Genomic DNA, 60948 nt, shown 5'->3' with positions numbered 1-60948 from the left:
CACTTCGCCCTCAAGGAAATCTGCCCCTTAGTCTCTTTCTTACCCTTGTTCATATGGCAGCTCTACCTCACTTATAGTTTGTATACCCTTCCCCCACAGTTAATACTGTATATAATAATTTGCCTTGCAAACCCTTTCTCCCCCATTTAATATTACTATACTCTCTTGCATTAGAGGGCTTGCTCATCTTTACATTAACTTTTAGTATGACGCAGAGAGATATATTGCAATTGTTTTTTATTTGTGGTTTTTGAGTTATTTCGCGTTTTATTCTGCATCTCTCCAGTTTGCAACTTCAGAAATCTGGTTTCTAGGGTCCAAATGAAGCCACACACGGCTCCATCTTTTTTGTATGAATACAAATTGATAATACACAAGAGCCATCAATGAACTTCTCTGACTTGTACTATCCTTATTAATATCCTTACAAGTGGTACAATTATATATCTGATCATTTATCCCATAAACATCAGCGGTTTTGTCCTATAACCCCATTGTTATTATTGCAGATTCCCTCCTCAGTTGTTCCTGTTTCAGTATGAATGCTATGGGGGTTACATTGGCTTCCAAGCTGGGGGGCTGCTGACACCCTTATAAGACTCACAGCAGTGTTTGACACAGGGGAAAGCCTTATGGTCAGTTCGGAAAAGGATTTACTCTATTACATACACGAATTCTGAGCCAATTTCCTGTCTCATAAGTTTCTGAACCAATTTCCTCTCCTAAATCAGCAGTGTTTTCCTATAGCAGTAACCAGTCTATACACCACGAGGTACTCCTACAAGCAGTCTTTATTACTAGTAAAACTGCGACAGTCCCTAGGTTGCTAAGATAAAACCCATAAGGGAGGTGTAAATAGAGCCTGGCTAAAAAAACAACTCATTGCATCCCTCCTATAATCGTCAGCACTCCAGCCCAACTTCCGGAAGTGACGTCTTCCTCTCTGCTACACGCTTCATGCCGCCCACTTTCTCTTTTTAACCAATCATCATTTTCATTGCTCCGCCCCCAGCCGTGCTTGGCCAGCTTGCGGTATCCCTGAGAAAAGCGAGTAGCTAACCAGACATCGACAATCGGTGCAGTACATGGTTACTCCAAGGATAGGTTACACGACAAGAGGTCAGGGCACGATCACGTGAGCATCCCTTAGGTATGCCTTGTTTTCTATTCTGATTTGAGTGTCCGAACTACGAAATGAGCTTACATTTAATAGAGCCATGTGTAATGTCTGTTCGGTGTATAATCGAGTAAAGTAGTAGCTGAGCTTCTCCACAGAAGAAAGGGCTTGTTCACCTTTGAGTTAACGTTTAGTATGATGCAGACACTGATATTCTGAGACAATTTGCAATTAGTTTCATTTTTTATTATTTAAGGTGTCTGAGTTAATTAGCTTTGTATTCAGCAGCGCTTCAATTTGCATTATAAACATCTGGTAGCTAGGATCGAATTTACCCTAGCAACCATGCATTGATTTGAATAAGAGACTGGAATAGGAGAGGACATTATTAGAAAGATGAGCAATAAAAAGTAGCAGTAATAAGAAGTATGAAGCCTTATAGAGCATTTGCTTTTTAGATGGGGTCAGCGACTCCCGTCTGAAAGCTGGAAAGAAGTTGCTTAGATTTGGCCATTCTATTACATACATAAAAGTTTATTTACAGGTGAACCAGCCCATTAATAATTAGTGGGATGCCCAATGAGAGTCTGTGGTGGAAATAACAAGGAGATTCCTTTATCTGGCATTAAGTTGTGGGGGTGGGTGTATATATTTTATTAGTATGTAGTGGCTGAGGGAAGGTAGGTGTCTCCATTGCCTCAGAGCAACATGTCATTTTTTTAAGAGACTGAATATCTGTAAATCATAAGCGTAAATAAGTATATCTTTATGCCTCCAGAACTCATTAGGAATCGATACTCAAATGAAAAGAACAGAAATGGAAAGAGACAGAGAAAGACAGCACTGGGACTGGGATTGCCCTCAGACTCGGCTACAGCTAGAAGAATTGTTTTTTAGTGAACAAGGCTACATCAAGACTAATTTTGAAGACCGCAAGGAGTTTTGGGTGTTTTTTGACCGCTTTCAAAGATTCCAGAAGATGCAGAAGAGAGATGGGAGAAGCAAAGAGAGGATAGATAAGGAAAAATGTAGCCAGAATTTAAAGGACCTGCCTAAAGAGTATGACCCAAGATATCGTATTAACCTTTCTATCATCCAGAGCAAGGATGTAGAGAAGTCTAGACGCAACCGGGAATATAGATCGAGAGATTGTAGAGCCATACCAAGGGAGAGGTTAGAGGAATTCAAGATGGCTGTTCTGCACTATTTTGATTTTACCCAGAAACAAAGCTTTGCAAAGCTTGTCAAGCTTCGCAAGGAGAGATCGAGCTTGCCCATCTTTCAGTACATGGATAAGATAATCAGTATGGTGCGTGAACATCAGGTGGTAGTGGTGGCTGGGGATACTGGATGTGGAAAGTCTACTCAAGTACCACAGTACCTTTTGGCAGCTGGTTTTGGACATATTGCTTGCACTCAGCCACGCCGTATTGCCTGTATTTCATTAGCCAAGCGAGTTGGATTTGAGAGCCTTAATCAGTATGGTTCAAAGGTAAGAGAGGAATAAGACTTTGTAAGGAAAGCTATCAATCTACAGGAACTAATAAGTGTGATTTAAATTATGTGTAAGCTAAATATTTAAAATGGTTAAACGATCTTTGCATTCAGTGACTAAAGTTGTCTAATTTCAGTCAAATGGTTAGGATCAAGACACATTTTGAAGCAAATTGACTTTGTTAGTGACATACTGAATGATTGGTCTTGTCAAAGTTACCTACATTGTATGTAAGTTCTGCATATGTATGAGCAAAGTGACACAATGAGATATCTTTGTGTTGGGTGGTTTTTAACTTCATGTTAACGTTTAGGTTGGGTACCAAATCCGATTTGAGAGCAGCCGATCACCTGCTACAAAAATTGTGTTCCTAACTGAGGGCCTCTTGCTACGTCATATCCAAAGGGACTCCACGCTTCCTCAATATCAGGTCATTATTGTGGATGAAGTTCACGAGAGGCACCTTCATAGCGACTTTCTGCTCGGTGTCCTACGTCAGCTACTTGTTCTGCGTTCAGACCTCAAGGTCATACTTATGTCTGCCACCATCAACATCAAACTTTTCTCTGGATACTTTGACCAGGCACCGGTACTGCAGGTTCCTGGCAGACTCTTTCCAATCCAGGTAACGGTTTAATGTAATTGTATTTAAATGCACTGTCCTACTGACTGGGCAGACTAATTATATGGTTCTTTTCGACTCAGGTAATATACAAACCAATCCCCCAGGAGGAGGCAATGTCTAAATCAGAGAAGCTGGATCCTCGGCCATACCTCCAAGTGCTGCAGGCCATTGACCACAAATACCCACTAGATGAGCGTGGTGATCTGTTAATATTCTTAAGTGGAGTGACTGAAATCAGCAGTGTTCTAGAAGCAGTGCAGGTGTATGCCACTCACACTCAGCGCTGGATTGTGCTCCCATTACACAGCACACTAGCAATTGCAGATCAGGACAAGGTAGGCAGTCTTCCACTTTGTTTCAACTTCAATCTGTATATATTTAAATTTCTTGATTATATATCCAAATATTGTTGTTTTATTTCTGACGATTTTGTCGAGAATGATAGGGCCGCCTGAAAGATGCTTTAAATAATACACCCAGTAGCAGGGACAACGAATAGTTCAGCAGAAACCTACCATAAAACAGAGAGAGCAAGATGCAGTGGAATTTATAATTATTAATGTTTGAATGGGAGGAAAATACTTGAGTTTTTGCACTCCCAAAATGCGTTTGTTTATTACCTAAGCAGAGCAAAATAAAGATACATGATTTTAATACAGATGATGCTGCTGACTGTCATGTTTTTGATCAGTATTTATAATGAAGCTTTTAGTAAAAATAATGCATGGACAATACAATTCTGTGTTAAAATACTAGTTTTCCAGTAAATCGAGAGCATAGTGGCAAACTGTGTTTCTTTTTTTCCCCAATGCCCAGGTCTTTGACTTGGCTCCTCCAGGTGTCAGAAAATGTATTATCTCCACTAACATTGCTGAGACATCGGTCACAATTGATGGAGTAAGATTTGTTCTTGATTCCGGTGAGCATTTTAGTTTTTTTCCCATAACCCCACTGTGAATTGTAATATTTCAAATTTTGTAATATAGAGATTCAGTTTCTGCAGAACAGCAACTCCTACTTCAATTCTAAAAGAAATGTGCCAAATATATAGTCTTACGATTATTTAAAATCTTCAGTGGTGTTGGGGGATTACATAATGTTGAGTAAATAGAATGAGCTCCACTATCAAGTGCATGCTACATTTATTTTCATTTGTAAGTGGATTGAACCCAATGTTTGATCTTACTGTGGCTTTTTAACTGATTATAACAAACAGGCAACCATTGTAAGGATATTTGGATATATTAAATTCTCTTTGCACCAAAGGTATAAGTTAAAGGGATACTGTCATGGGAAAAAAATTTTTTTTCAAAACACATCAGTTAATAGTGCTGCTCCAGCAGAAGTCTGCACTGAAATCCATTTCTCAAAAGAGCAAACAGATTTTTTTATATTCAATTTTGAAATCTGACATGGGGCTAGACATTTTGTCAATTTCCCAGCTGCCCCTGGTCATGTGACTTGTGCCTGCACTTCAGGAGAGAAATGCTTTCTGGCAGGCTGCTGTTTTTCCTTCTCAATGTAACTGAATGTGTCTCAGTGGGACATGGGTTTTTACTATTGAGTACTGTTCTCAGATCTACCAGGCAGCTGTTATCTTGTGTTAGGGAGCTGTTATCTGGTTACCTTCCCATTGTTCTTTTGTTTGGCTGCTGGGGGGGAAAAGGGAGGGGTGATATCACTCCAACTTGCAGTACAGCAATAAAGAGTGATTGAACTTTATCAGAGCACAAGTCACATGACTTGGGGCAGCTGGAAAATTGACAATATGTCTAGCCCCATGTCAGATTTCAAAATAGAATATAAAAAAATCTGTTTGCTCTTTTGAGAAATGGATTTCAGTGCAGAATTCTGCTGGAGCAGCACTATTAACTGATTCATTTTGAAAAAAATGTTTTTTCCCATGACAGTATCCCTTTAAGTTAACCCAGTTTGTTTTAAAGGAAAACTAAAGCTTAACTTAAGAAGAAGGGCAGAAATGTTGCATATTTTGTTCCGGGCTTCTGTACCAACTTGAGCAACAACAGCCATTTAGCAGTAAAGATCTGTGCCTACAAAGATGCCTCAGTAGTTCTCCATCTTTTTTTCTGCTGATTCACTGCACGTCTGTATTGCTGTCACTTTCTGAGCTTAGGGAAAGACACACAAGATACTGAATATATATGATATAAATTTTGCAATATAAGGCTGAAACGGATTAGTAAATAATTATTGGCATGTGGCAGCTTAGAGACCATCACAATTTGCACCAGAATGTAATAATCTGCCCTGTAGCATCAGTTTATATACTGGCAGACCTTTCCTGCTTGATAATGTTTGACAACCCCTAAGCTTAGCTTCTCAACTTCTTCTCAGCTACACGGACCATGTGTGTGTTGACTAATAGAATCCTAGATGGGGAAACTGCTATGAGGCTTGGATCATTACTACTTTAGCAATGCTGAACCTCTAGGCTGTTCAATAAAGTCAGTATATAAAATATGGCATTTCTAGCCATATTAATTTTTATGGTTTAGTTCTCTGTGAAAAGCACAAATACACACAATATTGCTTCCAAAGGTCTAGCATTGTATTTATACTTTCAAATGAAATACATTTGTTAAAGGTGATACTGGACACAAAGTAAGTCATCAACTCGGATGATTAGACAGCAATGAATTTGGAAGATGTAATTTTAGTGTAACAGATTTTTATATGTTGGGGTAAGCTGCTTTTTATTTTAGGTAAGGTGAAGGAGATGAGTTTTGACCCCAAAGCAAAGATGCAGCGTCTGCAGGAGTTCTGGATCAGCCGTGCAAGTGCAGAGCAAAGGAAAGGCAGAGCGGGAAGGACAGGGCCAGGGGTGTGTTATCGACTCTATGCAGAGTCAGATTATGATGCTTTTTCTCCATACCCTGTCCCAGAAATCCAGCGAGTGGCACTGGATTCCTTGGTTCTTCAGGTATGATGATATCATGATATGACATATACTTTAAATAAAACCGTTTTAACTTTTTTTACTTTTTTATTTGAAATGTTGAGTACATATTTCATCTGTGTACAACATTGTGTTTATATCTAATGCCTTATTTCAGTGTATGGGGGATTAGTGCATAATTACCTGTTCCTATGTGTTGATAATTGCCATAAAATATTACTTTACTTGCTACTGTAAGGGGAGACTACTATGGGGGGTTATTTATTAAAGGTCGAGTTGTGTTTTCTTGAAAAATTTGAATTTTTCGCTGGAAAAAAACCCTCAAATTTATGATGCCCCGAAGCTGCTAAAAGCCAGAATCCAAAAATACTCCAGCTAAAACCTGTTAATGTCATATAGAAAGTCAATGGCAGAGGTCCCTTAACCATTTCAAGATGTTTTTGAGTTTTTTATGCTGGTTTGTGCTCAAAAAATCGATAAATTCAAGGTATTCGAAGATTTTAAACCTGATAAATTCAAGGATTTTTAGCCTATAAACTTGATAAATGTGAGGTATTAGAGTTTTTTGCCCCAATTGCATTCAATCAGTTTTTTACTTTCAGGTTTTTTCATAAATAAACAAACATCCAAGCTGTGAGTTTATTCAAGGTAGAAAAAAAACTCTCAAACCTCATATCTTGATATATAACCCCATAGGTGTGTGATTTTGCCACATTAGACAACCATTACTTCTTATATAAGGTAGCAGTTATATTAGAATAGCTAAAAATAGTGAAACATTTCTATCTTTCCTGTAAATTAATTAGCAGAAACTGAATTACTATTAATTTTGGGTCTTTGCGACAACTAAGTATGCTAATACAAGAGGAGAGATGCGGATAAATTATATTACCACTGATGCATTTGGATGAAGTAATTGGGATAAGACCAGCATTTGTGGTTTGTCAGTAAAAAAAAACTTTCAATATCTCTAATACTAACAGATGAAGAGCATGGGCCTAGGTAATCCTCGACAATTCCCCTTTATTGAGCAGCCCCCAATGTCCAGCACTGAGACAGCTATTTTCTACTTGCGAGACCAAGGGGCACTAGACATAAACGAGGAACTAACGCCTATTGGGACACTGCTTGCCAAACTGCCTGTTGATGTTGTCATAGGTAAGCAGAATTTGATGTTTTTTTTAATTGTGGTTTAAGATCCATTAATATTTGTTAACATGTATGTTCACACGTCTTCTGCAGGAAAAATGCTGATCTTAGGCTCACTTTTCAGTCTAGTGGAACCAGTTCTGACCATTGCTTCTGCCTTAAGTGTGCAGTCTCCCATTCTGCGAAACTCAACAAGCAACCCAGAGTGGGGCACTGCCAGAAAGCCCCTGGAGAGTGAGCATGGGGACCCCTTTACACTGCTTAATATTTTCAACGAGTGGGTCCAGGTACAAAAGATTCATTAAGTGTTTTATGCTGTTCATGAATCACTATGTGTGGATTAAATGTAACAAAATCTTGATTTGCTTCTTCTGTTGTACATACCTAGCTGTGTACCCCAGTATGTTTAGGTTTAGTAAATGCTGTATTAAAATATCCAGAAAACTCTGGCCGTCTGCCATAGAGTCCATTTTAAGTAAAAAAGTGATTTAATGTTTCTATGTAGTAATAAAACACTACCTTATACTTGATGGTAACCAAGCTACAAGAATCCATTTGGTGACAAAACAGTGATACTGTCAATATTTAATGTTTAAATGTTTTCTCCAAGGCTTTAGCTATGGTGACCCAAATTATGGAAACATACCTTAGCCAGAAAACATCAGACCCCAAACATTCCAGATAACAGATCCTGTGCCTGTACTGTTTTAACTTATATTTAATTAGAAATGTGGGTGCTCAGGGCAGCAAGTAAGGTCTCCCCAATATGGAAAACAATTTAAATAAAGAATATTCTAATCATTTGAAATCCTTGACAAATTTGAAAACTACCATCTATCTGTTACTAAGAAATATAATAATTTGTCATTTGAAATTACCGCGTGTGCTTCACTGTTGGTGGCAGTCAAAGAATCTTCCCTGCCTTAACGTAGAAGTAGCTAAAGAGCAGGTACCTTTACTCTCTTTGCTGTAAAGCCAAATTTGGGTAATATTTTAGTATATTTCAGTATATTAGACAGGAAATTTAGAGCAGTGAAACTGGCAGTTAGAAATGTCATTGTAAATGTGACCTGTTCCTGTGTTGTATTTTAATTTAGGTTAAGGCAAGTCGGAGCAGTAATTCTAGGAAGTGGTGTCGACGCCGGGGACTAGAAGAACAAAGGTTATATGAAATGGCAAACCTCCGTCGCCAGTTCAAGGTTGGTATCATGAAGTGTAGAAAAATGTGATGAAACTGTTGGAAGAAACACTAGGTTAATGACACCATTATTTGTAATGTTTCTGACCTCTGCTTTGTTTCAGTGCTATATTCCCACTAATATTCTTACTGTTATAAATAGTATTTTCTGAGAAACTCAACATTTTCCTCTGCCACTGATCCTTTCTCAGGAACTTTTGAAGGACCACGGGCTGGTGGAAGAGAATGAAGGTCACAGAGGAGATCGGAACAGTCGCCAGCGACAGCATAGAGAACGCAAGGAGCTACACCAACTCAAAAGACAGCATGAACGGGTGGATAAAAGAAAACGTAAAATGTTAAAGCTACCGGATGAGTGTGCTGGGTCCTCTAGTGATGGAGAAGAACAGGCTCACACTGATAGAAAAGACAGCATAGATATTCAGGTAATAATCACATTGTCATAGAACTATTTTGCAATAGAAAGGGTTGTTGTAGATTTTGATACTGTTGGGTCATCCAAATTGTAAATGAAGCATGAGAGACTATCCCATAGAATATATTAAGCACACTGCTTTGATATTTGTACTATATTTATTAATAGGAGGAGTATTTTAGGTGCTTATTGCTAAGCAAGAAGCAGAAAGCCTACCATCTGGCATAAAAAAACCTCTTAAGTTTCTCTATATTTATTATTGATGTGAATGGTTTAAATACAATTAAAGGGGTTGTTTACCTTTAAATTAACTTATAGTATGATGTAGCAAGTCATATTCTGAGACAATTTGCAGTTGGTTTTAACTTTTTATCATTTACGTTTTTTTGAGTTATTCAGCTTTTATTCAGCAGCTCTCCAAATTAGCCTAGAAACCACACATTGATTTGAAAAATAGACAGCAATATGAATAGGAGAGGGTCTGAATAGAAAGATGAATAATGAAAAGTACCAATAACAATACATTTGTAGCCTTACAGAGCATTTATTTTATACATGAGGTCAGTGAACCCCCTTTTTGAAAGCTGGAAAGAGTCAGAAGAAGAAGGCAAATAATAAAGAAAACTATAAGAAAGAAATAATAAAGACCAATTGAAAAGTTGCTTAAAATTGGTTATTCTATAACATATGAAAAGTTAACGTAAAGTTGAACCACCCCTTGATTCAAGCCTAGTGGTAAGCAGAGCAGTAGCAATTTAGTTCCATGTGATGGCAGCAGTGTGCCAGGCTTAGCAATGATCTCAGCCGTGTTGTAAATGTGAAAAGTGTAAATGAGTGCTCTGCATATATATACTGTATATTGTTTATAAATGTACTTGGCTTCACTTTTGCCAATTGTACAATGTAAAATTTCATACAAAATTATATTGTCTTACTTGCATTATTGCAATAAATGAATATTGCCCCAGTTATAGTATTTATAGTAATTTTTCATAATCTAAGTATGGAGGAACCATGACCTTATGCTGTTGGATATGTTGATAACATGCTCATTGGGGGGGGGGGTAACTAGCCGTTTTCTTGTCATTGTGTACTGACTGCCATGGCATCTGCCTGTCAGTCCACACTGATGTCAGAGCAGTAGAGAGAAGATCAACGGTTTCTTCTCTGGTGTAAATGTGTCATTATTAGGCAAGTTAGGCAACCCTAATTGATTATAATCACTAACCTCTGATCCTAGGCCAATGCTCCTCTGAAAAACCGAAAAACACACAAATAAAGTTGCCTCTGCTACCATAGTGCCCCACATACTAAACACTTTTACGATGCTTTGAATAAAATTTAAAGGATTTGTACTAGGGATGCACCAAATCCACTATTTGGGATTCGGCTGAATCCTTCTGCAATTTCTGTGCATCCCTAATTTGTACTAGTGTATTTGGATTCATTACACATTTATATGTTAAAGGAGAATTCAACCCATAACATAAAAAAATCCCCTACCCTGCGTAGACCCCCCTCCCTAGCCCAGATGCAGATTCTGTCCAGCAGAGTTCGCGGCAGCCATCTTTTTTTCTCCGATAAACTTCTGAAGCAGACTGGCATTTTCAGCGCATTCGCCCTTGGAGTAATATTCCGGTCCCAAACAACTGCGCATGTGTCGAAAGTCACGAAAATGTCCAAAAGACTTTTAGCGCATGCGCAGTTATTCGGGACTGGAACATTACTTTAACTGCACATGCGCCGAAACGCCACGCTGCTTCCGAAGTTTAACGAAGAAAGGAAGATGGTTGTCGTGAACTCCGAGGACAGAATCTGCACCGAGGGGTAAGTAAAAACTTACGGGCATTTGCCCTGGGGGGCAGCTAGACTACGGGGTTGGAGGGAGGGGGGTCTACGTAGTGTGGGGAGGTAGGGGTTTTTTATGTTACGGTTGAATTCTCCTTTAAATGTGATACATGTGATACTTAAGGTGGCCATACAGGGGCAGATTAAAGCTGCTGATATCGGTCCTTTAGACCCATTTGTCAGTTTATCTGCCCATGTGTGGGGGCTCCCAACGGGTTCTCCCGATCGATATCAGGCCAAAAATCGGCCAGATATCGACCAGTCAAGTTTGATTTTTTTTTTTGTGCGATCCAGGACCTCATTGGCTAGTTGATGCGGTCCTGTGACCCGTCGGAGCCCATTCGTAGTATTGTATTCTGATCATTCGACCCCAGGGCCGAACTTTCGGATTAATCCGATATTGCCCAGCCGTTAGTGGGCATATCGGGTTAAGATCCGCTCGGTTGACGGCCTTGCCAAATGAGCGAATCTTATAGTGTTTGGCTCACTGGTAATTGGACAGTCCATTTCCATTTATGTTATGTGTTTAATATAATTTAATTTGCATTTAATCTAATTTGTTAAAACACTCTTATTTAATAGGCACTTCTCACTTGGCTAATAGCACCTACTGGGATTAGTATGCAATGCAGAAATATTGGGATGTATGCTGACAAAATCACATGATGGGAGGTTTTGGTGTCCAATGGGATTATACCTTAGTAGCCAATTTTGTTATACATAAGTGCATATGCTGAAAGGGGTTATTATTTGACATAGAGTACCTGCCGTCTGGGCCTATCACAGGCTAACTCAAAACTTCATCATCATTTACAGGTATGGGACCTGTTATCCAGCACGTTTGGGACCTGAGGTTTTCTGGATAAGGGGTTTTCCCATAATTTGGATCTCCATACTTAAAGTCTGCTAAAAATCATTTAAACATTAAATAATTCCAATGGTATTGCCTTGCCTCCAAAAAAGGATAATTTATGTCTTTGTTAGACTCAAGTACAAGGTACTGTTTTATCATTACAGAGAACAAAATTTTTTTTTTTAAAAAAATGTTAATTATTTGCCTAAAATGGAGTCTATGGTAGATGGCCTTTCCATAATTCGGAGCTTTCAGGATAATGGATCCTATATCTGTATTTTTATAGTGGCAGCAAGTTACACAGTGCTTTACATGTACAATTTACAACCTTTAGTAAAGTCTGAAATGTATGTAGGCAGTTACTGCATCTAGATTATGTAGATAGAAAAAGTTCAGAAAAATTAGTCCTTATTTTTAAACTAAGAGTGACTAAGAGAGCCATTCGCATATTATTCCTTAGGGGCACTTAATCATAGGCAATTCCTGTGATTAAGTGCTTGAGAAATGCGTAAGGCTTTCTTAGTGAGATTAAATTACTTCATGTAATGACTATTTCATCTGCACTTTTTGTATCTGTGTAATCCAGATTCAGTGCCTGCACACGTCAATTTCTACTACCTGTGCTGTAAGGTTTGAGGCAAGAGAGTTTGGGCCCACATGTGACATTTGATGAGCTATCTACATTTAAATTACTAGTATCCCATAGTAACACATGGAAAGTCTGAAATCATCAATGAGCTATAGGAGTTGGTAGTTTCCAGTTATAATACAGGTATAGGACCTGTTATAAACAATGCCCAAGACTTGTGGCTTTCTGTAAATTGGATAGTCTACTAAAAAATAATTTAAACATTAGGGGGCACATTTACTAAAGGTCAAAGTGAATTTTCGAATTAAAAAACTTCAAATTTCTAAGTATTTTTTGGGTACTTCGACCATCAAATAGGCCAAATTCGACTTTGATTCGAATTGAAAATACTTCTAATATTCGACCGTCTCTTTAAAAAACGTCAACTTCGCCACTTTAAACCTGCTGAATTGCTATTTAAGCCTATGGGGACCTCCTGGAACCTATAGCCAAAATTTGGCTAAGTTTTAAAAAGTTGAAGTACCGTTTATACTCGAGTATAAGCCGACCCGAATATAAGCAGAGGTACCTAATTTTACCTACGAAAACTGGGAAAACTTATTGACTCGAGTATAAGCCTAGACACAACTACAGCCCTGTCTCCCAGCAGCGCACTTTCCGCCAAAGCGACCCCCCAGCGATCAACCGGATTGTCCCACTGTCCCACTACCATGTGCAGAGGGTGCTGTGTGATATTGCCATCACTGTTAATCTTTTGTATAACCAACAGAGGGCGCTGTGTGATATTGCCATCACTGTTAATCTTTCGTATAACCAACAGAGGGCGCTGTGTGATATTGCCATCACTGTTAATCCTTCATATAACCAACAGAGGGCGCTGTGTGATATTGCAGTCACTGTTATTCTTTCATATAACCAACAGAGGGCGCACTGTTATTCTTTCATATAACCAACAGATATCGCTGTGTGATATGGCAGTCACTGTTATTCTTTAGTATAACCAACAGAGGGCGCTGTGTGATATTGCCATCACTGTTAATCCTTCATATAACCAACAGAGGGCGCTGTGTGATATTGCAGTCACTGTTATTCTTTCATATAACCAACAGATGGCGCTGTGTGATATGGCAGTCACTGTTATTCTTTCATATAACCAACAGATGGCGCACTGTTATTCTTTCATATAACCAACAGAGGGCGCTGAGTGATATTGCAGTCTCTCCCCAAGAGATATAGGAATGATTAAAAGTGACTGCAATCTCAGCTACTGCCCGCTGACTTGAGTATAAGCCGAGGTAGACTTTTTCAGCACATTTTGGATGCTGAAAAACTCGGCTTATACTCGAGTATATACGGTATATATTTTTTTTAAATCGATTGATTAAATCGTTCGTTTCGAACAATTTCAACAAACGGTCGAAACGATTTTACTTCGACCGAAAACGGCCAAAAAAATTCAAAAAGAAAAGTTCGACTTTAGCATTTGGCTAATTTGATGGTTGAATTTCAAAGTTTTTTAACTTCGAAATTTGACCCTTGATAAATCTGCCCCTAAATATTTCCACTGGAATTGTGTTGCCTCCAATAAGGATTCATTATATCTTAGTTTTGATCAAGTACAAGTTGCTGTTTAATTATTACAGAGAAAAAGTAAATAATTTTTAAAAATGTAACGTAATTCATAACTTTCTGTATAATGGGTCCTTTACCTATATATCAACATTTGTTACGTGAATGGAGGAATATAGTAAAACTAAGAACAGTTCATCTGTGTGTCTCTTTTTGATGTAAAAAATGCTTTTTGTTCAGGATGTAAAATTCAAGTTAAGGCACAATGTGGATGAATTGCGTGCCTCTTCTAGTACGGGTCAAGACCTCTCCAGCCAGGAGTTATCATTATTGAAGCTGATTGTGTGCCATGGTTTGTACCCACAACTAGGGGTGCCTGATAGCTTCAACAGTTGTCGCAAGGACTCTGACCAGGTAAGTATCATTACAGTATCATTACTTCTGTACCAGCCCAAAGCAACCACAGCCCTTTAGCAGAGAAGATCTGTGTCTCTGAAGATGCCCCAGTAGCTCCCCATCTTCTTTTCTGCTGATTCATTGCACATGCTCTGTGGTGCTGTCACTTACTGAGCCTAGGGACCAACTCAAGATATACAGTACACATATAATATTGATTTCACAATATAAGGCTAATTAATACAGATCATTACTACATGTCAACACAGAAACCAGTGCAACTAGCATGAGAATTTAATAATCAGCCCTGTAGCATCAGATTATATTACAGGCCAACCTCATTTTCTGCTTGATAATTTGAGACAACCCCTAAGCTTAGCTTCTCACCAGCTGCTCAGAGCCCATTGAGCATGTGAGTGTTGCAGACACTTTCCAAGATGGTGACCCCCTGTGACAAGTTTGAAATCCTTGATCATTGATGCTATTGAGAAGCTTAAACTTTAGGCTGGTACAATAAGTTCATTATATGAAATATGGAGTTTTTAGACCTTTTCATTTTTAGGTTTTAGTTCTCCTTTAAGTACTATAATCTTAAAAATAAAATGTTTGCCACAGTTTTATGTATAATTTATCCCTTTGTGGTTTTTTTCTACAATATAAAATGTACAGCTCTGTGTATCCTTGTTCAAATATACGCCTAAGTTGACCATGGATGCCCTGACATTTGAAGATGACTTTGTTCTCGGAAAAAATCCACATTCATTAGGCTGCTATGTTCATGCCTGCAAATTAACCTGCTGAAATCTATTAAACACTCATCATCCTGTCTCTGCTTAGGTTTTCCATACAAAGAATAAACAGGGAGTCGTTCTGCACCCAACTTGTATCTTCTCCAGCACTCCTGAGCTACTGCAGGTGAACAGCGTAGAGGAATCTGCTGGGAACGGTAATAGCATCATGTGTAATTAACACAAATATATGGCCGATACTGCTGAGCACATATATTTATTTATTGTACATATTTGTGGTAAATACAGCTAACCTTTTGTACTATGATTTGTTACAGAAAGTACTAGGTAATAAATAACTGTGTAATGACTGACAGGACTGCAGAATGCATGAAAGAGCAGCTTTTGGGTTATGCTACAGGTGCAACTATTCTGAGTGGCTTAATAGTGTTGAGAGTATGGCACCAATAGCTAAATGGCTTTATTTACATTTGATACTCCCCAACTGTTTAAATGTGAGACGTGAATGTATGATCAGAGGAACAGCAACTATGTATGAATTTGTTATATCCTGCACTGTACTGAAAATAAGCAAACATTTTGTGCAAAGTCTTTTGATTTGGTTGGGATTTTTGGATTTATATTTTGCCCTCAAATGGCATCCAGGGAAAAGATCATTTTAAATCAATGGATCAACGAACAAAAATATAGTACTACCAAAAACTGAGAACATTGGTACATCACATAAATATAGTGGCACTAACTACTTTACTTACATACTTAAATGCACCACTATAGAATTTGTAGCTAGGCTGCAAATGTCCCAAGGTGACAACTTTAGATATCTCTGGTTTACCGCATTATATATGTATTCCATGCATAATTTTATATAATCATAAAGCAATATGACTCAACAAACATTTGCGGTGGCCCAAGTGCTGCTTGAGAAGATTCAAAAGAGTCTGCTTTCCATGTAACCACTGCACAAATAAAATATTCTGCATAAAATATTCAGTTTGATTTAAACATGCTTGAAAACATTTGTTTTGAATTGACCGTGGAGGCCTGCTTATCAACAGTCCCATTTTAGTGGTTTTAGGGGTTTTAGAATCCATGAATAAACTCACTTTCTCTAAATCACGAATGCCAATGGAATTTATTAAAATATACAAATATAAAAAGTAGAAAAGAAAACAAAAACCGCTGAACAATACACTAAGAAATACAAATACCTACAAAACCTCTAAAAATGGTCCAACAAGATCAGCACAGCTCCCATTGACTTCTATAGGACATTGTATACTTTTACTTGGTGACATTTTGTATTACAGTTTTTACACTAAATCCATCTTGAATTTTTAGAGTTTTAAATAAATATAGAAAAACCACAAATTTTTAGAGATTGGTAAAAAAAAATAGAAATTTGATTGTTCATAAATAGACCCCAACATTACTAAATTTATTTGGGTTGAAAAAAAGGTAGTCCAAGTCCACGCTCAACCCCTCCATACAGCCCCCAATACATATATACAGATAATTATACATATATCAATACACTCACTCAAACAGTGCACTGTTTGATTCCTGATGAAGGTCCCTGTGGGGGACCGAAACGTTGAGCAAAAAAAACCTTTTGAAGATTGATTCAGCAAGTTGCTTGCTTTGACATTGCTTATATATATATCTGGTAACATTGCTTATATATATATATATATCTGGTAACAAAGCAGCCGCACTCTAATCCGGATTTGAAGTATAAGCATGGGTGCAGGCCCAAAATATATTAATACTTAATCAATAGGATAGAGCCGCACTCCAAAAGGTTTTGTGAATCAAATTGTATTTATTAGCATCGATGTCCAACGTTTCCGCCCCTCTTGGATCCTTGAAAAAGGCCCCAAGAGGGGCCGAAACGTTGGACACCGATGCTAATAGATACAATTTGATTCACAAAACCTTTTGGAGTGCGGCTCTATCCTATATATATATATATATATATATATATATATATATATATATATATATATATATATATATATATATATATATATATATATATATATATATATATATATATATATATATATATATATATATAAGCTGGCCAACTACGTCAAAGTCATCCCATATCTGGCCAGTCCTATGCTCAATTTTCATCTGATTCATTAAGAATTCTATTACTTCATTATGCATTTTACAGAGGGACTAAGTTTTACCTGCAACTTACTAGCTGCTTTCAAAGTAAAACTCCCCGGACTGACCAGATATCGGATGACTTTGACGTAGTTGGCCAGCTTAAATATATTGCAATATATGGACAAACAATCCCTGTTTTGTTTAAAGGGTAAGGCATTTTTCAGTAGTAGTATGCGCAAAATGTCTCTGTCTTAAATATAATGATAATGGGTTGAATGCAGAGGATCCCTTGTAGTTGACTATATGTATTTTGTGGTCACAGCCTCATTGCACCCCCGCCTAATGGTTTTAAAAAATAGTGGTGAGCACAACTTTCCCTTGTTTGTTATAGTTATACAGGAGCAGTGACCAGCTCCATGTTGTAACTCCCACCCTTCCCAGCTATAGTCAGGTGATCCCACTGGTGTCTAATAAAAGGGCAGCTGAGTTTTACTTTGAAAGCAGCTAGTAAGTTGCAGGTAAAACTTAGTCCCTTTGTAAAATGCATAATGTAATATAATTCTTAATGAATAAGATGAAAATTGAGTGTAGGACTGGCCAGATATGGGATGACTTTGACGTAGTTGGCCAGCTTAAATATATTGCAATATATGGACAAACAATCCCTGTTTTGTTTAAAGGGTAAGGCATTTTTTAGTAGCAGTATGCACAAAATGCCTCTGTCTTAAATATATTGATAATGGGTTGAGTGCAGAGGTGTGTGTGTGTGTGTGTGTGTGTGTGTGTGTGTGTGCGTGCGTGCGTGCGTGCGTGCGTGCGCGCGCACGGGATGTTTGTGCATCAAAATTAAGGTGTATTCAGATTTGCATGAATAGCCATATATATTGCTATTCATGCAAATATGAATACACCTTAATTTTGGTGCACAAACATTCCAGTGTTGCTGGTCTTTTTTTGATATATAACCAATACGGAATTATTGATTCCAGGACGAGCACTCCCTTGCATTTTTATTATACACACATTTTAAATAAGTAAAAAATGTGTGTAATAAAAACACTATCACAAAGGGAGTGCTGGTCCTGGAATCAAAAATTCCATAATTGTTATATGCAAGATTTGGCTGTGCATGAAATGCCGTTTTCAATTATAGAAGTGCCACCTCTTTTATTATGTTTGTTATTTTTAGATGATTCTGCTTAGACCAATCCGTAAAAAGGCTGCCAATAGCTTTAAAATAGTTACTAAACTAAAAAGATTATCAATATATGTTTTGCTGAGCATACTGAGAAAATGAAGTGAATGTGAACCAGATATAAAAACAAGGCATGTTTGCACCTGCACTTAAAGGGCTATAGTTCACTTTATAAGATATTCACTGTGAATTATTTTCACCCATTAGATTCTGAAAACAAAGGTCAGAGCAGCAGACACCAGATTGTGGCATTTGTCTCTCTGCTGGAGACAAACAAACCTTACTTGGTAAATTGTGTGAGATTGTTAGCTCTCCAGGTAAGTGACCTGGGTTTAAGGTTTATTTCATATTTTAAGAACAAAGCTAATGCAAAATGCCTGATGCCTATGTCTTTAAGGGGACTTTTGGGAATGCCACCCACAGCTGCTCCTGCTTGTTGTGCAAAAGAGTTTTATCAGAGCAGGATAGAAATAGAAAGTGATAACCTTGTAGGTATAAATGCAATTGTACAGCCTGACACTGCTCGCCTGATAAGTGATGTTCATTATTATTTTAATGCTGGAAATTAATAATGATTGAGCACAAAGGTGCATGGAGGAGTGAGACAGTCCTCAGTCTTCATTGCTTGTACTTCAGTGCTTTATTGCATTAGATTATTCTGATGTAAAGGCAACAATCTCATTAAATTTTCTCCTACCTGATGTTAATTATCCATTGTGTGGAACTCATCACACCCATGACAAGGTTGGGATCATCTGAATCACGTTTTAGATCAGGCATGGGGGTTTTAGCTTAACAATACATGTAGAGCTTTAAAATCTGCTTTGGTTCATCTGCTCTTAAGCCAGAATTGATTTTTTTTATAGAAGAGCCTTAGCAAATATCTGATATTGCCTGAATATTCCATTAATATCCATGGGCTTTGAGTCTTATTGAACATCTCAGATTCGCCTGATCTGGGGATTTTAGTTACCAGGGATACAAACTCCTTTTGTTGTAAACATAAGTGTGTCCAGTTGTTCAGATGGAATCCATTCTGATTATAAAATGCATCATAATTGAGATAATCTAGCTCTGCATATTTATCGGCTACAGGTGGGATTTTTTTTACTTCTCTTTTATAATGTAATAATATAATGTAAGCTGTACTGTTGAAACTTTGTTTTCCCCTCTGCTTTTCAATTTGATGACAGACAGTGTTGGACCCTGGAATGTTTTAGAAACAGCTGTACAATAAAGGTATAGGATCTGTTATACAGAAACCAAATATACGGAGAGCTCAGGAATAAAGGAAGACCATCTCCTATAGATTCCATTTGAAGCAAAAAATTATCATTTTTAAACATAATTTCCCTTTTATCTGTATTAATAAAACAGTACCCTTTACTTCGTCTTTTCTAAGCTGCATGAATCTATATTGGTGGCAAAACAAACCCTTTTGGGTTTATTTGATATTTAAATGATTTTTAGTGACCTTAAAGGTATGGTGACCAAAATAGCAGAAAACCCCAGGTCTCAAGCACTCTGGATTAGTCCTAAATATACCATATATCTGCCACCAAACTGGATGTGAGGGAGAACTGCCTCTACCTTGTTACATTAAAGCTGACTTTTACTGTACAATCAGCCATGGTGCCACATTTATTTTTTCTAGTTCCAGTAAAGGGTCATATCTCTCTCCTCATAGCCAAATAACTGCACAGTTATAAAGTCTGTAGTTACAAGGTCTTTTTTATCAAAAGTAAACTGGATTTTCAAACCTATGTATATTCTGACTGATATTTAGGAACACATTCCGATAACACTGAAATCCGTGTGGCATTTGTGATGTTGTTGTTACAAACTTTTATCATGCCTTATGATGATAGTCTGTTGTGGTCTGCATAGATCCAGCAGGAAGTCAGCAGTGAAGAGTAAATAGTACAGCCTGATTTTATGTTTTCCTTTATTTTACACAGTTTTTCTCCTTGCTTGTCTGCTTGGGGGACACAGGAACAATGGGTATAGCTAACACCACTAGGAGGCAGGACACAACAAAAAAGAACAAACTAATCCCTCCTCCTCCTGCTATACCCCAGCTCCCAGGTGGAGCCAGACCAGTTTTAGTTGTGTCCAAAGGAGGTTAGGAGATAGTCTCATAGCAGGAGTTTTATTTTACCGGCACCTCCTTGCATCCGGTTTTCGCCTCAGCATGGGTGGCTAGAGCTATGCAGTCCTGGTCGGATGCTCTATGCCAAGCCTTTTCCTCTGGGGTTCCTCGCGAGGAACTCTCCGAACTTGCTACTCAGATCAAGGAGGCTAGCAACTATCTCTGCGAAGCATCCCTTGATGCAGCTCAGGTGATATGCTGATCAACTGCTCTTGCGGTGGCTGCCCGACGCTCTCTTTGGATGAAGATTTGGTCTGCAGACTTTTCATCCAAGAAGTCCCTGACCTCCATTCCATTCAAGGGCAAGCTCCTTTTCGGTCCTGATCTGGACAAGATCAGCCAGGCTACGGGAGTCAAAAGTACTCTTTTGCCCCAGCCTAAAGCCCACCCTTCCTTTCGCAAGGGAAAGATTTTTCGTGGCCCCCAGAGCAAGACCTCCAGGTCTTCCCCCCCCCAGACATTCTTCCAACAGCAGAGGACGTTTTGGAAATAAGGCCAGATCGTCATGACAGTTTTGTAAACCCTCTTCTAAGCCAGCCAACAAGACATCTTCTGCTTATTGACCGTAGGGGGAAGACTGCAGCATTTTCGCATGGACCACCCTGACTCCGGACTCCTGGGTACACGAGGTGAATTCTCTCCCCCCCCCCGCCTCACCGCTTCTTCATGTCCAGGCTTCCCCAAGATCCGCCCAAAGCTCAAGCACTCATGGAAACCATTGACAACCTCCTACGGTTGGACGTCATTGTGCTGGTTCCACCAGGAGAGAAATTCAAGGAACCTTTTTGTAGTTCCCAAAAAGGACGGTTCTGCCCGCCCAATCCTTGAGCTCAATGTATTCATCCGGCCGAGGAAGTTAAAGATGGAGTCTCTCCATTCCGTTACTGCGGCGATGTCCCCAGGCCAATTTCTCGATTCAAAACCAGCACTTCCAATTCACATTCCTTCCATTTGGACCTACCTCGGCCCCTCAAGTTTTCACCAAGATCATGTCAGTTGCCACGGCACTGATCCGGACTTCGGGTGTGTCCATTACTCCTTACTTCGACGATCTCCTCATCAAGGCTCCGACCTTCCTGGCAGCCCAACAGGCACTCCATCTGACCATGGACAGGTTGCAGGAGCTGTGCTGGTACATCAACCGCGACAAGTCTTCCCTGACACCATCAATTGATGGTATACTTGGGGATGCTCTTCGATACAAAGACACAGACAGTGTCTCTCCCTCAAGACAAGGTTCTTCATCTACGTTCCTTAGTGCTGTTGCTTCTCTCGAAACCGAAACACATGGCCAAATTCTGCATGAAGGTCCTGGGCGTCATGGTGTCGACCATAGAAGCAGTCCCCTTCGTGCAATTCCATCTCCGGGAACTTCAATGGAACATTCTCTCAGCTTGGAAGCGCAGATCCCTTCTTCAGGAGATTCGCCTATCGCACAGGACCAAAGCGTCCCTTCACTGGTAGACTCTTTTCAGTCACTTGACCAAGGACAGACCACTCAGGGACCTTCGGTGGCGACTCCTCACCACAGATGCCAGCTTGGGGACTGGGGAGCAGTCCTGGAGGGACACTAAGCACAGGGTCTCTGGTACCCAGTGGAGCAACGTCTCCACATAAATCTTCTGGAGATTCGGGCCATTAGTTTAGCATTTGTCCCACTGGCAGCCTCAACTAGCGGGTCAGGCGATAAGAATCCAGTCTGACAACGCCACATCAGTAGCATATGTGAATCATCAAGGCGGCACAAGAAGCAGAAGCGCGCTAAACGAGATCGGACTCATCTTTCGCTGGGCGGAGACTCACCAGGCACATCTATCCGCGATTTACATCCCAGGACTTCTCAATTGGGAGGCGGACTTTCTAAGCAGACAGTCCCTAGACCCAGGCGAGTGGTCTCTAAAGGACGACAATTTTCTACAACTCACCCAGAGATGGGGAACTCCAGAAGTCGACCTCATGGCATCCCGCCACAACCGCAAGGTGCCTCTTTTCTTCGCGCGGATCCTCTGGCACTAGCAGCGGGCGCCCTAAGGGCTCCCTGGGACTTTCAACTCGCCTACGCCTTTCCCCCTCTGCCTCTTCTTCCCAGAACGATGAAGAAGTTGCAGAGGGAGCACACTACTCTCATCCTCATCGCTCCCAACTGGCTTTGGCGCTCCTGGTTCTCGGACCTAGTAAACCAATCCGTAGACGAGCCATGGCCCCTTCCGGTCATCCCAGATCTTCTTTATCAGGGACCAATTCTACATCCATGCCCAGCCAACCTCCGATTGACGGCGTGGCTATTGAGACTGCGATCCTGCAGAAAAAGGAGTTTTCGGACGATGTGATCCTCACCATGAGAGCGGCTCGTAAGCCTGTCTCTGCCAAGACCTACCACCGGTTCTGGTCTACCTACCACCAGTGGTGCCTGGTTCACGGAGCGGATCTCCTTCGCTTCTCCATCGCCGACATCAAGGTCTTCCTGCAGGAGGGGCTTTTCATGGGGCTCTCCTTGGGTTCACTAAGAGTAGCCTTGCTGCAAGGAGTGGCCCATGTTAGGCCCACCGTTCCGTCCTGGGACCTTTCTCTGGTGCTCCGATCCCTTCAACGGCCCCCGTTCGAGCCCCTGTCCTCCATTTCTCTCATGGCTCACATGGAAGACTGTTTTCCTCATGGCCATCGCATCGACTCGAAGGGTATCGGAGATGTCTGCCCTTTCCTGCAGATCTCCTTTCCTCATTTTATACCAGGACAGGATGGTTCTCCGCACCATTCCTTCCTTTCTTCCTAAGGTGGTTTCATCCTTCCACCTCAACCAAGAGATCATCATTCCCACCTTTTGTCCTTCTCCTTCCAATCCTAAGGAAGTGGCCCTCCATTCGCTAGATCCGGTTCGGGCCCTCAAATACTACCTTCATCGAGTCAAACTCCTTGTTTCTCATTCCCTCTGGGCCACGCCAAGGTCTTCCTGCCACCAAGGTGACCATATCCCGTTGGATTAAGCAGGCTATCCAAAGGGCCTACACAGCTCAGGGATTAAGCCCCCCAGCTAGACTCAGGGCTCATTCCACAAGAGGAATGAGTACGTCCTGGGCTTTCCGGAACCAGGCCTCAGCTGAACAGTTGTGCAAGGCTGCCACATGGACTTCCATCCACTTCCAAATTCTACCACTTTGATACCTTTGCGGCCACAGGGGGCTGTCATCTTGTAACTTTGTTAAACATCTTTGCCTGACCCTGACCCTGCACATGCTCAGTGTGGTCTGGGCTGCTTAGGGATTGGCATAAACAAAGCTGCTTGAGTTCTGCATGGCTAGGAAGTAAGGTGGGGGCTCCCCCTGCTGTTCATAAATATTATTGTTTCCCTGCTCAGCAGTTAGGGACCATCTGACAATTCCTATCCACAGCAGTAAATGAAGGGAGAATTTCAACGCATTCAGTCAGGTTTCTTATAAAAACGGTACATATTTTTTAATTAAAGTATATTGGAGATAGGTTTCTTTTTCATTAAAGAAAGTAAAAATGGGATTTTATTTTTTTGCCTTTCCTTGTCCTTTAATATACATATTGAATATTATACAACAATAAATGTAATGAAGAATGTGCTGCGCAGTGTTTTACTAACCTGATAGTGATCCCCCATAGCTAATGGTGGCCATATATGTTACAATTACCATCTTTCCCACGACCATTGGTTGTGGGAAAGATTGTTCCTATTCTCTAGTAACGCTAGAGTTGAATTGCCAGATATGCAGGTAGAAACAAAATAATTCTCTCTCTATCTGATGATTCAGTGTTTACATTTTCCAATGTTGGGCGCCTTCAAATGCGCCAGATAAAAAATTGCCATCCTGTCCATTCAGTGAGACAACCAATATCCAAGGCTTTTGCTGATATCTTTCGCCTTGTCTCATACCATATACAAAAAATGTTTTTTTTTATCACCACGGTGTAATTGATGAGTGTAGGGGAACGTCTTACTGAGAAACAGCAGAATAATATTTTTATTGTCTCCAATAGGGCTTTCTACTCTTGGCCCGATCCATTGACACCAGTGCAGACTGTTGCCGTCTTGTGTGTGATAACTGGATGGAGATGAACGTGGACAATCCTGAAAGTGCTTTGTGTCTGATCACAGAAGCAGTTCAGTTGAGGGTGGCCTTAGAGAAACTCCTCAAATCTAGGCTGGAAAAGCCTTCTAGAAGAAAGGACTGCGCAGAAGACGATTCTAGGACAGCAAGGCGAGAGGCAGAGCGATTAGGCAGACGCTTGGTGGATTACGTGAGGCCAGAGGTACAACCTCTCATTCATGCAATTCCTCTAGTGCTATTAACTGCAGTTTGTACTGCTTTGCATTTATGTTGAAATGGAAGAATACCTAAATATAACCCATTCAATTTATGTTTCACATGGAAGTGCTCAAAGCTGATTCAATCACCCTAGCATTTAAATGCCAACTTAAGTTGTATATCAGCAGAACAAAAATGTTAAATCAAAAGTAATTAAAAGTCAACACTTGCAGTTATCCTTCTTCCCTCAATTATTCCTGCAATAATCAGGTGATGAGAGCATGTTCGGAAGATGCATAGATGTCTGTGTGTATGTCTGGTATTTCCCCTCCTCCATTTTGTTTATTTTTTTTGTTACCCTCAGAGTGTTAAATGGGGCAGATAATACTGTGAAACACTCTTGTATACAAGGTGTGATCTACAAGTTGGATATTATCATTTTTTTCCATGACTTTTTCTATATAGATATTAGCTCTTTTAACTCTCTTGTTTTCAGGTGATTTACAGTATGCGGAGGTTAGCTGCCCTAGAGGCTCAGAACCTGTATGTGGGACCTCAAGCTCTCGGTTCTGAATCAAGTCTTCCTGGGGTGTTCAGTGGCGTGGACATGAAACCAGATCTTGTAAAAGGAGGATACAGTGTGACGAGTTTCCTTACATATAACTGCCTTGCGGTATGTTGTAGAAGAAAGGTTTTCTTGTATAGACTAAAGCAGGCCAACTACCTTCGCTTACTTGCTCTCACATGTACTTGCTTACTTGCCTCTGATGCTCAGACAAACTCTGACTCTCTATCATTGATTCCTGTTACTAAGCCAGTAAAGGGGAAAATACGGTACAAGGCTAATGTGAGACCACAAAGAAATGGCATCCATTTCTGGAAATCATAAAATTCTACTCTATATAAGAAGTGTTTCAAATGGGGCGTTAGTCACTATGATAAGTACAGCAAACAAAGTCAAAGCCATATTGTGATTGTTGTGGTTGTGACTACTTATTGCAAGGCATATATCCCAGAAGAAGCAGGCTTTTTTGACATTTCTTACACACACACACATGGCCACACACACTTTTTCTCCACTGAAATTATTAGCACATAATGGGGGAGATTTACTAAAGGGCAAAGTGTCCGTCTCTAGCAAAAATTCGGCAGAAATCTCATCAGCAGGGACATTGCCAATTTACTAACAGGTTTAGACGACAATTCATTAGAGAAAGAGACCGTCGCTAGCTCAGTTTCACACCCTACCGACATTTTCAATCAGTCGAACAATCATTACTCCGCAAATTCACTAAACTACGTATTTTACAGAACGTTACCTCTTTCACAAGAGTTTCCTTCGCCACCTTAGACCAGCGAATTGATAAGGTGAAGCGTCATCATATCTTGTATGCTGAAAAGTTGTAACAAACACTGGCGTCTTTTCATTTTTTAAAGTGGGATTGCCTTCAAATGCCACATTTGTTTTAGGGTGGGCTCATGTCTAGGGCATTAGAGGATCTTGTTTGTATTTATTTTGCTTCCTTGGACATGTGTAATAATAAGTGGCCACTTCAAGCATTTTAACCAACATCTCTAATAAAGACATATATACAACCTATATGTACCCGCCCTATTTATATTGACCTAAGCATAAGAGTATTAACGAATTTTCACTAGGCAGAATTGAACGCTAGCAAAAGATCGCTAATAAATGGTCACGCTGATGAAGTGACGCTAGTGAAACTTTGCCAGCATTCGGCTGCTGAGACGCAACTTCGCATTTTAGTGAATTAGTGTAGTGGTAACATGTATGACTGGCGAAGTGGCGGGAAGTGTGGCGGGCGTTTGCCCCAATGTGTGTGGTAGATGTTTGGTACAACCACTCCACCAGTATCTCCTATGTTCTCTTATATTTGCTATTTTTGCATAACAAAGACAGTATGTTTCTTGCAGAGCGAGACTGATTTCTACAGTGATTGTCTGCGTTCCTTCTGGACCTGCCCACGTTGTGGTCTTTATATGCCTTTTACTCCAATAGAAAGAATGAGCCATCAGAACAGCTGCATGGCAGAGGAGACATCAGAAGGTATGATTGGCCATGGAAGATTGCCTTTTTCTCCGAATACAGGAAATGCATAATGATAAAAGAGCAGTAACAGTCAAAATTAAATTGCTCCTATATTAAAAACATTTTACTTTTGTGGAAATGGAGGTCATGTAGTAAAATGTGTAAAGTCTGCTCCAGATATAACACATTCATAGCAACCAAAATACTTGCTTTCAAACAGTAGGTTACTACATTCACCTTAACCTTAACTCCCACAGGTATTGTGAAAGGGGGAGGCATACTTTGCATAAATCACAGCATCTGTTTTTAGCTTAGTGCTGTGTCCTCTGTAATAGACTTATCACTATGACTCCCACCACTCAACAAGCTTTATAACATTTATTTTCCCCAACAGGGCCTGGGGAACAGGACAACAAGACAACTTCAGTGACCTCTTTGCACAGAAACTATCATTGCGACATATGCCAGAAAGACTTGATGTTGACGCCAACCGAGATCCTCAAACACAAAAGACAGCATCTTAATAGTTCATGAAATGCAAATGCATTCATAGGCCTGTTGTGTATTTGTTAATATTTGCTCTGTTAATGACATATTAAAATTCTTACTTTTTAGTGTATATATATGTTGATCTCTAGTAGATGGGGTGGTTCACCTTTATGTTAACTTTTAGTATGTTAAAGAATGTCTCATTCTAAGCAACTTTTCAGTTGGTCCTTGTTATTTATTTTTTTTATAGTTTTTGAATTACTTGCTATGTTCTTCTAACTCAACTCTTTCTAGTTTTCAAATGGGGGGAGGGGGGTCACTTATAATCCAGTGTTCTGTATTTCCAGCCTGAGTAGAAGGATGCTTGGGGGTGTGGGTCTTACAATATTCACATCTGATGCTCTAAATGCACATCCTTGTGAAGCTCAGACTAGATGTGCTCTGCAGTATATATAAGGATCAGGCCCTGGTGAACTGAATGTGTTTGGTATATAAACAATATAACTGCATACAGTTAAAGGGATTTAGCATTAGTAGATACACACAGTAAAAACTGTGATTTGTTTTGCAATAGGAAATTTGTAAGATGTTAAGAACCTCATCTGGGCCCTACAAATACAGTACTCCTAGAAAAGACATTTTAACTAGTGTAGTATTAGTAGGACATAGTATAACATAAAATCCAGCAGCACTCTGATAAATGATTCAAATATTTATTCGTGCCACTAGCCAAGCGACGTTTCGGGCTATTCCAGACCTTTATCAAGGCTTGATAAAGGGCTGGAATGGCCTGAAGCGTCGCTTGGCTAGTGGCACGAATACATATTTGAATCACTTATCGGAGTGCTGCTGGATTTTATGTTATACTGTGGGAAATTTCCTTTGCAGAGAGGAACACAGCCATGCACCCGACGCTTCAACAGGCGCTTTAGTGTGAGTGTGGCACCATTATTGACTTTATTAGTAGGAATCCTGTAACCCTTTTAACAGCTTCTGCATCACTGTGTAGGAGTAGGAGCCAGGATCCCTGTGCTCACACAATGCCGTATGTATAACTTAAAATACCAATGGATCAGGCAATAAAAAAAATAAATCTTATTTGCAAATGCTTTATGTCTGAGGGTATGGCGCATTGGCAGAAGAAAAAGTGAAGAGGAGACACATCTCCACTTTCCTTCCTGCTCTTTCAGTTCCAAATGAATAGTAGAATTGAAAGCAGCCAAACAATGTATGGCTTCCATTTAGCCCATGGGGCTATACCATACAAAGGCAAGATCGTATCTGTTTCTTTTGTTCTCCCAAATTATTTTACCACTCTCTTTAACATGCTGAAACCCATCATATTTAAAGGGGAAGTTTCATGAAAAAAAATGTAATACAAGATTTATCTGATCTAAATGAAATCAAATATTTTGTTACTCTTCAATAACCCCCTCTCAGCAATCTGTCTTTACATACAGCTTTGTGTTGCAACTGGATATTAGGAAAGGCATTTACCTGTAGGCAAAGGGAGCACACGCTAATGATGTCATTGTTCATCAAAAAAAAAAAAATCTAGAGAAACAGATTGTTGAGTGGAGAAAAGTAACTTGATCATTTCAGAACAAGTACATAATGTTTAATTGATTATGTTTAGAGCGTTTCATTTTTCAGTGAGATGAAGCTCACATATATAGCAGCGCATTGGTGGTTCATCTAATAGCCCCAAAATACAAGAGTAGTTGAATATACATGAACCATTGGCAGTCAAACTGTCATATAATTTGATGCTTGAGTTGACAGCTTTCACTTTATTGAATTTAAAGTATACAAGAGAAATATGATAGGATCATTGATATGTTGTTCCCTTTATGATTCACTGTGTAAAATTGAAGGTATTGAATATCATGGCTGCTGTACTCCCTCCCTTTTTCTATGAATGTTTTTATGTTATTCTCCCCACAGACATTTTTATTATTGTATTAAGGTTGAGAGTGAGGCATGCCGGATTATAGACATTGTTCTCCTATTATCACTATGTGGTTGTTGCAAGATTGCTGTGCTGTCACTTTGCATTGCTTGTTATTGGTAGCCCTGACCAGACAAGGCCTTATGTTTGCACCCACAATGGGTTGAACATAGGCATGGTTTGGCCTTTCTCCTGGACTCCATTTACTTGCACTGCATTCACAAAGTGCTCATTATTTGTGCTCATAAACACAACACCAACCTGCAAGGCTCTGTAGCACAGGGTTCCGTTGCAGTCAAAATGATGCTTTTGGTGCCATGATCCAACAGAAGCACAACCAACATTAGGAGCAAAGTGCAAGAGCTGTACCGTTGCAATCACAATATGTACTGAGCACCTGCAAGAGCTATCCATGCTGATGGGTGCATTGTATATGAGTTTATTGAGACACAGAATTCACTGTATTTGCTGTACTAAGTACAGAAAGAAATGAAACATGATTTTGTGTCGATGGAATATGTCTATTACTTTGTTCTTCTGTGTTCCTTGAGAGTGTTTGCATCAGATATATTACAATGCTAAAATACAAGTTCTATTTTCTTGTATTATATTGTACTTGCTGTATTTATCAATGTAACATGCATTGCAGAATACAACAATACATAATATATATATCCCTCAAACGCCTTTTATTTTCACATATGGCCAGTTTCCAATCTTCAACCTTCTCTCCACTGATATAATTTGTTCCTTCAAAATGTTAGTTTGTGTCTGTAAAGCTTATTGACACTGTTTTCTGTGAATTTCAAACCTGAGTCTACACAGGTGCTTATTCATTTTTATCTCCCACGCGCCTACAGTTATCGTGTTAGATAACCTCCCATACCCTTCCCATGATCAATACTGCAGTACTGGTTAGCCTTCAGATATATTTAAAAGGGAGCTGTGCCACACAGAAAGCTCATGAGAACACACCTCTCAATCTTCGCTACCATGAGACTTCTTTCTCTCCTCGTGCTGCCTTTCCTTTTCGGAGGCCTTGTGGCGGAATGCCCAGGTTCTGCATCGCTCCTGAATGAAAATGGAGAGAAACTGTGTGCCCGAATGTATGAACACAGCAGTGCTTATTTTGACCAGTCCTGCGGAGGAGCATACTTGGATGCCAAGAATGGAGATGACTTCCCCTACATGCCCTCTGGTTGGAAGAACAAGATTTCTTCACTGGTCGTTTCCAGCCGTTGCACCCTGAAAGTGTGGAGCAAAGAAGGCAAACTCGGCAACAATCGTTCATTTTCAGCTGGTGTAGTCTACCAAATGAAAGACTATAAAAATGGACTTTTCGGCAACTGGAATGACTCTGTCCAAGCATACTTCTGCACCTGCACATAAAAAGACCTTTGTTCTTTGCTTCAACAAACCATTAAATGTGCATTTCTCTCTTCAAAGTGGTGTGCTTTGTTAACAGTTAAAACATCTCTTTTATTCTTACAAATGCAGAATAAGAAAATATAAAGGGTACCTTTAGAAGTATACTAGTATATCTCACTCATGTTCCATTTAAATAAATATAATTTTTATTTTATTTTAAATGAAATGTGGCTATTCCCTAAGGAGTAGAGTTCCTGTCAATCTTCTTGAGCTAAATTGTTCAAATGGTATAGATACTATATGGTTAAGGTAGCTATGTGATTACACTGGCAACATGTTTCAACATGTTCCAGTAAACGTAGGCACCAGTGAACTGCTGTGTGGTTGTCTCCATTACTACATAAACCCCAAAGTGGACTTAACTGTGATGTCATGATTATGGGTGAGCCCTTTCTAGATCTAAAATGTTCTAATTGCATTGCAGTATTTCTGGTTATTGCATTTAAAACTTTTGAGTCTGGTCTTCCTAGCGCAAAATATATTCTTGGCCACAGCATCTTTGTGGGGGTATATTTTTATACTAGATGACCTAAAATACAACAGGCTTAACTATAGTTAATGCCTAGGCCACTATAGGGTGTTCCTTCTTCCTGTCCTTATAAACTATGTACTGTACATTCAAACAAAAAATTGTGGAGACTATAAGTAGGGAAGCCCTGGGCAATAAGTAGCATCTGCAACTGTCGGCGCTCTAACTTTTCAGACCATATTACTAATAATTTTGTTATTGCTGTAGTACAAAGCATCCATTTCATCAAATGATCCACACAACCCAACTAAAGAGTATGGGTGAAGACTCAATGAAGCACATGCTTTGCCTGATGGTGACTTGCCAGGGTAAAAATGTAAGTGCAGTAATAGTGATAACTGGCACTGAGACTGAAATCTAATGTGAATGTAGAACTAGGTTGAGGAGCTGTGTGAAGTGGGATGCTTTCCATCATGTACAGTCATGCCAATGTCAAAACATACTGAAAGTCTGATCCCACATGGTGCAGGTAGGAATGCATCCAGTAGCACACTCAGAAGTCAAATTCAACTTCAATGGAAATTAGTGAATGGGATTTCTACTTAGATGCATCAATATGGATTTTCCCACCTGTGACAAGTAACAATTTTTCCATTCTTATTCCTTATTGAGATTTAAAGGAAATCTAAAGATCAACAAATAATTATTATGTTGCATCATACCATTTGGGCCTCTGTTCTAGCCCAAGGCAACCACAGCCATTTACTGGTGAAGATCTGTGCCTCCAAAGTTGTCCCATTAGCTCCCCATCTTCTTTTCTGCTGATTCATTGCACATGCTCCAGGTTGGTCTTTGTTACCCAAACTCACAGTATATGGTATAAATACAGTATCAAATTCTAGATACAGCTTAGTACTGAATTCAATTCAGTTACAACTTTAGAAAATGTTTTACAAATTATTTTATATGGTGTTATAGAAACCAATGCAATCTACAGAAAAGATCAGCCCTGTAGCTTCAGCTTTTATTATATATATAAACTCATTTTATGCTCATGTTTTGATCATTTTTGAAGACCCCCTAAGTTAAAAAGTCTAAGCAGCAGCTCAGAGGACAATGGACCTATTGCTGAGTTGTTGACTTGCAAAAATGGCCTACCAAAATCATAATGGTGATTTGAGGTGGATACCTTTGAAGGCATGGACCATTACTATTATAGAGCTGCTGAACCTCTGGGCTGGCACAGTAAGCTCAGTATATAAAATACATAATTTCTAGCCATAGGCTTTACTTTTTTAAATCCAGAGGACCTTATTGTGCCTCTTTTGGTACCTGAACTGCATTGGGTACACTTTATTAAAGGAATCTATACAAATGTTCATTTGAATAATGTAGGCATGATATCAAATGAAGAAGGCGGTATACAGAGACACATAGGGAATAAAGATTATTATTAGACTTTGAGTAGATATCAGGAATTCCAGTGATAATTGTAGGAAGAAAGACCACCTCTGTATCATATAGAAAAGTACAATTACCCTGCAAATCCCACACATCTTGGGGGCAGTGAACCCTCCCGTGTGAGTGCTACTAACAGGCTACGCTTTGAGAACATCTCTCCATGACTAAAGAATGAGATAATATTTCCTTTAATCTATTTCGGCTCAAGCCATGAAATTCTTTACAACAAGAACTGTTCTATAACCAGAAGAGGTTCGCCGTGGCTTAATTAGGATTTTTTTAAACAGTCCTTTTAAATGAAAACATACATGCAAGGTCAGCACAAATATCAGAAGGGATGGTTTATCACAAAGACAAGGACAGCCCCAGAGATTGAAAGAAGAAAAGGATTCACACAAATAATAGGAAAGTGGCCTTTCCGCAAAGGGCAATATGGGTATTGAATTCACTGCTGGCACAATATACAAGGCTGGCTTGGATTTTAGCAGATAAGGCTGTTCTGTATTCACTACAAAGATTTTGATCAACAGAAGTGGCCTTCTTTCCTACTATAAAAACAAACCTGGAAGTGTGCAACTGGGTTCCATCCTGCCTATATGCCCCAAATGATTTCCCCTAAGCTTTTTCCCCACCAGGCAGAATATGCTGGTACATGGAACCCTGAGCCTCATTTGGTTCTCTGTTAAGCAGAAAAAAACAAACTGCGGAGTAAGACTGCAAACCAATGATTGTTGTCATTTGTTGGGTGATTTAATATAAAACTTGAGCTATTAATATACATATTCTAGGCAGGGTCTAGGCACTATGTTTCAGTGACTGTAGGGAAGCTTATAGGGAGCAGTCCCCTATGTTTTGTTGTCTCTTACCTTCCTTGGATCAGAGAAGTCCAGCCTATAATGGGATATCCTGATATTCAGCTTATCTAGAGCCATCTAATTGGCCCCGATATTGCTAGTTAGGATTTAAGAGAACTATGGCTAACTTTGTATGTTTTAATAAGATTCTCTGAAGTCAGTCTAGTAAGTGTATGCTTTAATCTGAATCGTGATTCACGTTTTAGGCTCTCATACTCCAAGACGCTTGAAAGAGGATGTTGCTTAAAAAATATTCTTTATTCGATCCATTAAAAACACAGCCTAGGCGTTGTTTTTAATGGATCAAATAATGAATATTTTTTTTTAGCAACATCCTGTTTCAAGCATTCAAATAAAGATTATTTTTTAATAACGGAGTGTGAGAGCCTAAAATGTGAATTCCCTGACATTGTTTTTAATTCAAATAAAGATTTTTTTTTAATAATGTGAGAGCCTAAAATGTGAATCCTCAGACTGGTGGTACCCTCACACTAAGGGGCACATTTACTTAGCTCGAGTGAAGGAATAGAATGAAAAATACTTCGGATTTCAAAGTGTTTTTTTGGCTACTTCAACCGTCGACTATGACTTTGAATCGAACGATTCGAACTAGAAATCATTCGACTATTCGACCATTCGATAGTCGAAGTACTGTCTCTTTAAAAAAAACTTCGACTACCTACTTCGCCACCTAAAACCTACCAAGCACCAATGTTAGCCTATTGGGACCTTCCCCATAGGCTTTCCTAGCAATTTCTGATCGAAGGAATTTCGTTCGATGGATGGATTAAAATCCGTCAAATTGTTCGTTTCGAAGGATTTAATCGTTTGATCGAACGATTTTTCCTTCAATCGTTCGATCGAAGGAAATACGCTAAATCCTTTGACTTCGACATTCCAAGTCGAAGGATTTTACTTCAACGGTTGAATATCGAGGGTTAATTAACCCTGGATATTCGACCCATAGTAAATGTGCCCCTAAGGGTTTGGGACTTACACACCTGGATCAGTGACCTCAAACAGAGAACATCCTTCCTATATACATACAAGTGGCTAAATGATATCAGATTAATGGGGAATTAAGTACTTGCTTATTTTGTGCTGGTGAATTTGAGATTTATCATTTTACAATCTGAGCCAGAACATGTTCTTTCTTGAACTCTTAATCTGAATGGTGACATATGTATTTTCTTATTATTCCAATCTGGGAGAGTAGTTTTATACTGCATTCAACTGCAAAGGAGTACAAGTCATCAAATCAGCATTCCATGAAACACGACTCAATAAGATATTTCCCCAGACACGGGCAGATGTAAGGCATCCACCTAAGGTATTGACTTTGTTCAATGAAGTAGGTGTGGAGGTTAGTTATTATCTAAGCTAAATACACATGGGTGAGTCAGTCCTGCAATCAGGTAAGTACACTGATATTATGCACCAAGATACATCTACAGATTAAGGTAACAGTACTGACAAATTTCCTTTCCTAGAACTTTCTTTGCAGTGTGTATTTTACAGATCTAAATCAGAAATGTAGTAAATAATGCTTTTACTTTAGTCTTTCCTTTAATTCATCTCATAATTGCAAATCCTCTGACAGTTCACACATCATCTAAGGAACAGGAAGGGTCACAGTTATCTGAACCTTCGTGCCTGGAAAATATCTTAATTTGCAGCAGACTGCACGCTTCACCATAGTAACAGGAACATGGAACATTTTATTTTGATGCTAGACAATACGAACCAGAATGTGTGTGTGAACCAGATTGCACTCATTTCAGTGTCCTTGTGTTCGGAACAGTTTCAATGGATTTTAGAGTTACTGAGGTGAATTTATATGTATAACATACACAGTTTAACACTTCTCTCGGGATTTAACTCACAACTTGGGTCCAATTCCTTTTAAAAAGCTGAGAGAACAGGCCCAGAGTTACACCAAGCCAGAGTTTACTAACAAATCAGCCTCTGAGACTCTACTCCACCCTGTTGTGTACATTTCTGAATGGGAATGTAAACCCTTAAAACAAATAATATAATTGTTCAGAGTGCTTTTCTGATCCCTCTTCATAATCGAGTGATTCGTTTTTTTGCCACATGTGGTAAAGTGATGCCTGAGGCAAGTATGCAGGTACTAGCAGTGTAATGCAGTTAGACGTTAGACTAGCAACGGTCTCAACCACACAAATAAACACATACATATACGGCATATAGAATTTACCAACCCAAAATGAAAACATCTAAAAGTAACATTGCTTGTATGAAATATATTTCCATTACACCCATGAAAGAAAAGTAAAAAAATTCAAGCAAGAATTTATAGTTTCCAATACAACCTGTCTAGGGGAGATCCAGGGGACATGCACCTCCCACCCATTCCGTGTGTATGGGGTTCAAAAAGTTGGGGCTTGAACCAGCATTTTGTATCTTGTCCTACTATTGGTTTATGATCTGGAATATGTGTTTTTAGCCCCCGCCCCAGTAGAGCTTCATGCAAAGGACAATGCCACTGGGGTGGCAATTTGTTAGGGACTCCTCAGAAAATACAGTTGCTTACTTTTAACCCCAAAAATACACCGGCCTGGGGTTCTTTCCTCCCACCATTTCAGGAACATATCTTTGCCAGCCTACATGATTATTTTCCATTCATTTTCATTTTGCTATGCTAACAAATATCTGTTGTACACAGACTTTATTGGCAGTGACTGAGATATATAGGACATCTGCTCTTCTCAAAGCTGCTCTGTCATGCAACTAGGAGGTTATCTATTGTGTGAGGGATCCCAGAATGCCATTTCCTTCATTCCTCTTTTTAATGGCATCGCAAATAATACCAGCAGGACAAATTGTGAGCTGTCACACCGTTTCTGTATGTCCCTCTTCCCTTCCATGCTTTGACAAAAGATTGAAAGCACCACAAGCATCTGTCTGTGAGACAGGTGAAGAGAATGAAGTGCTGTCGGTTTAATACCTTCACAGATGGATGACTGCGGGTTTTAACCCCAAATCCCATTAAATCTGATTATAAGTAGGTGCTGCTGTCATCAAGTCATTTTGCTTCTACTTTGGATTGTCCTTTTCACCTGTTAGACACATCATAGTTTTATTGGCGCTTTCATGGTGGGACTTCCACAGTAACAACTGCTCCTATACGAGACACATAATTCTTGACTATACCACCTAACTGCACAGTATACTTTAAAGAGAGAGCCTAGTGAAAAAAAGTTATACTGAAATCTATGTCATTACCCATTAGGCATATTTAATAATGTACCCTCTCTAAATTGGAATCCAGAGATGTATAGTCTAATTGCATAAAGGGAGTGGAGATGTAAAATGACCTGTGAATGTCAGTGGGTCTCACTCTCTTATTCACTGTTAATTTCCCAGGTAAAAGTTAGAGTACGGATTGTACCATTAGTCTGCAAGAGACGCATCCAGTGATGTGACCTTCAACTTACTGTGTGAATTTTAAGAGCAAACCATTTATTTAACTTGTCATCCTGAATGGTTTTTGTCTATGCAGCTTGCTATTCATCTTCTTACTCATTGTCTGGGCCATGACACGTTGAATATGGAGATTCGCAGTAGAAACTGTTGTAGCGCAAGATTATGATATGGTTCTTACCTTCTTTCCACCCTCCTGTGTTTTAAGGTCACTCCATAATTAGCTCAGAAATGTATGTGGATTGGGTAGGGAAAGAGAGTTACAGAGGTTTAAGAAGGCCGCTAATAAAAACCATCAACATATTATGGAGATAGAGGTATAAGATTAATTAGCAAATATTAACCACCATGCCATGTATGATATAATGACAGGCTGTTAGGGGTTAGTAATCAGTAAAATTGTTACATAGTATTAATTCCTTTATTTGAGATCGAGTAGAACAATTTAGTTAGGAGAATTAGCACTTTAATGTGAATTAGAGACAATTGCAGTGATCATAGAAACCCTGGAGCTACTGGCACCTTCAGTTGCAGAAACAAAATAATAGTGCAAGGAGCACCTTTTGACACCTTTAATGAATGGGATTTTTTCATGTAACCACTATGGGACTGCAACTGCATGTGTGATTGTGAATGACCCCTGGGGCAGATTTATCAAAATGTGAGATTAGAACTCACTTCAGAAAAACTCACCCACTTTCTATTCATTCCTATGGGATTTTTAATGTGTATTTAGTTCTAGACCAATGGCACTTGTACTACTTGCTTCTCATTGTGCATGCATGAGTTAAATATTGGGCTACTTGCCCCATATATAACTCACTCATGCACACTGGGAAGCTGCACTAGATACAGGCAATTTGTCGCAACCATCAGCTGACTTTTCTCAGTGTCATAGGGTTACATCATGTCTGCTAACTGCCATACTGTATGACAGTGCTGTCCAACTTCTATGGTACAGAGGGTCGGAATTTTTCTAATCTACATGGTGGAGGGCCAATAATGGATGACGGTGTTAGCCACTCCCCGTTTTTAGACCACACCCACTCTAAACCACACCCATGTTACCGCAAGACCATGTCCACATTAATAGCACACCAAAAACCAGATTGTTGGTGCTCACTGCAGGGATCAGGGCTGGAACTAGGGGTAGGCAGAGTAGGCGGCTGTCTAGGGTGCCATCATTGAGGGGTGCACTTTTAATGGGGATTTTTTTTTCTTTTTTTTCAAGCGTTTATTTAATAATTTGTTTTAGTAATCATGGTCACTCATTCGGGTGGAATCCCCCTCCTCCGCCTTCTCCCTCTTGCCAGCAAGTAATAGCTCATTCTGTGCGGTGCAGCAGTGCAGCGTGACTATACACGTCAATGATGTCACTGATGCGGTTGGGTGGCAGAGAGCTGGGGGGCTGCTTGGTGTGGCTCTCGCTGCTCTCAGCCTTGCACAGTTGCACTGAACTGCAGACATTCTTTCTATTACTGGGAAAGTGTGAAGCTTCCTGCTGGCACAGCCAGATACAGATTTGGGCCGGGGGCCATATGTTTGCTGTTGCTGCTGGGCTGGGCGCTGGCACAGGTACATAATGCAATATGATGTGATCAGATTTATTTTTGGCTGCTGTTTGGGGCCAATATGATGGCTCCTGGAGGGCTGTATGATGGATGGCTGCTGAGCTTGCTGGTACATGTATGGGGGGCAGTATAATGGATGGCTACTGGTACAGGTATGGGGGGCAGGGCCGGAACTAGGGGTAGGCAGAGTAGGCACGTGCCTAGGGCGCAAAGCTGGTGGGGGCGCCAGACATGTACCTTCTCTGTCACCTACCCCATCTTCTGGTCCCGTCTCTCCCCGACTGGCGCTGATATTCTCTCAGTAATTGCGCACATGTAGACTCACGCATGCGCGCTCGAGCGCTGTTTCACGCATGCGCACCTAAGCGTAGTTTCGCGCATGCACACTCCAGCACGCACTCAGCCAGTGCCGTGGCCGGCCAGGTTGCCTAGGGCACCTGGCCGGGTTGGCCCGGCTCTGATGGGGGGTGTATTATGGATGGCTGCTGAGCTTGCTGGTACAGGTACAGGGGGCAGTAATATAAATGAAAAAGTGTTGTACATTTTCTTGCTTTCTTTATTTAAAAACCATCATGGTAAGGAGGGAAATGGTAATGCAGGACAGGGGGTGCTGATTGAAGCTCTTGCCCAGGGTACTTTGGTATAAAGTGTGAACAGGTGAACAATGTGGGCAGTTTCAGTCTGGGCAGGCATGTTTCAGGGGCTGCTGCCGCCTGAGGCAGCAGCCCCAATGCCGCCCCTCTCCTGCTCCACTCTTCTAACTTCCAGCGTCGGAGCGGGTGTAATAGGGGTCGCATCGCTAGTGCAGCGAGCGCTATTGCACTCGCTGCACTAGAAGAGCCGAATTTCCGTTTTAAAAAACTTTGTCTCTTAAAGTTGCCAGAGGCGTCTTTTTGCCGCCCTTGGTAACTGGCCGCTCCGTGCCGCCTGAGGCAAAATTCTCACCTTGCCTCAGGCCGGAGCGGCCCTGAGTCTGGGTCTCAGGTGTGAACAGTACAGGCTTTAGGATATAAACAATAGAGGTGTCACAAGTGTGAACAATGCAGGGGGGATTATATGTGTGAATAATACAGGGGATTACAGTGTGAATCTGAAATTTAAACAATGCAGGGGCCAGTTAATCTCTGTAATGATACCTTTTAAACCTTACAAATGGTAAGCAGACACAGCAGGCAGACTTTGATGTGGAGGGCCACATAGGGGGGGGGGGTCGCGGGCCGCCAGTTGGACAGCCCTGCTGTATGATATTACTGACTTATTCCAGCCATGCACAAATGAACATAGTTATAGACGTGACTAGGGTTTTCAGAGGATAACAAAACATACACAGTAAGTGATAACTGTTCTTTTCTTTTATTCTTCATTTTGTGAATTATAATTATAATTCTGCTAGAGACAAATGGTTTGATGTAAATAAAATACACAACACACCATGGAACATTGCAGGAAAGGAGATATGTAAATATCAGCATATTTAATTTGGGATTTTAGCAGCGAGGCCAAAGCTCCCAACATTTTTCTTCTTCTTTCTAATGGTCTTTCAGCACAATTAGTGAATAATTGTTCAGCAGTTTAATGAGTTGCAGGGATACAAATGGCTCTGCAGAATTACTTTAAACTGTGTTGAGAATAGCAGAAATAAGGTAAAGGAAGAGTACTGTGCTATTTAGGTGCTGTTTTATAGTTTTATTTTAGTAACAATACATGTTTTAGAACACACTTCCTATAGAGAATTTTTCTTTGCTCTGAACATACTCCATATCTCACACACAAGGATATCCCCACCACATGTCCCATCTTTCTTTCCTTTCTTTTCTCCCTCCTTTGAAAGAAGTAATTTTGCTTTTTAACCTTGGATAAGAATTAGGTGTCCTAAGGGCACCTAGGGCAGGGAGGGAAAAAGACAATTTTCTCACTTACTTGTTTCGTGAAGAAAAGGCAGATGTTTTTAAGGATTTAGATTTAGATTCAATTTGGCAATGCACAAGAATTTGGACTAATCCGAATCCTGGTGAAAAAGGCCGAATCCTGTCCGAATGGCAACCGAATCCTGGATGCGTTGGATCCCTAACTTTTGCGGATGGTGTTGTGTTCAGCCTTTCAATGTTAAGGCCCTGGCAACCCAATTTATTGTCTTTAAACTTTGGGTTGGCATGGTCTGCTACAGAGAGGTAAGTTGCCTGGTTGTACCTGGGCAGCTTCAGCTAGGGGTCTGGTGTTTCCCCTGTCTCTACCTGAATTTAGGGTATGATACCAGTCCTGTGTTATGGTTACTTGCAGACACAGTCCAAAATAGTAGATGCGGACTCAACCGGAGAGACAGTGATCCACGTGGGAACCAATGCGTTTAAAACTTTCAAAGGCTTTATTAAATATAGCATTAAAATCACAGGAATAGCGGGCAGGGGAATGTGCGCTCGACACGTTTTGTGACCCTTGTGCCACTTCATCTCCGGTTTAGTCCACATCTACTATTTTGGACTGTTTGTTTGCCACAGCCAGAGCGGTTTTCTCTGACATACCGGTCAGCGGATTTCCCCTGTGTGGACTCACGCTACCTCACCACAACGGTTCCTTTTTCTACTATTACTTGCAGACACACACTGTAATACATTGGATCTCTCAATTGCTCTGCATTGTGTTATAGCAGCTAATGCAGAGTTTTGCAATAATCTCTGGGAACTGGTATATGGGATGAATACCTGAGTAGTCTCAGCTGAATGTAATCATGTGATCAGCTCCACTCTACCTGAGTTTTCCAGAGAATAGCTCCAGTCCTTTGTTATGGCTGCTTGCTGCTACACTGGGTAATGCACTGAATCCTTTCACTTGCTATGGAAAGTATTTATAGTAGTTAGTGGAGTATTATATAGTAACCTCAGAGCATTTTCTTATATGGGTCATGCCTGAGAAGCTCAGGGGATATAATCATGTATACATCGTTAAATATGAATATACATTCTACCTAGAATGGTGCCAGTACTGGGTTATGGCTATTGCAACCACATTGTATTTGCTGTATTAGGAGTTGATCATGTGTCTGGTTAGTAGCACTCTGGCTGAATATGTTTAGTATGCAGCATAGAGCCTGTTGAATTAACCCTTTAAATGCCACAGTTTTTATAAATGACACATAACGTAGACTCTACGTTTTGCCGCATTAAAGGGTTATGGAACAGAGGAGCGGCTTTTGAAGCCGCATGCTCTGTCCTTCTCATTCTCCAGCCCCTAGCCAACAAGCATTGGCGGGAACGAGTGGCCCCTGAGGCAGCCGCAGGCATGTGCAATATACGTGCTCTGCTGCTGCCCGCACTTCCTGGTCCTCAGATCCACCCCTTCTTACCGGATCAGAAGAAGAAGATGGTGCCATGATGACTGCAGCTCTCCTGGATGATTTGGACCCTGCTACACCCAGGTTAGTGCCCATCCACACACACTTATTTTAGCAATACACACTTCCATTCACACTTACACACACATACAATTTTGGGGGATCAGGGGGGTCACACACAATCACAGCACTCACATGCTTGCACATGCACACAACACACACTCTGCCAATTGTACAAATACACACTTATACTATGTTGTGTCTTTTTTTTTCATCGCATCGTCTGTTTTCTTGCCTGAAAAAACAGTTTTATTGCCATTACGAATAGCGTATTCACTAATTGCACTGTGCAATACCTTTTGTATTTTATTTAGGTGATTTTACTGCAATTTCGGTGATTTTGGTGCATTTTTAGCCATTTTATTGCATGTTTAGCCATTGTATTACATTTTCAGCTTTGTGAAGGTGTTGTTTGCTTATTTCTGTCCTTAAAACCTATTTGACCATGCTAAAATATTCAAACTTTGATTCTGACTGCTGATTACACTAGGCTTTGGTTTTGTTGGATTTTAGTAATTTTATACCATTTCGCTCTGTTCTTCATTTTGCCCATGGAAATTGTGTCTGCTATATATCCATTTGGGGTCTCTGTGTGTGAAATAGTTTGGTAAATCTACGCATATTGGGCATCAACCTGTTTAGTACACCCCTGGTGTTCATATTTAGGATGACTTTTGCTGGTACGTTACAAAATGTGGGGTATATAAAGGGGTAAAATGCAAGCTTTGTGGCTATTTTCAGAAATGTAAAAAAAAGCATTATGTTTAGCATAGCTTTGCAGTTTGGTAGTTTGCAGTATAAAGATGTAATTACCTGCTTTTGATTCATCAGAATGTGTACTTTTGGAAACTATATGGATTTCTAGGGTCTCCATACTGTTAGGGGGTCTTGTGGTGCATAATACATATACCGGGTGCTTGTATTGTAGCAGTCAGAGTGCCATGCCTATATTCATTTGTATTATTTTCATTTGGGGGTCTCTGTATGCCACCTAGTTTAGTAAATCTGTTCACCATATGTTCATATTTAGGATGCCTTTTGCTGGTACGTTACAAAATATATGGTTTTCTAGGGTATCCATACTGTTAGGGGGTCTCATCGGGTGCTTATGGATTTCATCGGGGTGCTGTTTGGATTTGGCGGTCTCTATATGCCACATAGTTTTGTAAAGCTATGTATATTGGGTATCAAACTGTTTAGTAGACCCCCTGCATTCATATTTAGGATGCTTTATGATGGTAATGATAATTTAAGCTTTGAGGCAATTTTCAGGTATTTCACTAAAACTGCCATTTTTGGGAAAGCCTTCCGACTCAGTAGTTTGGAGCAGAAAGGCATGGGTACCCATTTTTGATTTGGTAGAATGTGTACTTTCCAAAAACATATGGTTTTGGGGGATAAACGTATATTTCTGTGTTTTCAAAAAATGCAGTCAATTAGTTGATTTTTCATTAGCTGAAGTTACCCACAGGGAGCCTCTAATTGCAAGATACTTTGGTAAACCAATGTACAATGGGCACCAAAATGTTCAGAGGAACCCTGACAATCATATTTAGGGTGCTTTTTCTAGGTATGTAATGATACATGGGCGATATGATGCTGGAAATTTGAAGCTTTGAGACAATTTTTAGGTATTTCACCAAAACCGACAACTTTGGGTAGGGCTTGTGAGCAGAAAGGCATCGGTGCCCATTTTAGATTCAGTAGAATGTGTACTTTCCAAAAATATATGGTTTTGGAGGGGTAAACCTATTTTTCAGTGTTTTTACCCCACAAAAAATGCAGAGTGCTTTTTCTTGGTACTTAATACATTGTGGGATATGCGGAGCAGCAAAATAAAACCTTTGAAATGATTTTTCTGAATCTTGATAATTTTTTTATAAAAAACACTACGTTCAGACAAGCTTTGATGTTTGGTAGTTAGGAGTAGAGAGACATAGTTACCCATTTTGGAATCCACAGAATGTGTACTTTTCAAAAATATATGGTTTTCTGGGGTAAACCTACTGTTTCAGGATTTTTTTGGCCTTGGAATCTAAAGTATGCCATTTTCTGCCTTTTGTGCTGTCAATTTGACAATATTCTGCAGGGAGTTTTTGCTGTACAGATGTCCTAAATCTCCCTAAAACTATACATATCTGGTATTGGCAAGTTCAAGAGACACAGGGCTTTCCAAAACAGTTGGATTTTCATGCGTAAAATGAAATATGTTTCTGGTTTAATCTCATATATTGTGCAAAATAGTAATTTTTAATTTTTTTTTTTTGGTATTTTGCACTATAAATCTTTTTGCAGAGGTGGAAATACATGAAAACTCAGGCAGATTTAGAAAGCCAAGTTTCTCTAAAAAAAAAAAAAAAAACAATGTATAGTTTTCCTAGGTAAACTATAGGTTTCCCCTCACAAAATTTCTCTAAAGTGAGAGAGTTCAAAAATGTCTGGCATTTCGCATAACCAAAATGTTCAATTCTGCTTGCACTTAAAGGGTTACATTTCCAGGCAAACTGTTATAGGTTATTCAGAGTCCTGCATTTGTATTACTTAAAAGGTGTGTAATATACTCAACTTGCAGTATGCTGTTTTTGGTATTGTTTTGCTACCAGCAAATGCAATTATTTCTATGGGAAGGCTGGTTTCATGATTAGTAATCATCTGCCAGTCTGAATGTGTTATTACCCTATATTTATCATGTAGGCTTTGTGTATGGTAATGTCATTTATAAATGTTTCTGCACAATATTCTTTAGTAGATTTGATGGTTTCATTATGTTGTGCAGTAATTTTTGGAACCCTGTATTATGCATGCTCAAACTGCACATATCAGGTACCTGAATATTATATATTAGTTTCTTCAGCTGTACTGGGTAATGTGCATGTTAGTAAACTGCAGCCCAGACAGAGTGCTTGCTGGTATCTTCAGCAATTCTAAATCCATGCTATTTAGTGATGGGCGAATTCAGGGCGTTTTGCTTCGCCAAAAAATTTGCGAATTTCTCGCAAAACAGTGTAAAATTTGCGAATTTCTCGTGAAACAGCGGAAAATTTGCGAAACAGTGCCGGCGTCTCGTTTTTGACTCCGGCGTCCATTTTTGATGCTGGCGTCCGTTTTTTGGATGCCGGCGAAAATGCGCCGGCGTCCAAAAGAAAATCTGACACCGCCGTCCATTTTTTTTTGATGCCGGCGAATTTTCGCCGTGGTTTTGCAAATTTATTTGACGGCGGTGAACCGCGGGAATTTGCCGCAAATTTTCACCTGTCGAATAAATTCGCCCATCACTAGTGCTATTAGCTTGCCTAATGCTGCAGCACAATTAATGGTTTATGTTCCCTCCTAGTCTATAAGCTGTTCAGGGTTTTGTAGGCCCCTACAGTATTCTAAGGCCAGGCAGTATGTATGTTTCAAGCTGTAGCCCAGCTGCAGGTTTAATTGTGCCCTGTGGTATGCAAGCTGGATATATCCAAATGGGTAAAAGGTGATATGTTGCATTTAGACTGTAGTGTCACTGGACCTGTTGTAGTTCATGCACCCTGGTATATAATAATAGGCTGGCAAATAATCATTCCTTTTGAATTTTGCAGAGATTCTAGCAACATGTTGATCTGAATATGGTTTTCTCTGCGTTGCAGACTCACTACTCTAGTAGTATACACCCTTGGTAAACCACATTTGACTTGTGTGTCCTACAGGGCTCTCTGAGTTTGATCTATGAAGTAGGTCAGTCAGAATGTAAGTTATTTTGAGATGATTCAGTGGCAAGCTTCATGGCAGGTACATTCCTCTGTATCAACCTCACTAAGCTGATATCGTTGCTTCTGCTGCATTCAGGGATGCTCTTTGTATCTAATGTGGGGTCAGGACTGTAAAGGTTATAGAACTGTGCCTTTAGATTACTGGGAGCTGTATTTAGTTTTCCATATTTAATACAGGCTACAGGGCCTAAGTCATATTTGTCTCAAGAGGATGTGTGTTTTCTCAGCTCCTGGTATATTACTATTCTAGTTGCAAGTTTTAACTATGACCTTGTCTCCCTGAAAAAAATCTGTAAGGGATGTGTCACTTATGCTTTTTAAGTTATGATCTTGCTACTCTAGTCATTGGAGGTAACTTTAATATTTCTATGTTCCTCTTGTTCTGAGGCCCACGCATTAGTGTAGTGGCATGGGTACCTATGTCTGCTTCTTGGTGCTTGCTTAGAGTACACGTAGTAATAAGGTAGGGGTTGGTCTGCTTGTCTCATTTTATGGCAGTTATCCCTTTGAAAGACGGTTGCCTTAATGTGGCATTGTACAGCCCAAATTTAGGGGCTGTTTGTCTAGATATAGCAGTACCTGTATAAGGGAACTTTCTTGGAAATAGTTTACCCTCATGAGGGCCAGCATTCTAGTAGGGCTAACTTTTTGGGATTTTAGAGTTCCTAACAGCATAGTTTACTGTTAACAGTCAAGAGGCCAGCATAAGCACATATAGGCCTCATGGATGTCTGAGGGTTTTCTACGTACAGTGGAAATGTTTTCTTTTTTTGTGTGGGGTTGTCTGTATTGCTGCTCACCCAATGTTTTCATATTTGCTGTGTTCTCAGTTCTCAGTTAGCAGTTTAAGTTATGTGGGATTCCTGGCACAGAACTTCTAGTTTTTTGGGAGTCTAGGGATATGTTTGCACTATTTTATCATACCTCCCAACTATCTTGCTGTCTGTGGGACAGTATTGATTTTGACAGCTCAGCCCACAGTCCAGGGATTTCTTTCTGAAATGTTCATACATTCTCTTTGATCTCCTGCACTGACACCAGGAAAAGATACAAAGCTTCTGAAATGTAATTAAAACAAGATGCTTTTTTGGCACAGAGCCCAGAATACTCAGCAGCTGCACTTAATACTTCTTTAACAATTTAAGATAAGCAAAGATACACTTGTAACTATTTAAGCTAAGCAGGTCTCTTGGGGTAAACTGTGACTTGCAGCTTAAAGGGCGATTTGCTTTTATTAGCAAAATGAACGATTGCTGAACTCCACAACAGTAAGTTATTATTTATAGTATAATATATATACTATATATTATTTATTAGAGCCTAGTTTCCATCCCAACTGGGCATCAAGCTTGCTATGTTCTGGTCAGTGCTGATATGGAGTAGGTCCAGGGAAAAGGGTAAATTCAGTTATGCTTACCGAGATTTTACTTTCCTGGACGTACGGTCTTAAAGCTTGTAACAAAGATGCCAATGAGGGTGTGGAGTGGCTTTTAAAGCTTTGGGGAAGGTCCTTCTGATGAGGCATGGGGGCAGGATATCCTGGCGAGTGCTGATATGGAGTATGTCCAGTAAAGCAAAATCACAGTAAGTATGAGCAGTTTTCCCTTTATTGCAATTCAAATAATAAATCGATTTAGCAAATTTATGGGGAAAATTTTTAAAGAAGTGAGATAAGAGCTCACTACATAAAAATTTGCACACTTTCTATTCAATTCCATGACTTTTTTTTTTCGGAATTATAGTTATCAATGGGTGAAAGTTTTCCTATGGTTAGCTCTTCTCTCCTCTCCCTGTACTAGCAATTCAGATTGTAGTATCTACCACCTGCATCTACACACTGTATATTCGATTATATGCAGTGCTTGAAGTGTTTGTGCCCTTTTATGCACAAAGCTACACTATATTTTTTTTAAGGGAATTTTTTTTTTTGAATCTGTGCAGGACCAGAAGGAACAGAAGTCTCGATTTTGTAATGAACCCACACTTTGATCCTAGATCTTTTTATTGCTGATATACTGTTGGGATTTGTCTTTTCAAGGGAAGAAATCAAGTCTTTGTTTCCGAAATATGCCTTCTTAACTACTGCTTTACAACACTTTATAGGTCCTAGAAGATTGTCCTTGGTACCCATTAGTGCTCCTCTCACCTCTTATTTTATTGCATTTTAAATGTTTAAGTTCAGTTCTGCATTAGTCTTGATTGCTTGCTTGTGCCTATTAATGTTTATTGCCCCAGTGAAACTGAGATTTTGACCACCAAACTCACTCTGCAATAATTTCTTTTTCTTAATGCTTTTGTTTGTTCTAGTGGATTTTAGTGATATTTGCATTATTTTATATTACACCTTTACATTCCATATAGTTTTGGAATCCAATCCGTATTGGGTATCAAACTATTCAGAATTATGTTTTATCCATATAATATATTGTATCATATTATATTATTATATTATATATTCTAATTTAATTTATCTTTGGACATATGAAAATGTCACCCTGTGTGTCCAGAACAATGCAATACAATTGGGAACACTACACTGTATGATGATTAGAAATTTTTCAAAAAGAAAAGGATCACTTTAGCTTTGCAGTTTGTAGCAGAAATAAAAGACCACATAATATAACATATTTCCGTAATCTTTCTCTATACTATGAAAAATAATTTTTTTGGCTCTCAAAGGGTTAGCCATTTCTTTCAAGCATTTCAGTTAAGGGAATTTAGCTGTTGGCAGTGAAGTATTGGCTCGTGAGTTTTAGTGTTAAAGTTTACTTTTATAAAGTTAACTGTATTTCTAGATGCAGCGTCTTTTTGCTTTTTGTAACATATTAAATGTACATGAATGTTACGGTCACACCCTGGAGATTGTCACAGAGGAGATTTAGCCTGCTATATTTCCAGACAAGTGACATTTTCCCACGTGTTTTGCTTCACTTGTTTGAAAAGTCCATGTGGGAATACATTTGTTTTTCTAATATGAAGCTTCAGTACAGGAGTCACACAGAAAATTCAAGAGGAGAATAAAAAAAGTTTTAATCTGGGCTTCAAGTAGAGGAATGAGCAGGCACTAGATGCTTTGTATTATACAGCCTTAAAATCCATTGTAAAATATTCTTGTTTAAATGATGTCAGTCCCAAGGCAATAAATAAATCTTTAAATCCCACAGTGCATCTTTGATTAAGCAGCATGGACTGGCCTGCTTTGTACCTGTAACAAAGAATGGCACAATGCGAAGAACAATCTGCAGGGCACATACTCGTTGTGAAAGCAGCTTTTAATACCCAGGCTAAGCTAAAACACAACCAGAATGCAAAGCATCACTCAGAATAACATTTTCTTTTACAAAACCCTTTAATAAGCTAATGTCAAAAGATGGAACATAGAGTATCATAAACAACGTCACATGCATTTGTCTGTTTTCAGCCTAAAGGCAGCTCTTTTTTATCCATCTAAAAGGATAGCAGCATTGATAAATGCACACAAACAAGTCATGCCAAATAACAATAGACTTTAAATAAGCCAGAATGTTTTTTTCCAGAAGTAACTCTACACAGAGAAAGTCATTTCTTTATGGCAAAGTGCAAATATAGCAAGCGGCAGGACATTTAATTCCTAGCAACCAATGGGTTCTCTATATGGCGGCTAGCATCTTGTGCTGAGCATGATTCAGCTAGAAGTCAACACTCTTGTCAAGATGTGCAATGCCTTTTTTTAGCCAGTGCAGCAGTTGTCTGAACAAAAAAAATATACACAAAAAGAACATTTGCAAGTAAACAGTCTTTCTTCCCCAAAGTCTGTGGGGGCCCCAAACATATTTATTTGCAGGACCTAAGAAATTTTAGTTGCAACTGGTCCTGCAAGCTCTCCATTAAGCCGGTGTTGGACCTATGTCCCCCACACATAATGTACAGTAACAAAACACATAGTATTTGCTTGTGGGCAGGGGGTAATGTATGTGTCTTAAAATCAGTGGAAGGTGACAATTGGCTGTTCCCTACACACTGATGGGACAAGTAAATGTTCTTACAGGTGAAGGATAGAGATTAAGTGGTATATTTATGAAAATGTAATATTATGTTTGAATGCCTAGTCAATTTAAGGTGCTCCTTATGCTATTACTGCATATTTTGCTTTATTTCCCTCTCCCTTCTGCCTCCCATTCCTTGGAGTGTTTCTGCTGGTACAATAGTTTCTGAATCATCTATTCTTGTGGTTGTTTTTTTTTTCTCTTAGTTTGTAGTTCCTTCATTTAATTGGCTTCCCCGTACTATTATCCGATTTTGTGACTGTTCTGCATGTTTTCATCCTGCTCAGACCGACTTATTTACTCAGTGTTGTGCTGCTTGACTGTTTAGCTTGTTTGCTGAAGTGCTGATCTGACAGCACCCAATTATTTCATCTGATTTGCTTTTAATGAGAATTGCATATTTTTGAACAAACCACTGCATACCTGTTCTCTCCATTTTGACAATAGAATGTACTTCTTCATTCACATTTTAGCATTAAGTATGTGTAAAAAATCTGTTTATAAATCAGAACTAAGGGAAAAAGCAGTTTTGAACATAGGCAATAGCAAGTATTAAAGCCTGTAGCGCCTCTGCAATTCTGTTGATACAAGGTTACCATACCTCATAAACATTTCACAACACTGTTTACCAGTTTGCGAATTCATACTTTGTGTTACACACTGTACATTTGTAAGTAATGTAAATACTTAGATAGTGTGAGCTTCCGGTAGCAAAACCCAAGGCCACGGCACAGATTTCAGCACAGAAAATGGACCCTGACCACCTTTTACGTTTAAATTGCTGCTTTACTGGATGTTTTTTGCCCAAAGCAACAAATCTTCAGACCACTGGCTTCACACAGGGATTAACATTTCCAATTCACACCCTCACTGGTGTACATGTTAACTCAGGGTTTGTTTAGCCCTCACTGCCTTTCAGCGGATACAAATCCCAGAATCCTCTCTGGGGCACACTTGAGACACTCTTATCTCTTGGGAGGGGTGTCTTTTTTCCTCTCCAGTCCTTTGGAGCTCTCTCCAACACAGGGGAATCACTCTCTTTCCCTGCTGCACAAAAGCACTTCACTCAAGGAGGTTTACACATGGCCCCTCCACTCAAGGAGGTCTCTAGGGGGAAGCTCTGAGGTGTTGCTCCACACGTCCTTTTTTTAACTACAGCTCACCTGTAGCTAATTACTTAGCTACCTCTAGCTTAGGCAACTGCAAAGCCCTTCATTGAGCAAGGAATGGAAGCCCACCCTGCTCTCTTCCATTCACTCCAGGGACCCATAATGCAGCTTTTCCTGAGCCAGTACACAATTTCACAGCTTTACTAGCTGCAGCACCACACTTTTCCCTGGAGTTTTTATTTCACCAGCCTAATGCTGGTGAAATACACACACAATATTGCGCCCTTTTTGCACACATATCTCACAGTAGCTTAAACGATTGTGGTCATTCTTTACCTTTAAAACCATAGGGGATGCTGTTGTGTCACCATTTAACACTAATAAGACATTGTCATGTCAATGGATGGCAACAGAGGGGCAAAGCATGACAAATGAGTATGGAGGAGATAATATTAGACCCAATTTCTAAGGAACTCTTTAAATAATGTTGCTACTTTTCCAGCTATTGATCCACAGTGATTGTTGCTTGGAGTTGTCTGTCACATTGACCATTCTGTCTCGTCCTAAATTAGCTGTCACGTCTTAAAGACACACTTGAGCCTCCCTTGTGCACTGATTATTTTTACTGTTTTCCTTTCTGTATGTACTTGTTATAATATTGAGTCTTGCTTATTTTTAAAACCTTTTCTAAAAACATTTAGACATTCAGCTCTGTTAATTGCTTACATTTTATATGCTATTTGCCTTTTGTGCATTGCATGGTATAAAGAAAAGTGCTTCTAAAAGTGTCTTTATTTTTTTCTATAGAAATTTGGTTTGCAGAGCTAGTGATTTTGAATCTAGTTAATGCCCAAGAGTATTTTATGACTATGCTGCACCTCACTGCTTGCGGTGGATTTGGCAGTTTGCCACGATTGATATTATACATTGCTCTGGCAAAGAGCTTTGCTGCCTAATATCATTGTGGATATTGTCCACTAGCTGCGCGATTCAAAGAAAATTCTTGGAAATCTTCTTGCGAGAGGTAATGTCCTTGAACTGTCACTATCACGGAAAGTCTATATGATATATGCTGCTGTCCTTTCTAAGGCTGTATTTTTTTAAGATCTATTGGGGCATGTAGGAAAGAGTATTCATTTCACTCCTTAAACAGCTGATATAGTAAAGTGGTTTGTTGCATATAAGAGTATTTCCTTATGTTGCATGCAAGGTTTTCGTTTATTTATTTTAACAACTGTTTATGCATGGTTTTTATGCCATTATGTCTTTTCATATATTTGTTTTTTTTTATTTTTTGAAAATAAAGTGACATTTCTATTCTGAATGTTTTCCCCTGAGGATATAAAGAATTAGAAAGTGGAAATAGCTGATACAAGATTACTGAATATATGATTTGCCTTCTGTAGTTTCAGCTTTCTGATCACCAGTAGAAATGGCAACCAAAATTCAGCATTGGCTTCTTTCAAAAACACTTACTTGGGCAAAAAGCTTTTGCTTCACTTTCTGGCACACTCCATCATACAGTAAATTTAATTACCTGAGCCTTTCCAAATTAAATGATGAATAAAATCTTTCCCATCTGTACTTTTTTTGGCCATGTTAGGCAGTTGACTATTATAAAGGTTCAAATTAGATTTGATTGTAAAATAGGATATCGCTTATAGATAAAGCCATTTATTTGAGCATCTGGCACATAATCTTCCACCCCCTCCCAAAGTGAATATTGTGATGTGTGTGTGCCAATACAATACAAAAACACAAATCACATCAACTGGGCCTTTATGTGAATTATAGTACTTTGTGTAAAACAGTGAAAGCAATGATGCCGGGCTAGAATAATTATAATGGAATCAGTGCAGCAGAATAGTATTTATTATCTTGCATGCACACATATAATTGTGGTATTATGTGCAAAAACACTGAGATTATAATAATAATAGATCAAGATTATGTGCAAATCATTCACCAAATATGAGCTAAGTGGCATTAGACATAAACTATTTACATAAAGAATGATGAATATGCCTTTACTACTTTTCCCTTGCTGCGCATTTGGCAGTTTTCCAGACTAATTACAAAACATTGTCTTTAATTAATATATTTCTGCTATGGCTAGCACACTGTTGCTGATCGGTACCATTATGGCGTATTATACAGTTTATGCCTTACGTTCCAATTCTGCTACAGAGAAATCTGGTTACTGAAGACAACCTATGCCTATGCATTGTATGATTATATTCCATTTGATATATTATTATTTTATAATAATATATATAATATAATTTTATAATAATATATTTATTATAATATTATACAATGGTACATGGCCTTAGTAAGCACATATTTGTAACATGAACACTACTGCAGCATTAAAAAATGGTTATCATATTTCACCTTCAAACATGTAGCCACAGGAGCCACCTGACTAACACTTAGGGGCAGATTTATTAAGGATCGAGTTGTGTTTTCCACGAAAATTTGAGTTTTCAAGGTGATTTTTTTGGTTAAACATAGATTTTTCGGGTTAAAGAAAAAAAAACTTGAATTTTTCGAGATTTATTATACCCCAACCCTGGAAATAGCTCAAATCCGAAAAAACACCATCTAAAACCTGTCAAGGTCATGTAGGAGTCAATGCAGAGGTCCCTTGAATCATTTGAAGATGTTAATAGCCTTCATGATGTTAACATTTTTTTCAGAGGGTTTTGCCCGTAAACTTGATCAGTTTGAGCTATTCGAGTTTTTTTTCCTAATCGAGTTTTTTGGGTTGTTAACCCCGAACTTGCTGAATTGAGATTTTTCAATTTGAATTTTTTCTTAAACAAGAAACCATTCGAGGTCTAAAAAACTCTAAAATTCGAACCTTTGATAAATAACCCCCTAAATACAATAAGGCCCTTCATCATTTGAAGAAATTAAAATGTAATCATTTAAAGGCACTTAACCTTAAAGTTCATGTAGAAGTGAACATCGTGCACTAATTGCAATTGCCCCGACTTTGGTGCTAGAGGCTCAAGATGCAGCACACTTCGGCACAAGGGAGAGACATAGCACCTGCCTTGTCCATGCTGTAGATACTCTCTGTATTGAATACTTAGAGACTTGCTGTTCCAGTTAAACTGCATGCAAATAAAGTGATAAGAAAAGAATATTGTATTGTGCAAGTCCGGACAGGGATTCTTAACAGGCCCTAGAATTCCAAGTACACAGAGGCCCAAACAGCCCCCCACCAGCCCAATAAATAGTGAGTGTCTATGGCAACTTGCAGCAGCCCCTCTGGCATTAGCCAGAACCTACAGATTGCCAGTCTGGGATATTGTGGCTAAAACACATGGAGAACTGTGCTGATATGTTGACTTTGCAATTTATACTCTAGTGTGTCTCAAATAGGGTTAAATCACTAGAGGCAGTGCCAGCTAAAAAGGAAATTACTTTTTCAAAATTATTACTCCGATGAGAGGCATTTAGGATCTGAAAATTAGAAATTAAAGTGCCTAAAGGTTTAACATTTCATTAGTCTTCTTCTTATAAGTGTTGCATTTTGGCTTTTTGCCTATCCTATTTCAGATGATGTTAGAAAAAAAGTAATTCGAACTATTTCTCTAAACAGTGTGTTGCACGTAATGCTTTATTGGTAAGGGCAGATTTGTCAATGTTGATTTATCAATTCCAAATGATCCAATCTCCAATGGCAATATTTATTAAGGCAAATATTGTATCAATCAGAATGATTCATTCTAATTAGATGTAATTATGATTGACAGGATTGAAAAGCGTGCCCAGGATTCCAGGAAAGTGCACTTGAATAATATTGATCAAATGCACTGTTAAAAAAAAATCACTGTCTGCCCTATTAAATAGAAAATATGAAGGCTTTACAAAACTCCAGCATAAATTGCTTACAGTCATTTTCTTAGCTGCTAAACAAACAATTGCCAAAGTATGCCAATCTAAATCCATCTCTCTTTCTGCTTTTAAGCAAAAGATAGACTGGATTATGATAAATGAAAGGTCACCAGTTTTCTGTTTAATATTCACACCAAATTCTTAAAAATCTCACATCCATGGCTTGACTACAGACGACCAGACCTCTCATTGCACACATTGCTTTCAATATAAAGTGCTCAATTCACACCTTCAATATAACCATGATAAATGGTGATTATTCACGTCTTGTAATAGATTTACTACAACTCCCCTGTGTTACAAAATCAAGAGTTACACAATACAGTGTGAGAGAGAGAGGAAGCAAGCCATATGGTAATCATTCAGGACACATTCCTGAAGACCTAGATGAAAAATAATTTAATTATGATAGCCAATTTAATTGGTCTGTGCCAAATTCATGCACTTGAATTGCTCTAAATTCAGTCTTGATAAACCTGCTCACTTGGCAAGCATTCCATTGCCTAACTCCTTCCTTTGACATAAACCCACCACCACCAAAAAGCTTCTGCTTCTTGGAGTGGGCTGATGTTGCTCCCTTGTAGGGGCATAACTACAGAGGATACACACCCTGCAACTACAGGGGGCCCCTGGAGATATAGGGGCCTCATATACAATTTCAATAAATAATGCTAAAACAGGTCAACCTCTAGACATTTTGTGGGGCCCGGAAAATAATTTGCTATGGGGCCCAGTAATATCTAGTTATGCCACCACTGACCCTTTATGTGGGAAAGCTAGAAGCAAAAGAACCACCTGTGTCCTTCATGGCCTGCCTGTACCTCCCTAAGACCTGATGACTAGTTGGGCTGCAGGTATGGAGCTCCTCCCTAAATTATGTTTAGGTATAAGCCATATCCCTAACAACCTTGGCCCCCTTCTTATTACATTAACAAGGTACCCCCTTTGTGCCTTTGGTTAATTTATAGTATTTTGGAAAACCTGAATATGGTGTTTCATGGTCACATAAATATGCTTGTTTGATCAGCTAATTCACAAGCACAATCATTCACTTCGTTAGACTTCAATGTGCTTAACAAAAGCAGTGGCTTTTTCTGGTTAAGATGCAGATGGCATGGGATTGCAAACCCCTTGATTCATTGTCTTGAGTAGAGTTTTTTTCCTTTTATTGATTGCTGGTTAATATTTAAAGGTTCAATACCAATCTTTATTTTATAGTCTTCTCTTCAGTATGTGTTTTATACAAAATAGAAGACATTGGATATCCAGTTCACTGAATCAGTTTTGTCTGCACCATGTTTATACAAATGCGTATTTGCCTTTAAAAATGGGCTTTTATACAAACATTGTAATTGCTAGTTAAAAAAACAATTATTTTCTGTAGTTACTTATCTGGAGCCTCCATGGGATGTGCAGCCACTGTGACTGCTTATTTATAGGGTTGATGCTAGCCACCTGGTGGCAGCAAAGACCTGTCTGGAAGATATAAACAGCTGCAGAATGTGTTCCATTTTTTGGCATTCTGTGTTAAGCCTTTGTAGGTTCTAAAGCTCCAGGTTATGCAAGCATGGTTACTGCTGGCCTCTCGCTGTTGATAACGTGGTCTGCATTTTGTTTTTGCAAATGCTAAAAGCGACAATTTGCATTGAGCGTCAGTAGCTGACTACTGAACATTATTCATGGAGGACAGTATGTATATATAGACTTATTTATATAGCGCTACTGGGATATACAACATGGCACAGTCTTAAAATATAGAAAGTACACACAGGACAAGCATACTTTCATGCTACAGAGTAAAATGACGTTTTTGAACATGCCATACTTTCTGCTATGTGGCAACAAAATGGGGATGTCCCTTTCCTGTTTCAGCATGATACTGCCCCAATTAATCCATGGTTGTAGTGTGCTGTACCATGGCTGTTAATAACTTTTTAGTAAATGGCTGAATTATCCCTTTATGGAACACACTACCATTTCAGAACATAGGAGACTTGTAGCTGAACACTTAATAGAATAAGTTGGAGGTCCACACAATCTTGAAGATGAATACAGTAACAGCTTTATTCACAGTTTCTCCAGTCTCGGTTGCTCACACAATAATAATAACATCAAAGCAGTACAAAGTTTATCAGGCTGCTTAGCCCTTCTGTCTACCTGCCTCTATCCCTTAAAGGAACAGTAACACCAAAAAATGAATGTGTAAAGCAATGAAAATATCATGTACTGTTGCCCTGCACTGGTAAAGATGATCGGTTTACTTCAGAAACAATACTATAGTTCATATAAACAAGCTGCTGTGTAGAAATGTAAGGAAATTGAAAAAAAGGCTAAATGGCACAGGTTAAATAGTGGATAACAGATAACACCATTACGTTCTACAGAGCTTATTTGCTATCTGCTGTGTAACCTGAGCCTTTACTCCTTTGAATGTCTGCCCACATTGCTACACAGCAGCTTGTTTATGTAAACAATAGTAGTATTTCTGAAGCAAACACAGCAGTTTTACTAGTGCAGAGCAACACTGCATTATATTTGTATTACTTTAATTCTTCGATGTTACTGTTTCTTTAAGGTCAGGTGGCTTAAAGTTATCTGCCCCGGCTTGCTTAGGGGTGTACTCTATGCGCCATCAGAATTACTGCCCTAGCACCCTATACCTATATATATATGCACTCCTTGATAGGTGAGGTACCACTGTGGCACTTCCTTACTCCTCTGTGGAGCCTCAGATGCTCAACTAGCTGGCCTGTCACTATCTCACATCACTTACAGTGAGCTCCACAAATCTGGTCTACCACATGCTAAACTAACTACTAAGCTCACCTTTGTATCGCTTTGAGGTGGCTGACCTCGGGCTCCCTGGCTTCATCCAGTGTTCTCTCCTGTACATCAGCGTTAGAGGAAGTGCCCCACCGCTCTTCTCCTTATGTAGCCTTCCTAGGGAAATCCCCTTTTGAATGAATGCCATACTACTTCTGTAGTCCATCCTCAAGAGGATTTCCTACCCAGCAGTACCAACAAGTGACTAATTATTCTACATATATAAAATATACTTATCAATTGTCTTTACCTCTTATTCTCTTCTCATGGTTAACAAACTCCTCCACTGTTTCTAATAAACACACTGACAATTAGCCATTCTCACAGGGTCTTCTCACAGACTTTGCTTGCTGAGATGGGACTGGAAAAACTCAAGTCCTCAACCAAACTGAACACCTGTGAGGTGAATTGGAACAACAACTGTTGAGCGCCAGACCTGACTGGCCAAAATCAGTGTACAACCTCCCGAATAATCTTTTGGTTCAATAAAAACAAGTTCAACAACCAACAATTTTTCATCAACTCATGGAAATCCTGCCTGAGAGTAGAAGCTGATATAGCAGCAAAGCAACGCCATATTTCTTTGTGAATAAGATGTTGGATAGACCTATTTCTGGATACCTGCAGTAATATAGTATATATTTGTCCATTTCTATCTGAGCATTTGTTTTGCTTCTAAATATCACTTTTACAGCACATCGAGGGCAATTAACTGTTGTCAATATATTATCTTAAATGACATTTAAACGTACCAGTTGAGGACCAAACTATTAAATAAAATTAATAAAAAAATATTTAATGTGATAAAGTTCCCAGAGTGCACTAAATGTGTGTGTGTGTGTGTGTGTGTGTGTGTGTGTATAAATAATGCGTGTGTATAATTTCCTAACAAGCAGTATGTATAGTGCTTCTCAGACTATTTGCTGCTTGTTCTACCAAGATTATTTGTTATCATATATGCCTTTTTTCTTGTCCACTGGTTTAAAAAATGAGATTTCTTGCCCTCCATTTTCTTTCACACTTAGAATAATATTAAGTGCTCAGTCACGAACAGGGAAAGAGTTTTAATTTAAATGTTTCTTCACATTAATAATTCTATGTATCCTTCTCTCTTCTCTTGACGTTTCATGAGTTCTCAGTGAAATATCATGACACATAAAACCCACAGTTATTTTCATACTCTATACTTTTCATCTGATAAATTATTAAGCCCAAAAGATATAATATCACTCTTGAATAAGATCATTACCCACATCTATCAACACATCAAACCCCACAGTGCCCTCATACATTTGCTGACTATCCTGTACATTAGTTTCAATCATTTTATTTCCATTACCTGCAACAGAAAATGTCTTCATTGCCTTCAGGCTGCGGTTTTCCGGATGAACAATAGTTTTATAATTGAAGTTGGATACAGTGATTAGGAAGTTCTAGATCTGAAGATGTAATGCTAAAAAATTATTTAACTGCAAAATAAAGGCACCAGGCAATAGGATTCAGTACTGCAGCTTGGGGGGCACTTGGATAGCATGGAAAAGCACCCATTGAAATCACAAGTTTTTGCTAGAAGCACCCAACATCTAGCAAACAAAGAGTGGAATATAACATTTTAAAGCATCACAGCATCCAAGTTCATCTTAGTTATTGACTTGATTACTTTAGAGATCATTGTGTCTAAAATGTATTATACTCCAGAAAGATTTAATCATTGGACAAGTATATTCTTTACTATTAGAAATGATATGCAAATAATCTGATGATTACTTCACAAAAACATGTCCACATTATATATTCATGTCAAAACACAGAGGGAAGCTACCTTAGAAGACGAATGGGTATGGTCACTTCCTAAGTGGACAAAACTTGACCTATGCCAATGGTTATTTTAGGTAGCTCATTGCACCTCAAAGATTTAGTTCAGAAGTTTGGATAGAATTACTGCAAATTGTTATAATCATGTGTTTCACACATTGAGCACCAAACATGGGAGTGGGATGTCTAGTTTTGCTGCAACAGGAATGATAGAGTGCATATAGCTGCAGTTTCAAAAACATGATAAAGAAGTAAAGCTTAAAGAAGAATTCAACCCTAAAGTTAAAAATCCCTACCCCCCTACCCTACATAGACCCCCCTCCTCCCCCCGCCTAAGTGTTACCCCGGGCAAATGCCCCTAACATTTTACTTATCCCTCGGTGCAGATTCAGGCATCGGAGTTCATGGGTTGAATTCTCCTTTAAAGAAGCAGGAAATAAATGTTTCTCATTGTGTTTTTGCCAAGCACAGTCTTTTAGCAGTATAGCTCTGTGCTTCTGAAAATGCCTCGGTAACTCCCTCTGTTTGTTTCTGCTGATTCACTGCACATGCTCTGTGTTGCTGTCAGTTACCTGAGCTTAGCAATGAATTTAGACTATTAGTACAAGGCAGCTCAGAAGCAGTGCAATTAGCACCAGAACTTAATAATTAACCCTGTAGCTAGGGTTACCACTGGCCGGTATTTTACCGGCCTGGTCGGTAAAAACAATGGTTGATCCCAATGTTATTAATAGGGAAAAAAGGTAAATATCTAGGAAGGCCGGTATTTTTTTCCAGAAAAGGTGGCAACCCTACCTGTAGCATAAGCTTCTATGACCGACAAACCTCATTTTCTGCTTGATCATTTGTGATAACCCCTAGGTTTAGCTTCTCAACAGCTGCTCAGAGCCCACTAAGCATGTGCAGTGTCACTGGCACTCTTAACAGAATCCAAGATGACAAACTCCTGTGCACAAGTTTAAATGCCTGAATTATTACTATTATAGAAATGCTGAGCCTTTAGGCTGGTGCCAGTCATTTCAGAATATTAAACTAAAAAAAAAGCATAACGATGATATAACACAATAAGCTTCTTACATTGCTTCTGATTGCATGATGCTCAAATGTGAACTTCCCTAATGAGTGGATAAGCCTTTTCCTTCCCCAGTAATTTTGTTAATATGTTATGTTTAAAACAGGTACTGGCACTGGCATTCTTAAACTTAAATCTCCAGGGGATGGAGAATTCTGGGAGTCTGATGCATTATCAGTGCAACTTTTACAGTAGACAGACCTGCTGGATTGGATTTCTTTTTTTTTTACGTGTAGCAATCATACTGAAAGTGATCTAATCACTCTACCTCTAGGGAGGGAGGGAACCAATCAAAGTACTGGCAGGAAAGTGCTTTCCTGAGGCAAGTTATATTTGAAAAGAGTTTGTATTAGGGGAAGAGACACTCTCCCACTCACTCTAGAATGAATAGCAATGTTACAATGTAAGCCCAATGTTTTCCTTCTGTACAATATATGTTCCAATGTCCTTGGTATAATTTTATTTCAAGCAGTATTAAGATACCATTGCCAGCAGTGAACAGACAGACACGACGAACGAAGGCAAGACTTTTTGTTTATTGTATTGTAGGCTCTTAAAGCAATGACAATGGTATGGAATAGAGCACCTGTCTCCTTGAGATATAAATATATGTGTAGTAAACACTTTACTTTCTCCCACACGTATCTCATATTTACTCCTAATCAGGAAGTTTCCAGTGCCAGCCATAGTCTTA

At 39.3% G+C, this 60948-nt stretch overlaps 2 protein-coding genes across 5 annotated transcripts; both read left to right on the top strand.

The window, feature by feature from the left end:
- Nucleotides 1-982: 982 nt before the first annotated feature.
- Nucleotides 983-27319, top strand: dhx34.L (DEAH-box helicase 34 L homeolog). Of its 4 annotated transcripts, none has more exons than XM_018230204.2 (17): nucleotides 983-1119; nucleotides 1896-2609; nucleotides 2926-3237; nucleotides 3318-3572; nucleotides 4054-4156; nucleotides 5961-6178; nucleotides 7138-7312; nucleotides 7397-7590; nucleotides 8401-8502; nucleotides 8693-8926; nucleotides 14016-14189; nucleotides 15009-15117; nucleotides 18438-18547; nucleotides 24382-24654; nucleotides 25147-25323; nucleotides 26586-26718; nucleotides 27095-27319. In XM_018230204.2, the coding sequence occupies exons 2-17, from the start codon at nucleotides 1920-1922 to the stop codon at nucleotides 27232-27234; spliced, it is 3399 nt and encodes a 1132-aa protein (XP_018085693.1). In that variant the 5' UTR covers nucleotides 983-1119; nucleotides 1896-1919; the 3' UTR covers nucleotides 27235-27319. The 4 variants fall into 4 exon arrangements, with proteins under 4 accessions (XP_018085693.1, XP_018085690.1, XP_018085689.1 ...); XM_018230201.2 differs by having other exon boundaries at nucleotides 997-1150; XM_018230200.2 differs by lacking the exon at nucleotides 983-1119 and adding an exon at nucleotides 1154-1221.
- Nucleotides 27320-27975: 656 nt separating this feature from the next.
- Nucleotides 27976-30582, top strand: sycn.L (syncollin L homeolog). Its single transcript, XM_041572922.1, has one exon. It carries the CDS (start codon nucleotides 30101-30103, stop codon nucleotides 30524-30526), a length of 426 nt encoding a protein of 141 aa, XP_041428856.1. The 5' UTR covers nucleotides 27976-30100; the 3' UTR covers nucleotides 30527-30582.
- Nucleotides 30583-60948: the final 30366 nt, after the last annotated feature.

This window comes from Xenopus laevis, chromosome 8L (assembly GCF_017654675.1).
Source record: "Xenopus laevis strain J_2021 chromosome 8L, Xenopus_laevis_v10.1, whole genome shotgun sequence".
NCBI lineage: Eukaryota > Metazoa > Chordata > Amphibia > Anura > Pipidae > Xenopus > Xenopus laevis.
Note: the sequence above shows the minus strand (reverse complement) of the source record. Positions and strands in the feature narration are given on the sequence as shown.

Excerpts from the sequence above, each read along its gene's own strand:
- sycn.L (XM_041572922.1), top strand. The coding sequence starts at position 30,101 with ATGAGAACACACCTCTCAATCTTCGCTACCATGAGACTTCTTTCTCTC.
- dhx34.L (XM_018230200.2), top strand. The coding sequence starts at position 1,195 with ATGAGCTTACATTTAATAGAGCCATGT. Across the intron at positions 8,927-14,015 it reads AAGACAGCATAGATATTCAG|GATGTAAAATTCAAGTTAAG; the intron begins GTAATAATCACA and ends CTTTTTGTTCAG. Across the intron at positions 25,324-26,585 it reads TTACATATAACTGCCTTGCG|AGCGAGACTGATTTCTACAG; the intron begins GTATGTTGTAGA and ends TGTTTCTTGCAG.